We start from the raw sequence: 69,764 nt of genomic DNA, 5'->3' as shown, positions 1-69,764 counted from the left end.
ACCAGAATGATTACTCCGAAGTCCGAATTACTAGGCGAGGCGTCGACGGTGTTCAGGGGAGTTAAAATGATAAACGTCTGCTGGAGTCAGCGGCTGTTGGACTTTAGGAATTGATATCTGGTCGGCCACCGACCACAAACCGCGGAATATTGTGCCTGAATGTTCGTGCAGGGAATATCCTGGCGCTTGGATTTTGGTCCCCGGTATACGACCCTGAAGCCTCCTTCTACTAAAACGGCCACCTTTGCATAGAACATCACATGATAAATAAATGAGTGATAAAATCAGAAAGCGATAAAACGTCTGCGAAATCTTGTTCCCTATACATTTTTGTCAGTAATTGCCTTAGGCCTACCGACAATTCTCCCGGGGGACAGGTCACATCTTGTTCGCATTCTATCATTCTTCGCTATTCAGAGCACGATTCTTTTTTTATAAATCTATGCGTTTGATATTTATTTCTATTCAATTAAAAAACCCACGCTTGAATCAATTTCTTTAAATAGCACTATGATAAGCTACTGGCTTTCAGTGTTGTGCGCAAACTGTCATGGCGGTGTATTGCAAAGCATTCAATATAATCCCACAAAACTTTTACGTAGAGATATAGTCAAACCTTTAGACCACAGTCGCGTCCCGTCAAAATTAATTGTCTTCATTTATACAGAGTAGTAGTTTGTATGCATGAACACAAATTCGAAAAGGACTTCATTCAAAAATAGCTCTTGCCTATTGTAACTATACCGGCCCTGTTGGACGCCTTTTGAAAACGTATTTCGCGAGTTTAACGACTCGCATTGTCGGACGGTCACAATGGGAACAATACGGTAACGCATGCGCAGTGCGTTGAAAGTTTCCGGAACTGTGGGTTTCAATGAGTTGGTTTTGTTCTGTGTTGAGGAATGCTAGGTGATTTAATGGGCTTCCAATCCCACCGCTCGGCCATATACGCTAGCAGTTAGTGATCAGACGCCGCGAAAAGGGACCAGTTTGCGGGCTTAGCGCTGATGAATTTTCGGCGAAGGATTTCCGTGGATTTACACTTCAAATTCGGACAGAGAGGACTCAACAAATACACCTATCTCACCACAAGATCAGCGGATTGAGGGGTTTAGATCTGATATCGTTTTCGTGCGGAATCTTTTTTCCAAATCTGAACAGATTCAGAGCTGAATTGGTGTTTGTGTGAATTTGTCTCCGAATATCAATTTCGAGCGGTCTTTTTCATTCGCAACATTTCTGCTTTAGAATCTTTTCACCATTCTTCGAGAGTCTTAGATCAATTCACGCGGTATCTTTTCGATTTGGGTCTCAAATCTAGGTTCATCCGTTTGAACCGGTTTACTATGCAACGTTTAAAACCGTATGCATTATTTTCTCTCATGTACATGGTTAGACTACTCTCGAATTTGGGACAAGATTGTTTGTATTGTTAACTTGTCGTTGTATCGATTTCGTATTGTTGGTTTTTCGACCCACTCTTGCCATTCCGCGATATAAAAACCCGGATTCGTCGCACCGAAACCGACAGGAAGGATTTCGTTCCATATTCGCGAAGGTTGTCGTCGTCTTTTTTTCTTAACATCGAAAAACAGGGATTGGTTCGATAATGTCTGCCGCACTTTAATACATGTCTACTTCAGTGAATGATTGTAGGTCTAGTCCATGTTTTCAAATACTAACATTCATGACTAGATCCACACTCATCCATTTGAGTGGAGAATTCGTCTGCGACGGCGTCACGCAATTCCGGCGTCACACTCAAGTTGCCAGTTAAAAAGATTTCTCGGTTCCTGATTCAAGAATATATTCTTTTCCAAACTTTACAACAATTTCATCTAGGTTGCAGCCTCCGACACAGCTACGCAGAAGGGGTCGGGGATAGGCATAGAGGCATCTATGCTACAAACATGTGGAAAATAGCATATTCTTCGCCTGCTCCATTTCAAAATACGGTTCCAGCAAAAGGTTCCGGAGACATTTAAAGGAAAAGTTTACCGAGAAAATTCAAAGTTTAAAAAAAATATTACGATATAAATATATGAAAAACTAAGGTTCCCATAAGTCAAAATGGCCATCCCCAGTACGGGTTTAATTTTGTAAAATTTTGTCAAACTCGCCAAGAATGCAAACGTTAGTTCGTTCGTGTTTGAACCTGCGGTTTATATATTTGCCCCAATCACATATTTGCATGATTTGAAAATCAAACATCCACACATCTAGACCGAAATAAATGACGTCACCGATAATTACTATGCGTGCTACAAGCTAATTCTACGGTTGTCATCGAAATGATAATAATTGAATCATAATTACGTAACAATTCACCCCCACTTCAATATTTCAAATATTTATGCCACCTGGTGTCGGACGGGTTAATTACCCAATTATGTCTATTCACGACGTAGAAACAAGTCAATTAACTTTTGACTGATTTGAATCGTCGTTGCCGCCTTGATTCTGGGAATGAGCGAGTGCTTTGATGGTTTTTGACGATGACTCGACTGCCGTAACCGTGGGCCGAGTGATGATGTAGGCTCTGCGTTTCTAGGCGTTTTGCCAACCTCAGCAGCCACCGGGATGCGGCGGTCGCGTTGCCATGCACAAGGCAGACGTTCGGGCGGCCGTGCATCCGTTGCTAAGGGTTAGATGCAGACGACTTCGATACTACCCGGCCTGACGACCAGTTCCCGCGCTTCCTCCACATCCCGTTACTATGCTCTGTGAGTTTTTATAGAAATGACAGTTACATAACGGGGAATGATGTTTTCGGAACAACACATTTTAATGCTGCCTTCCCCGGCACTAAAATCCGCGAGACCGCCGCAGACTCGTGGCTTGGTAATAGTCTCACTCACGCCGTTGTAGACGTTGGACTTTTAGCTGGTCGTTCATATTGGCTCTTGAAGTCCGCCGACCGGTTGAATGAAATTACTTTAATCTTTTTTTTATTTCCAGCTTATATCGATGATCCATATCGATCGACACTCTGGGCTAAACTCGGTTAAACGGTTCGTACCGGTTCAAGCAGGCGTGGAGAATAGATTACAAGATTTAAAAGCTTTAACGTTCAAAATAATAATTATTCATCAAATATCAAAAAACGACACGACGTTTCGAAATAGACCATCGCAATATTTTATAGTATGGATATTTGATTCAATATTCAATGTACCACACAGCTTTAATGATAAGATTAGTTTTTTCGATATTCCTAAGTTAGCGCAAAAGCATTGCGGACATCGCCTAAGTTAAGACCTAAATTGTTAAGACGTAATTGAGGTAAAAAGCATGTAATCCCGAAATTGTTCACGATATTGCAGAAAAACAAGTCTCATCTACCATTTATTGCCTAAAGGAAAGCCGTAATATTCCCCCTCGTGTTCGAGAGGCCAATAATTCCAATACAGTAAATCTCGTATCTAGTATATGAGCGCTAATTTAAGTAAGCATTAGAACTCAAACACACGCATTCTGTTTGAATGCGCGATAAAATTACAATTGATCTCAAACAGTGGAATCACGGTGTAAACAGTGATCGTGGTGGTGGATTTAGGCTGGCGGAACAATGCACACGAATGATGGCAGATGTTGCTAGAGAGATGGAATCTCTATGGCCGTATGGGCCGTATAGAAATACTATATAACGTAGTATGTTAAGAGATTTATCAATCAGTCAATACAGGAAAAGACTTAGTGTCGAGTGCCAGGGATTTAAGGAGCGCCAGATGACATAAATGAATGGGATGAAAAATGGATTTGGAAGAGTCCATTATCACGCCCCAAGTGTAGGTTTATGTCACAGCAATCAAATCATCATGCGCGCCATCCCCGATCTTATTTTGGACCAAGCCATCTATGCTTTCTTCGCCGTCGTGGCCAACGCATCCGCCATCTAGCGGATAATTGAGAGCGAATTTTTACCAGACTGATCAAGATCTATCGAACGGGCGCTTTTCCCAACGGGCTGGCTATCAGAGCCTGGTCTACCAGTCGTTTTTATCAGTGCGCGTCATCCCGCGGTCCTCGCGCGCCGCAGTATGTCTGATGCTGGCGGACATAACTTCAAGTGTCAGTAGATATCTCAATGATAAATTTGAAGGAAGCTCATGTCACCTTTGGAATCTGTGAACTGTGAAGCGCCCGTGGTCATTCGATTTGATGCAAAATGGGGATTTTCTAAACATAAATTCACATAATTTTCAATTAGTTAATGATGACAAACTGAGACTCGAAAAATGAGAAAAAAAGTTATTTTTGAGATGATTTATGCCCTATCCAGTTTCAAGGGAAGTTCATAACATTATGATAGCCAAGATAGCCAAACTGTTCATCATTTCTAAGATACTTAGAGTTTTTCTTTGCATTTTGGCATTTCATTTTTACTCGGAAACTGGGCGAAAATCGTTTGCGTATCACGGTGCGACCTTGACTTACATCCATGGAAAGGTCAATCGGAATTTCTCATCGGGTCGAAGATAATATTTACACTGATATTATTCAGGTTTCTGGAACTGTGCGCGGAAAGGGGGCACGCATGTGGTCAAGGGTGTAAACATAAAATACCTAGAATTCTCTTTCTCTCGCATTTTCTCGTTAGTTTAAATATATATATGCTAGGTCAAGGTCTCAATGGCAACGTTAATTCACAACACAAAGGATTCGCCACACATACATACACATATACACATCATTTTACGCGTTGTATTTGGCGATTGAAAGTTTCGTGGATTTTAGACAAAGAAATTATCGCTACGACAGCCAGTGTTGACCTCCAGCAGTCACGTGATCAGCATCTAAACGTTCGTCTGCAACGGAGTCGCACTGAGACAAAATCGATATCGTCATGATTATACTGTCACAACGATGGCAAACGATTCATTCATCCTCGCTTGCCAGCATTCCATCGACTGCGGCCAACGAAGTGAGAAAGCGAAAGAATTGAACTACGTTTGACTCTAAAAAATTATCTAAAGAACCCGAAACCTTGAGAAAGTTCTTTATGGATTCTTTCTGTGAAGCCATTAAAAAACAGATGATGACGTCATCACCTTGTTGTTAAGTTTATTTTTGTTTTCCGTTGTTAGGTAACCGGCGGCGCGACCCGGGTTAGAAAAAAGTCACGGTCTCGAACCCTGCCCCTTTCTGTTTACAATACGGGTCAGCAGTTGACAATTTTGATTTAGAATTAACGCATAAATCGAAATAAAAGGGGCATTATTTGCCGTGGGTCGACGCGTTCAAGGACACAGTTTAAAAAGAAATTGTATTCATCTTTTTCGTCGCTATCTGATGGTTGACACTTCAATTCGGAATTTTTCGCTTCTCGGTCCAAAGTACGGTGTACAGGGTATAGGCGCATTAGGCCTTACACTTCGATCATGATCATTCTACGGCAATTCTTTGGGGAATGTTAATCTCTCGATCTGAAAATGACAATATCATCCCCGAGTTTGTGTGATCATTTGCGTTGTAACCATGGAAATTCTAAAAACGTCCGCGAGTCCACGGTCTCTTGTCTTACGAAAACGAGACAGTCGTTGTTGTGACGATGAGATTCACCAAGAACCTTAGTGGGTACACTAGGATCGTAGAGTGACATAGATCACTGTGGAGACAGCCACACTACAGGACTGTAAGAACGATTAGACTGTAGTCGCAGTCTCGTTTCTATTAGCCTGCTATCATTTTTTTCGCGTTTGGTCGTCTAATTGATTTATGGTAGTACCTTGTTTGACCCGACGACCTTCGCGTAACCTTCACGTGACAAACGGCTTCTGACTAGTAGTAGTAGTACAGGTGGTGCCTACAGGTTCAGACAGCTCGCAAATACCTGACAGCGGCTGTATCGTTTCCTAGACGAATTCATTTATTTTCATGAGTAGAAATCCACCTTTGACTGAAAGGTGCTGAACTTTACTTTCCTGACCTTTCACGAGATTGAAAAATTGCTTCGTATCTTATGGAATGTTAATGTAGTTTTTTTCACTGAAATTCATTAAACGAAATTTGGAAAAAAGAAAATTCTTACAATTTCGATATCTTTATTTTCAGAGCTTTTCTCATTTGTTTTAAGAAAAGTTGCTGAAATGAACAACAACAACAACAAAAATGATTACATTTTGTCCATTTAAGATTTTAGTTTTTGATTTGCTTGGATTATATATACTGTTCTCTGTTTTTTCGCACGACCCGTATGACCACCAGACAGACTCTAGTATATTGAATATAGGTTTCGTAATTTGTCAGAGGTCACCGAGGACTCGACTGTCTGGACAGTGCTGTGCATATACGTATATATCGGTGACAGACATGTAAATTTTAAATAAGCCGAATGAAAATAGTCTGTACTGCTTTACGCGTCGTGACCTTACAAACAATCTTTGAACTTTGTCAACGAATTATTTGCTACTTAATAATACACAAATTCGGGTTGGTTTCCGTCTGGTGAGTTCAGCAATTATTTTACACACGAGACAGATTACCTTCCTGTTGAACTTTTTTCACAAGGGCTTAATTCATTTTATCGCATACCTCGAAAGCATTAGTCTGAAGTTTATCAAAATCTATAACGTTGTAAAGCTGGGTTTTGGCATATTACGAATTTAGAAATATTTTCGTTATTTCAAATTTTCAGATTTATAGAATTGTTAAATTTTTTGGTAGTGTTGTTTTGTGGGTGGGATTTGGCGCAAAGAATCGCCTAAGCAACGCTAAAACTCCTTTTTCTTTTACCGAAAATCTGTTCGTTAAGAATAATGTAACCGTAAATACAGCGTTTTACTCCTTGTTGCAACGAATTGCAGGTCACCAAAAATTCTGTTCGTTATAACATTTTGTATACAGAAACATGTACATAATTGCTTGTTGATAATAAATTGCAGGAAATATATATTCCCAATTAGGCTTTTTGAAATTCTAGACAGTGATGATACCTAGTTCAAAATACACTTTCGGTGTATTACGGTGTATTATGTGTGGTGCTACTGCTGAATTTTCTCCGATTGTCAAGATGATTACTCCAGATGATTACTCCAGATGATTACTCCAAGATAAAAGCGAGCGAATTTCCATCCACTGCGAGTGCATCGTATTTTTCACGAGGCAAAAATATAATGTATCAACATTGTACCCTATACGTACATTGCGGTGATGGTACTGTAAACATCTGGATACAATGTTAAATTAATTCGTCTGCCAGTTGAAGATCGTCTGCTATTCAATCGGTGACATCTGCGTGATTAACTTTTCAGCGTTATGGATCGTTTTTGATTTAATTATAGAAAATCGTTTTTCAGGATTCATAAAATTTCATTCATTTGAATGAAGTACTGTGGAACTGAGGCCCGAATCAAATCAAACCCCACATGACTGTGGAACTGGATCCTGCATACAACACTGTCAAAAACTGTGGAACTGGGTCTTGAATAAAACTACCCAAAACATTGGAACTGGGTCCTTGATACAACTGCCCAAAACTGTGGAACTCGGTCCTGAATAAAACTGCCCTAAACGTGGAACTGAGAGGGGCCTGGTGCAACTGCGACCAGCAGCACTGTCTGTTCAACTCAATGGTTTGAAAGTGAATTCATGTGCAATTCTGGATGTCACAATATCGTCGTCTCTTTGATACGTGTGCGTGTGTGTTGATGTGGTGATGCGCGACCGTTTTTTTCGATCGTGCTCTGTAGTAAAAATCATGGAACTCTGTAAAAATCTATCACGGGTCACGAAGAATGCACGAGTTCGTCGCGAGGTCAATCAAACCCTCTATCTCTCTGTATCACAGTTTTATAATCGCGCAGCCGCGCGCGTATTCGTCGAAACTTTCCCACATTTTCCGAACTGCACAATTATATTGCGCAACTTAATATACGAGATAAGCTACAAGAAACAACGAGATACTCGCTTGCCACAGATCGAATCGTCAGTTCACGGAACGACTGGAAATCTACGCAGAAATACATACAGCATTGAACGGTAGATTGCGCGTATTTTAACGCGAAATGAACCCGGTTACGCGGAAAGGGGGCATAAACTTTTGATTTGTATGCGTGTATATATATTTCGACTGGATTTTGATTCGTTACACATTCACCGAACGACATTCGGTGCCGGTCAGTAGCACTGAGTGTATATATTTGATTTTTCTCTGCCCGGAACTTTTGATTTACTGTCTCGCAACGCCCGGGAACCTTTACAGCGTGTATACTGATGTAGTCCTGGTAGACTAGTGGAAATGGAGCCAAGATTTAGATTTTACTGCAGCGAGTTGAAAGCAAGGTAAAATGATATCTTTTTATACAATTCTACTAAGATAATTTATTCATCTGTATAGCTACTCGTCGAAGAGGCTCAAGCCAAACACTGTTTAAAAAGTTAGATTTCAAAATATTTCAAAGATGATACTAGAACTGAAGGGAAGTAGAACTCTAAATTTACAAGTAAAAATTATACAAGGTATCCTATTTCACCTAATTAATAATTAGGTATTGAATTACGTAAGTTAAAATTATTTTAGCTGGTTCATCTTAGTTTCATCTCGATCAAATTTATATTTGAATATTTTTGAATTTCGAAACGTTAGAATTATTGTAGCTAGTTTATTTTAGTTTGATCTCGATCAAATTTATATTTGAATATTTTTGAATTTCGAAACGTTAGAATTATTGTAGCTAGTTTATTTTAGTTTGATCTCGATAAAATTTATATTTGAATATTTTTGAATTTCAAATTCATCGACCGTTATGTTTCGATGACGTTGCACTAAGGTATATTTCGCGATTCGATCGTTTTTTCGAATAGGTTTTCGGCGACGTTGCAATTTTCTATAATTAGAGCGAAGGCCAACGTTTAATAAACTTAATCTATTTGATATTCGATATCACAATGGAATACACACCGAAAAGTCGTCAATTTCGTATCAAAAAATAATCATTTTTATTGACTCGGGTGTGTACGGGGGTTACTTGACACAGCGCAGAGTTCACCTAGAGTTCGTATGCGTACAAACCTAATCGATATCATTATCTAGTCACGTGTGCTGCGCGGTAAATAGAAAGAAGACGAATAGAGGAGGGGGTTGGAAGGATTTTGTTGAACCCATCATGTAAAATGGGGTCACCGTGTGCCCTATTTATATCACCATCGAAAACATTCCCAAACACAGGTGTCATGTGATCGATTTGAGTATAAATATATACCTCGGCCGATGCGGACGTCTTGGCCAATCGAATCCGACGAAGAAATATTGAATTGGACTTTAATTCTTATTGAAAAGAGGATTTTTGTTGATGTACATGTATATCTCTTAAGAAATTTGAAAACAATTGATTTTATTCTAAAACGACAGCTTAATTTAACTTCAGAAATCGTCGATTGCACGATAGACTTTGACTTACTTTCAATAAATACAGTTACAATACTTCAACTTACTTTCAATAATATTTGTAGATATTGAATTTAGATTGAAAATAACCAAATTTAACGAGAGATACGATTGCGATGTGTCAAACTTTGATGTCGTATATTTCAGGCCAGTTTCAAAAGTTATAGGTTAAAACTCTTAAGCTTCGGGTAGTTAAAAATGAACTACTTCATCGTGGAGCAACTAACTTTTCGCCGTATTCAAATTTCAAAAGTCGAATTTGCATATCGATCGGCCTATATAACTTTCGCATGTAAAATAGCTCGCGGACGGTTGAACTGTTGTCATTTGTGGGCGTTGGCCTCGCGAAGACTGAAAACTGGTTCTCGACGAGATCCTTTCACGGAGGGGGACGCGCTATATGCCGGAATGTCGGAATTTCCGCGCAGAAAAGCTTTGAAAAAACTACTTATCGTTACGAGGCGGGAGGAAAACAAAAAACCGCGTGTAGGGGAATATGCCAACTGGCGTTCAAGGTCGCGTCGATCGATGACGGGGTGAAACAAAGTTGAAATCGGGCTCTCGATTCTCGCGTTCAAAAGGTAGAAGCTATCTATCCTTACGAAACGATATGTGAATTTTTCGCAGGTCAATGTTTTTGGTTGTCGGCAGCAGGAGCGAGTTCTTCTCGCTGGATTTTAGTATATTAACAACATTATGTAAATTAACTATATTTACATACGTGGCGTTTTATATTATTGAAAGAGAAGATTTTCTATCCAAAACCGCATTGGAATTTGAGATCTTCGCCGGGAATACTGACACGCCCTGGATTTGCGTTCAGCTCACTGGTAGACACTGTATGATATAGGTAGGTAGGTACAGTCATAGAGGTACAATTTGTTAGGTTATTCAATTTCTCATTCTCGATGACTCCAAAGTTTCAACAAAATTATAATTAGTTACTTATAATAAAGATCTTCTCATTTTCAATGATTTCAAGTATTCAATAAAATTATGATTAGTTACTAATAACGATCTTCTCATTCTCTTTGAACTCAAGGATTCAATAAGATGATGATAAGTTGATAAGTTACTCGCGAAAACTTCATTTTCGATGATTTCAAAGATTCAGTAGGATTATATCTTTCTCGTTCTCGACTCCAAAATTATCTTTTTTTTTGGGAAACATATCCGTTATGTAACCAGTTTGCGTTGAAACCAAGTAAGTTTGGGTAAAGAACTCTAAGGTTTCCCCGGCGGCGTTGTCTTAAGTTTGATTATGAAAAAAGTATGGTAAATATTTTTCGACCGCACAATATGAGAATCAAATTTTTCCGATCGTTTGTGTTGACAAACACGTGCGCACCTTCAACACGACCTTTAGAAAGATGAAAGATGAAATGATACGAGTCTGATACTGGAGTCTTGTAAGGTTTCTGTTGTGTTTAACTTATCAAAGTCATATTTTTCAGGCTGAACTATACTATATATACAAGACGCAGGAAAGTGAAGTTGTTTCATTGGGATACTGGAGGCGCCGTTTACAGCGTCAGTTTAAACGCAGGAGAATATGTAGGACCGGTTCCACAACCTGGCCTTGGGCTTAGATTGTGAGTCTGGTCTCAACGCGTTACATCGGTCAATATAGAGGCTGAATGTATTTAGGCTGAACAGGGTCAGCAAAAACAGATCTTAAGGCAAAGGTGGCTTAGAATACGCTTACGTTACATGCTGGGGTCAGTTGCTCAAAAGTTGGATAGTTAACCAGTTGAGAGTTGATATAGTCACAATTAAAAGTTCATAATTACTATGGTATTTATCCGCCGGTCATCTTTAACCAACTTTTGAGTAACTGGCCCCTGGTTGAAAACTTCCGATTGTGAAACCGTGTCCGCCAAGGATAATGGCTAGTATGAACGGAGAGTGGTTATCCGGTGGTGTTGTTTTCAAATATTCATCACCGGGTACGCATTCATCCGGTTATGCTAGTTCCGTCTGCTACACTCGCGAGTTTCCAAAATGGCCATCAGGCGACCACGGATTTCTAAAAATGGCCACCAGGCGACCGCGAATTTCTAAAAATGGCTATGGGGCGATTTTGAAAAATGGCTACAAAGCATTACAACCACCAATTCTTGAAAAGAGGGTGACTCCGCCGTTTAATGAAATCACTGTGTAACCATGAGATTTTCCTAGCATCCACAGATTTTTCATGATGGCCACCAGGCGACCACACTGATTTAAAGAAATAAATACCAGGATCAGTTCCACAGTTCTGAGTTAAAATTAGACTTAGGGACGACGAATGCGGAGGATTTTTGTTACCTTTATAATCGAGATACCGCTGGATTATGGATCCCGTGAAAAGGAATTTTTGTCCTGTGAGAATATTAGGCTCTGGATTCCAAAGTATTTTATATAAATCTTTGGTGACTTGAGTTCACGAGCGGCAAAGGACAAAATTCCGAATACAGAGACTTATGATTGGAAATGTGAAAATGTGAAATGTGTTCGAGAAAAAATAAAGAATTGATTTTGATTCTAATTTGAAATGAATTTTATTTCCAAATGAAAATGTGAAAATGCATTCGTTTGTTTTGATTAATTGCCGGGTTAAGGGTGAGTGGAACTTTGTTATAACGAACAGTTTATCTTGTACCCTTGGTCCGCAGTCACGAAGCTTCATCTGAAATACTGTAGGAATACCGGCGTAGAATCTTTTCGAATTCCGTGATAAAACGAACGATTTTAACCACAGTTTCGGATTGATGCACTATTCATCACCAGCAGACTCCGTTTATCCTTGAGTCGATTGCCTTGGATCATTGCGTACCAGAGACTTAGAGGTTTCTTCAATCGCATCATCCATCGTGATAACCACCATTCCCCGCTCCGACTGCCCCGATATTCGCCTGGTTCTTCGGGGAGAATTTATTGTTCCCGCGATCAGATCCGAGGCGAGTGCAGTCTACGCAAGTTGAAGGTCACGCTATATCCAGCACGAGGAATAAGGGTTCGTTAGTTTAAACCCTGAAATCCTTTGGAATCTCCCATGTGGACCAGACCGGCCTCACAAGGTTGAGTAACAGTTGAACGAGGACAAGACCGCGGTCTCAGTTGAACCAGAGATCTGAACCATTTTTCGATCGGTCATAAATTAAATAATCACTTGAAAACACTAGGGGCAAGTTTTATAGACTCGTACCAACTTAAACCCATGGGGTTGATTCAATCGAAAATGGATTAAGTTAGCCCCTGGGTAAAAGTTGATACCAGTCTATAAAACCGGACCCAGGTATAACAGTGGGTTCTTATGTCTTTTTGTATCTTGAAATATGGACTGTGCCTCTATTGGGACTTGCATATCTGTTGTATATCCATTCAATAAATTGGGATTTGGAAATAAATAACTATAAGTTTTAGAGAAAATAATTTTAACCATTTACATGTATGTTTGTGTTTTTAATAGTATTCCACGTGTAAATGATCCGAAAGTTGTTTTTCAGTTTTTCCGAGTGATGCTAATTTAAAAGTCCTCTTTGCTGTTGACCGGATTTTATCCTGTAGAAAGAATTCATAATTCATAATACAGATTATCCAGATGAGTGTATGTTGTCCTGGTTGCTGAAAAGATCTAGATCAACGGTCGATATTATCGCCGTCTATCGGTAAGATCGAGAATCTTCAATCCTGAACAATATATTGAAAGACGATAAACGAGATTCGGGGTTTCACTCGTCCGCCATCTAGCGTAATTTCGCGTGAGCATCGTAAAATATTTTGAACACAAACATTTTCATTTTTTCTATACAGAAATGATGATTCTGGATGGGAGAAGACGGTGGCTCTGGGTTGAGTGGCTTGCACAGATAGGTAATGAGCATTTCACTTAATCAGCACCTTTGGGGCTCAGGCGTCCTGTCAGGCTTCGGCTGAATAGGAGATGATGATGACCGAAGCAAGGAGCCGGCTCCCAGATCACGCTTCCAACAGAGACGTGTTTGATTATCCGCGAAAACCTAGAAATTTCTGGTCAATTGCTAACTGCTGCCTTGGCCAAATTCGGTTTTCGTTTCTAGTCGACTAGTAGTCGGAACTGATAACCGAATGCGCTTGATTTTCGAACTATATCCGGAATATAGTTCCGACTAACGGACATTCGGTTTCGTTTAGTTCGACTATAGTCGACTAACTCCGATAACCGAAGGTGGCCCTTATTATAGGGTTTTTAATGAGAATTCCGAGAGCAACCGTGTCGCGAACGAAAATCCTTTGTCCGATCGAAGAAACTGCACCGACTTTCGAGACGCCTCTGACCTACAGAAAATAATGGTCAGAGCTGAAAGAACGAAACAAATCAATACCTTTTGTTAGTGTCCGATTTTAGAAACATTGAACTCGTACTATATGAAGTGTATAACCTAGAAAATACTGGGGCCAGTTGCTTAAAAGGTAGGTTAAAGATTTTTAAGTGTCACTATTTCAACTATCCACTGGTTGATTCTAACAAACTTTTGAGCAACTGGACCCTGTGGTCTAATACAACGCAACTGTTGTGAGATGGATCGATCGAAAACTTTTGTCCGGTTATGAAAACCAGGCCGCAGTCTCAGCGGAAATCGCCTGCCTCGTCCGTCCAACAACAAAATGAGCGATTATCACAACTGTTCTTCAGGCAACCGACACTTCATCTCCATCTTCTCGGAGGCTGCTGGTAACTTTCACTCGGGATGGTTTCTGCAGCTTGGCTGGTGCTCTACTATCACTGCTGATGTGTGTGTAGCAGAGCGGTCGGGACGCGGCGTGTCCACCAGAGCTCCGGGTGACTCTATGAATTAATGATCCGTGCAATATGACGGCTTAGTAGCAGACGATGTTCTCAGATTCTCTGATCCGGGAGTTACTCACATTCCGGGATACATTATGATATTGCAACCGCGCACCGGAGTTTAGCTTCAGCGGAATAGACTCTATTAGATTGCGCGCCTTTCAAAGAAGCTAGATAGGATATTATAACCGACAAAACGGAATTTGCATAAACTTGAACTTCAAATTTGACGGTTTAACCTTTTCGGGATTATGCGCTCTCCAGTTTATCACGTGACAAAGTGAACTACGAGCTAACTTTCGCAAACGGTATAGTTTTAATTTGCTGGTACACTTGATTGGAGTTGCTTGGAGTTTTAGGTCGATAGCAGATAATTTGATCAAAGTTACCGCGGCAACTTCGTCGAGAATTAAGGACACCGCTTGCTACAGATTAGTTTTCCAGCGGGGCAGAAGCAAATTCAGGCACTAATCGACGGGAGTCTGTGGTCACGAAAATGGACGCTTTTTTCGGAGCATCCCTCGGTTAAGTTGAAGACATAGTATCTCAATGAGTGATAGTTTTCCGTTCGACTCTACTAGGAATCAAACCGTTAAGACGCTTACGTAATTCAAAATTAGAATTTCCTCTTTTTTTCCTTAAATTTTACGTTCCGTGACTAACTGAGCACGTGACCTCTTATAAACCTATGACGTGCGACCATAGTTACTTACAATTGGTCGCCATAGAAACGGCATCGACGATGGAAACCTATTTCGCGCAATTGGCAGAACAAATCGAGAATATTCGCGCCAGAAAGCACGCCTTCCGACATTTACCGATGCGGACCGAGGTGCGGACGATCGAATTTTGGCGCTCGATGGTTTGTGAATGTTTGGGTTCGTTTTTCTACGTGTTTTTAACGATCGCGTGCACGCTGAACTGGGATGACCACTACGAAGTGAGCGTCGTGTTCAAGGCGTTGGTACACGGAGTCACGCTGACCACTCTAGTACAATGTTTCGGACATATTTCGGGCGGGCACTTGAATCCTGCCGTTACTGTAGCTATGATGTCCAGTTTCAAGATCAGCCCGCTGCGAGGCCTGTTTTACATGTTCGCGCAAATAGGGGGCGCTATTGCGGGAACTGCGTTGATCTATGGGTAAGTTGATACATCAGGGGCCACTTTCATAGTCGACACTTTTAGCCAAAGTGGTCTTAAATTCCAAAACTGGTCTATCAGGTAGAAATAAGGGGCCGGTTCCATAATCGAGACTTAAGTCCAAAAGTGGTCTTAAATCTTAAGGCTGGTCTTAAGCTGTTAGATTAGCTATAGAATTAAGATAGTCTTAGACTGGTCTTAAGTCTAACCCACGATTATAGAATCGGCCCAAGAGGGCCTTTATTGGTCTTAAGTCCAAGCCATGACTATGAAACCAATTACAGCAGAGCACGAAAAAGGGTAAACTGAAATCCAGCCTAAACTTAACTGACCCATTTTTAATCATAAGTTTTACAGTTTTACTGGGTTCAGTTCACGAAACAAACGTGTAGAGTACTTTAGACCGATATTGTCGTCAAGTATATCGCACTGATACAACGGTCTAACGGTTAACAGGCTTTGAAATTCAAATTCTCGGATTGCGGATCGCATATTGTATATTGTTTACATTGTATACACCAAATTTCCTCCGTTGGTCCAGCCAGACTTCCTACAACCCCCCGAAATGGCACTAAAAGCATAAATCTATAATCATATTATGCTCTTTGATCCGTTGAGACGACGAAAGGTTTTTTAATACTCGCGTTGACCTCGGCTCGGTATATAAGCAGCAGACGACTTTCCCTATACATCATAAAACACGACGATAGAATCCCTCGATTCCCAGTTACTGCTATTTACTGGTAAACACGATCTACTCCGATAAATTTAATATCCATCCGACAATGAATTCTGAATGAGTCGTAGATTATTGAATCGTCATTTGGACAATAAGCAGAATATTGTGGTGACTGGTTGTTATAGTGTTCTCTGTATCAGAAGTGAGATGAGTTTCATTGCCTACTTCAATTACTGAAAGTACATATACTCTCCCTCCATCCATCCAAACATCCATATATGGTACTGTACTATTCCATTTCCAGATATCCTTGCCGACCCCACTTCCTATAATGGTGGATTCGGGGGGTGCACCCCCTTTTTCTGGAAGGATGACCTAGGAATCCCCCCCCCCAAGACTTTAGTTTAGAAAGTGGTGAAATCGTGAGCGTATTTTATTCCTAATTTCAACCAAGAAAGCGCTCAGAATGCATCTCAAAATTTTCTGGCTGCACCGTCATTGCCAGCCACAAACGCGTGTAGCCACCCAAAGTTCTATACGCGCCCCCTTTTCCCGAAAGAGATCCGCCCTGCTTTCCCATTTCTTCCTTTCCTCTCGCATTTCTCGGCCCTCTCTTTTCCCGACCTCATATCCTTCCTTTCGTCGGCGGCTTCACTCTCTCCCAACACTATCTCAATCCCTCTATCGCGCATAGCTCTCTTAGCTGTTCTCCGTCACAGATACATCGATAGATAGTATACTGTCGTAGCTCGTGTAGTATATTTTATTTACACAGTCGAGTATTTAAAGCAAGTTCAGTTAATTGACAAGTTTAATTAGATCGCGGCATCAATCAGGACTGAGCGAAATATTACGTCATCAACCTGCGTGTAAAACGTCATAAAAAGTTACGCTGAAACCGATATAGTTCACGAATAAGATTTTCGAAGTGGATCCATTCCACAGTCGTGAGTAAAAGTGGAAACTGATATTTTGATTTAAAAGCCAAAGTCGTGATGTATAGACCCAGTATCTCCCCTTTTTTAAGTTCCCATGTCACCCTCTCCCCCCTCCGCCCCCCATATCTATCTCTCTCGCTCTCCTGTGACAATTCTCGAGATTGTGGAGATTTGGCGCTTGATCCAGTATTCCCGTCACGAGGCACGCAGACGTCTTGATCCTTTATAATTGAAAAGATCGCCAGTTACCGATAAAAACATTCCGATATTGTTTGACGACGATAGTTTATGCGTTTACGCCCGAAAATATACGACCATCATTCCGATTCTAATCCAGGGATCGCCCAAGGTCGTTTGTTTATATTCTAGATAGCACCCGACTCATGGTGGAGCTCGCCGTGCTCTGGATCCCTAACTTAAAACTTATTTTCCTGATAGTGCGCCTTGGAGCTTGAATTTTTCACATGATAGGTTTCATTTAAGATTCCTACACGGAGCAAATTTCGAGTTTTGGGCTGAAATAAGTTGACACCTAATTTCTCATTTCGACTGAGCTTAAAATTTGACCCGACTGGCCAATACTACCCTAATTTTAAAATCATGATCAAGCTCACAATACCAGAACCGACAGTTATAGAGATGAACTGATTACAAAATTTTACTGCGGTTAAATAAAGGACCCGGTCGATTAGGAGAAACAATGCATCATTTTTGTTTAGCCTTACGTATTCCTCGGAATTGAAAATTACTTTTAACTGTAAAAACAAGTTAGATCCAACTAAGCTAACTCGGAGTAAACCTTGAAATAATTTTTTTACAAACATGTCCCCAGGAAGTTCCCGAACCTGCTAATGTTATTTATACTTTTGAGTGTCTTCCCTTGGATCACGGGCGTATGAACTCTAGGCGATATGCTTAAATGATTTATTTTCTCCACAAAAAAATGGTTTTTATAATTAACACAATATATGAAATAGTTGATTTACGATATGGAGAGGGACACCAAGCAAGCTTTGAAGCTGTATACAGCTACAAGTGCTGAGGCGAGGTGCCCCAGTGCAATAAAGGTTGCACTGGCCCAGCGGCGTGGACCCCCGATTATATTCTTACCCTTGCAGGATTTCTTTTCGTGCAAACTTCATTTTTACTTTCCATTGTAACATACACAGTATAGTGTAACATAGTGCAATAATATCGAACAGAAATATGCATTGTTTATTCAGTTTTACACCTGTGCGTCTAGGCCTATGTTCCGGGTATGAAATATGTATAAATACGATATTCGATCAAATGTGTGTTTTGCAGGTTGAGAACTTCAAGTAAAAGGAGAATTTTCTTCGAACTTTCCGTTGTCGAGGGTTCGAGGTACGGGTTATTTCTAAACGTTCGCGGCGCAGTAGGCTCACACCTGTCGCCTGCCCGTTATCCATAACTTACCCCGCGCGCGGTTCTGATATACCGCAGTTGTTGTATAAGTTTTAGTATACCTTTCTCCCTGGACATTCTTCCGACCAGTGCTAATAGCTTTAGCGTGTAAATTATATTCTAACCCATCAGTATTTTTGTGAAAGTATCGCTTTCATCCTGTAAGGTTCATTGCGCGAAAGTTTGTTTTGATTTTTGGGAGACGACATGACATGGTAATTGATCTAACTGGCGAGTTACAAATAACAACACAATTTTTAACTGGCGAGTTACAAATAACAACACAATATTAAAAAAGGAAACGATTTTTAGATCGAAATCGATCTTTTTAAACGTGAAAAGTAACTTCAAAGTTTATTGACGCTTTGAAGAATCACACATATATCGTTAATATTGTCGACAATAAATAATATATTATAAATCATGGATCAATAAAGTTATTTTGAAATTGACCGGCAACCAGTCTAGCTCTTAACAAAAATTATCAGAATTAAACGAAAATACAATAAGAGTTATGAAATATATTCAATTACAAAATAATCAAAAAAATTCATAATTTTGATTTGTCTTTTGTAACGACATTTTTGATGACGTAGCGCACACCAACTCGCACAGAATCCCTTAAATAATGCATACTATAGGTATTAACGTGTATGAACTTCACTGTAACGGTTTTTACGGTGTTCAAAATCTTTTTCAGCCTTCGAAACATAAATTCTAACTCTGATTTGGGAGTTAACGTCGATGGTGTTTCGAAAATTTTCAAAACGCATGTTGCAACATGTAAAAATCGAAAAATATCTTACAAAGTTAAATCTATGATTAACGAAAAGCATGTTCTTAATATTCTTGATCTTGTTCTTATTATATTTTGTGATTCTATAATCGTTCTCTGCAAGTATTCCTGCAGTGAGTCACGCTGAATCTATCTACGTACATTATCCGAGGACTTGAGAGTTCGTCTGCGACTCGGCGGCGCTCCGTGTGTCCCTGGCATCTTTAATTATTGATCATCGCAGCAAATATTTACACCGATTAAACCGACCAGACTTAATGAATCTTCCTTCAATTCCCATAGATCATCAACATTCTCTCTTCGGTTTCTCACTTCGCACTCCTTCATACACTTCTTTCCCTTTCTCTCTCCTTCACACTCCCTCTCTCTTTCTCTCTCGCCCTTCTCTTTTCTCTCATTTCATTTCCTGTCTTTACTCTTTTTATGCTCGACATTCGGCCTCTCGTCAGGATTTGGTTCACCAAGAACCTTAGCGTTTGAGAATGTACCGCGGGTGGGTACAATCAGGATCGTATAGTTTAGTATATACAACCCCCTCCAGGACTGGGGTGGAGGTTTTGATTGCCTCACGCCCGTGAGCGTCGGCGGGAGGGAACCAAACCCTGGCAAGAGAGGATATGCTCTTTACCACGTCTCTAATCTCCCTTCCATTTCCACTCTCTCCACTCCCACGGTCATACATTATACCACAGATGTCACGCCATCAAATTACAATCGTGTCTCCCAGAGGAACTGAAACCTGTTCATCCATACAAGACAGACGATCTTAGAGAAATTAATCAACCTCGTATAGCTTCTAACTAACGACCTGGAAGTCGCGCCAACATTTTTTCAAAAGAAATGTTCGACATTTTCTCAATTTCTTCATCATAGTACGTTCTAGTTAAAGTTCGTTAATACGCGGAACAGTTCTTGTTTGAATCGAAATCGTCGACTTATTACGAGACTTCAGTCTTCAGAGGAACGGTTCGCATTTTCGTCTTCGTTCATTGAGTTCCCACTTGTTGCCATCAGGCGCAGTCTCAACTGTTTCATTTTACTCTCAGCTGCTAGCACCTGACGGCCAATATGACATCATGCGCATAACCAACGGGCAGATCTAGAGGTTTCAGCGGTCTCATTGATGTTGCCATTTTTGCGAGACTTGGACACGTCTCATCCTATCAGAGATTTTAATTTATTTCTGATGTATTTTTCCCCAAATTTTATGGTATTGGCCGCGTCTATTCCATGTTTGGAACCCGACTTCCAATTTCCCTATAGACCACCCCCATATAAACCTCGATACGATAGAAGAGAAAAGCAATCAAAGAAAAAGCTCTATGAAGATTAACCGATCACGATCTAAAAATCGAAAATTGTTGATTAGAGATTTAGATGTTTTTGCAGTAGCAGCAGCAGCAGCAGCAACATCAAAGCACCGGAGAAATAGGCGATATATTACGAGGGTATAACTAACATCAAATATAATCACTATTCGAAGGAGAGAGAGAAAGTAAACATTAATCCTCGGTTTTATTATATACGTCAGCGTTATCGGGATAGCAGACGAACTTTCCGTCGTAGTAACCACTTGACGCGACAGAGCTGCCGACGAAAATTGTTTACTTTCAACAATCGAGTTTCGCTCTCCAAACGCCGTCGATGCCGTGGTTGATGTAACTGTGCCGCGCAGTCGTCGATATACTTTCAATCTTCGGGAGCAGTTCTTAGAGAGTCCTGTTCTATTCATGCAGTAATTGATAAGCGTCCCCCTGACCCGACCTACCCATACGAGTAACCCTTGCTTTTTCTTCTTAAGCGACGTCGATATGAATTCTTGAGAGACGTTTTTCCAATTATCGCCGCGAAAAAAACTGCTGCAATCAACATCGATTGAGAAGGTCACGGTCACCCCGGGGAGAGCAGAGAGAAAGAGAAAGAGAGAGAGAGAGAGAGAGAGAGAAGAAAGTCATTCTTCAAACTTCTGGATTATTTTCAATATATAGAGCATTGATCTAGACTCGAACAAGATTTCCTAGGCCCCAGGTCACCAAATTCGTGTCAGAGGATATCCCCGCATAATTCTCGACGCCCTTAAGTGGCGTTACTTTGAAATAACTTTCCGTGGACCCCCGGAACCCCTTGTCAAGAAAAACCATTTTCGATTATGGACGACAATCACTTGAGGGGAAGGACAAGTTGAAATTGAAAATAGAGAAATTTTAGAGAGAATGTTCACCAGAGTGGTTTCGTTCAAAATCCATGGACCCTTTATCAATAGACGGCGCCGTGTGCACTGTAGTCCCAAACACGGGGAGCTGGTACCAACCCCTCTAGATAGGGCGGGGTGGATCCTGATTTGGATGGCTTCTATGTTGAACGCCGACAAGGATTCAAGAATTCAGTCTGACTAGATTCAAAACTACGATATATTCAACTCCAAATTCGGGATTTCAGCCAACAACTCCGTATGCCTATAAATCAACATATGGAAGGGAGGAATCAAATCTGCAATTTTTCAAATTACAAAAAACCTCTCTTACTGAGACACCGATTAGTCATTGATAAGCCATTTAAGACTATATCGTACCAGTCGAAGAGGGGATTATCATCGCCGCTGATGTGATAAGAACAGGGATTATCACAGACGCCATCAGTGAGTCGCAGAGTTACACGCAGTTGCGCTCTCCGAGATTCGGCTGCTCGCTCTGCCGTCTCGTCGGCTGCGACGACTAGACTACACAGACGACTTCGTGAATCAAATCATACTCTAAGAAGCCAAGCCCCCGCAAACGACGATTTTCTCTGTGTTTCTGTGTTTACCCTTCTACTTCAAATCTCTGACGAATTTCATATGCCAATTTCATATCGGATTTTCATATCTTGAAACTCGTTGAGTTGTGTTCCGCTCACTTAAAATGTTACAAACCTCTGGCAGTAGTTCATCCCGGCCGCGCAGTCGCACACGATTTTTTACTCACTGCTTGGTGTTTGTAGAGCTGCATACTCCGTGTATGGCATGAATAGCTGGGACGATCCGTATGTTGATGACAACTTATACACTTAGTAAATTGAATTGCAAATATCGGAACTAAAGAATAGGTCGACGTCTAGGTGATGCGACAACTGATGACGTATAGTGTGTTTGATAGTGCAATCAAAATTGAATCAAAACTGTAACGACCTGAACCTTAAAAATTCGGGGTGCGAACGATCCTTTTTAGGCCATAGTTCCCTATTCAAATTACTTTTGCTTTATAAGAAAACCTGTGAATATCTGAATTCTATTTTCAGACTGGTACCGGCCGTGTTCCGGGGCGATATGGGTATGGCTGACGTCAGGCATTACGTCACTGTCTCGCAGACCTTCGGGATCGAATTTCTGACGGCGTTCATCTTTGTGTTCACGTTCTTCGCAACTGTCGACCCGAACCGGCCGACATTGGGCAGTCAGCCGTTAGCTATCGGGATAGCCATGTCTATGGCTTATCTGACAGGGGTAGGTGTAGATGGCCATCTCTGAGCTCTCTGCAAACACGCATAAATTCTTCTAACGTAAAGACGCCATATTGGTGGTCAAACACACAATAAGTGATTTACATGACAGATCCCAGTAGTTTCTACATCCCCCAGGTTGTATTACTAGTAATTTTTGGCAAATCGCCAGCAGCTCCTGCGACCAAACGTAATGAACAAGTTATGTCTTCGTAACTGTATCAAGTGCAGCTTTAAAATCCGATAAAATCAAAAGTCACTTAAAACAGTTTGTTTTTTGGTGATATCCAAGCCTAATCCACAAACGAAAACGTCAGAAAAGTTTTAAAACTGCCGTGTGCGTTGGGCTTAAGGTTGAATGGCACCTGTTTGTAAACCAACATGGCATCCTAAAAACTTTCTTGTTATCTACAAGAAATCATATTGTATAATCCCAATGGATTGAATGAAGAATATAATGAAAAGGTTTATGATTATATGATGATTTCTGATATTCTTTTCAGTGTCGTTATACGGATTGTCTGGTGAACCCAGTCCGAGCTTTAGGCCCAGCGTTCATAACGAATACGTGGACTTCTCATTGGGCAAGTATCCATGCAACATTAGCGGGAAGTTGGTTCATTCTATAGGCATGTCCAGTATCTGAACATAGATCCCCTACGACATCATCAAACAGGCTTCTAGATTTGATTAATTAGCAAATAATGCGGTTGCAAAACTAAAGAGAATAGCGTCATTACGGGATGGACTTAGGCAAAGAGCCTTTCTAGAAATCGTGACATCGATGATGTCATAGGAGGATTTATGGATTTTCATTTTCAACAATGATATCATCAGAGAGGATGTATAGGCTAGACGCAGTCATCATATCATATCATGGAATTGATATGATGATGTCATAGAGAGATTTATTGGGCGGCCATCTTTGCCTATTTTCATATTATGACGTATGATATATCTATACACAGGTATTCTGGGTCGGTCCGATGATGGGTGGTGTAGTAGCCGGGGTGATGTACGAGTTCATATTCGACCCCAGTAAAAGAGGGCGCTACGCTCGACAAGTGGATGAGCCGTTGGACAAACCGCTAGTTGACACAAGTAAGTAGGAGCAATTCAATATGTCTTGAATTTTAATAGTTTGATTGAAATGTCCATTTTCAAGCTTTCAACTTCTAAAGAAATGAAATTCAAATCGGTTGAAATCTGAAGTCCTTCGATTGAAAGAAAAAACGACCGATCGTCCAACTATATCTTCACTTAGATTTCCAATTTCAAAATCAAACTCCCTGTTTCGTTCCCAGAGGTGTGATGGGTTTGTGAGGGACACCAATTCAAATTGAATTAATCGAAATCAATCAAACATATTCCCAAATTCAGCTACCCGAACTCTCATCTCTCCGATAACCCTAACTGTTATAACTGTTCCTAAATCACTCGCTTATTCCCGGCCTCATCCCATTCGTTTTCTTTGTCTTTCTTATCTTTCTTATTTTCCCTTTTTTTTTCGTCCGTGTGTGCTTACGGCCTTTTGGCTTTTTGCTTGGTCCTCATAAGAAATACCTCACAATTTCATGTTTGTTTCGTTTGTAAATACATGTATTTTAAAACCACGCTTTCTCACAAATGAAATCGACGACATTTCCCTTTTTCTAGATCAAAACTGAAGAATGATTATGATTGATTTCAGTTGATAGTTCACCCACGCATATAAACGGCTGTCCGACAACTGGTACAGGGTTAACGGGTCGCAGACGTAGTCGAACCCGCAGTTTTAATCGACCTCCGAAACCTCATCACGACGGAACCGGACACGAGAATCGCGCCTACGCGTACGACACTGCTCCACAATTCGACTACGAGTTAGATCGTCTGACCGGAACTTCCGATTCGTTGCAGGTGCCCGGAAGTCCGGCTTCGAACGAGTCGTCGATTAACGATCAGTTGGATAAACTGGAGCACGGAGGTTACGAGCAGCCGAAATCAGTCCAGTCTACTCCAGAACATAAATACTAAATCGGGGCGGTAGGGGACAGCACCTTCCTAGATACATGTTGTACCTAGATCTGGCTGCTTAGTGCAGCACCCTCTGATCCGGCTACAGGACAGAATCATCATCGACATCTTGTATGTAAAGGGGGTGCACCTTTTCTAAAACTATTATACTTGAAAATGGTCAATAGGGGGCAGCACCTTTCTTAATACCTCGTTGGGGTTCGGCTGGGGTTTGGCTAAAGGACAGAATGCTTGTATGTAATGGGGCTGCACCTTCCTAAAAACAATGGCATATGGATAGTTCGATTACTTGTTAAGTGCCCATGTTAGGCTTGTAGAAGGTTACCTTATTAGACCACATGTTCATTCGCAAAGTAGCCATGCGAGCGACACCTATCGGTGGTTGGAACAGGTTCCTGTGACTCATAAAATGTGGTTTACGTATTCCGTTCATTTATGCACAATTTGAATAAAAAGAATCATATTATTATATAGATTGTTGTGTATCGCTTATAAATTAACGGATGAAAACAATAAAACCATTTATTTGCAAAATACATCATGTATGAGGCTGCTTACTGTTAGAATTCTAGCATGTGCAGATGTGTAGACCTTCCAAAAGATGGCACTGCCGTCTAAATCCTACTATGACATTATCAAATCGCCTAACTACTATTATAGATTGTCATCTAGGAGTGTCAGTTGCGTATCAAATGACTTCACTTGTCTTAACTTGAGTCGTTCTGTGAATTAAAGGGCTCGTAGGCAATTTGATGTTGTCATAGATGGATTTGAGAAGTAGCAGTCTTTATGGAAGGGTTGTAGTTCGAAGTTGTTAATGTCACGTCATGTATATATAAACATAAGAATGTCAGTTAAATTATTTCAATATGTAAATCAATAATTCAGTGTTTTTATTATGTTTTATTCCTCGAGATACTTTTGTAAATAAAACGATAGATTTAATTATATATTGTTTGACATGAAATAAATCTGAAATTATCGCGATTATTAGATGAAAATCCGCGTGAATTCTTCGTTTAGTTCATTCTGTGAAGTGACAAAGAGAATATTGCTGGTTAAAGAGAGCCTTCGCATATTTGTTCTTATTAAATGCAATTCTTTGGCTTTGATTAATTCTCATTCGCGTTTGGTTCGAAAAGTCGATAATTTTTTCATTTTAAGAATGCTGGACCCAGTTGCGCAGTTGCGATAGATTGGTGATAGAACCAAAATAAGCTTTGACTTCAGTGGTTAGATTAGTTATACATGCAGAATCAAAATGAGCTTAGACTGGTCTTAAATTGTTAGCTTGGTCGTAAACCAAGATGAGCTTTGACTTAAAGAAAATTGTTATTTAAGCTATGAGATCAAAGTGAGCTTAGATTGGTCTCAAACTGTTACATTGGTCATAAACCAAAATAAGCTTTGATTTTCGTTGCTAGATAACCTATTGCATCAAACTGAGCTTAGACCGGTGTTGAATCTAAGGTCCTACTGCAAATGGCCCTTTCATCCTAAATCCTTCCATGATTTGGTAAGTTGGTCACATTTGAGAATTATCAGAAAATCTCAAATCTTCGAATATTCGCTCAGAATATTCCTCTTCTGAGATTTTGAGAGTAAATCTGAATGAATTTCTAGATCTGTACCGCGAGATGGCGACCTGAGATTTTGAGAAACCTTGTCACCATCACACTGAGGGAGTAGAGTATATATCGATTGGTCGCTTATCATCAGCGCGACATCAGCATCATCCCTCCCGCGTATCACTGCAGCATTCACCGCCAGTATCTCCTCGCTAACGCACAGGCCTGCTGGTTCTCATGTCGGTTCGACCCGATACTATGACTGCCTTTCTTGTCAATGGAAGTGTTTGAATAAATCAATCTTATAGTAAACATTTTATCATCGGATACGGAGAGAGGATTTTAAGGGCATCTCCCGGTGGGATGAGGGTTGATATGGCTGCGACCCGGGTAGCACTTTCAGCCGGTATCGAACAGTTGAAACCGGTCCTGGTAACATTGATTCTAGTGAATCTAGCAATAAAAGAAGCGCTGGCTTATAATATCAAAGAGGTAAGTAATTTCTTTTCAAAATGATAAGCGGGTAAGGGTGGATAGGCGTAAAGCACAACGCATACGACGCCAGAAACACGGAAACAGGAAACAGAGACGGAAACAGGAGACGCAGCGTTTTCCTGTCATGTGTATGGTTCCGGGAAACGATGTTTCCGAGTTCAAACATGTTTGATTCTCCGTGTTTCCTTGCGTCGTGTGCGTCGGGCATAAGATGAATCCAGTTTGTTTAAACCGAACAGGAGTATTTTCACAGTCATCCATTAATATTCACCCAGTCCTGGCAGTGTGGCTGTCTCCACAGTGTATCTACTCTACGTTGCTCTACGATCCTGTGTAACCAAGAGAGTGGTACATCAGACAATAAGATTCTTGGTGAACCATTAATAATGGTATATAAACATAAACTTAAGTCTGACTGGAGTAAAGTAATTGACGGCCAGTCGACCCAGGTACTTGGCGGAGACCAACGAACATCATATCATATCGAAAACATTACGTAAACATCATTACACCTTTACTGAATCATCGAAAATCCTTTATATGAACGTTATTATGTGATGTTGCTCTGGTGACGTTTGTGTTTGTATTTATAAGGTAAATAGGAATAATTGTGAATGAAAAGAAACGTCGACACGTTTGAAAATAACGGTCATTCGTTGCCAGACGATTACGCTAATGGGGTGTCAGATATCGGAAAATAACGGTGAATAATAATTCCCGAAGCGCTATTCGCGTAGATCGGGGAAATATTCGAAAATAACGGCTATTGATTATCTAACTGTATACATAAAAACGTGACAATTTCAGCGAACAACAAGTAAAATCTTGTTTAACCGTCGTTTCGAATAATATCCATCTTCAACGGTTCATCTCTATTCTTTTTTTTGAAAATAATGGCGGTCACCTACGTATGTAGATTTCGAAACGATGCCACATATTTGGAAATAAACAGTCTTGTATTCCCAGACGGCGCGTGTAAAATATTTGAAAATAACGGCCGTTCGTTCGGCCAGACGATATATTCTAATATAAAGACGAATCTATGGGGTACGTGTGTTCGTAGAAATATGACACGACAAGTCATTACGAGAACGAATAGAGTCGAATGTATGACTTATTGGAACGAGTCGCGTCCCGCATGAGCTGTTACGCTTAGATACATTCCATAATCTTCCTGCTCTCACTCCTGATCATATCATAAAATCCGTTGCCAGGCAACTGCATCCGAGAGTAGATCTCTAATAACATTATTGATACCTAACAGAGCCGGAGTTTGCATCTGTCAATTATAGGCTGTGCATCGGGTGTCGTGCAGGGAATGCGTTATTTACTGCGTGGTCAGAGTCTCGTGAATGGGGGTGGGGGGGGGCGGCAAAGGCATGGAAATAAGACATTTTCTTACATTTAAAAATACAAGACAGCGACCAACCAAAATTTGATGCATGCTCGTTTGAAACCAAAGCAACGTATTCCTTTTTTGAAAGTAATGTTGCGAAAACCGTTTAAATAACAGTGGATAACTCTTTTAGTCACATGCGTTATTTGAGAGGTTCTGTACGAGTCGATGTGCACGGCGTCATCAATATCAGCGTTTCAAAATAACAATTACAATTGTGAAGTTTATTTCGTAATGAGATACATATTATTTCACATCTGATAAATTTTGATAATTATTTCTGAGAAGATTTAGCACTACGTCATCAATACATCGTGGCTAGACTGGTTACCGGTCAATTCAATTCATTTATTATTGATCCTTAATATTATGATTCATATCATACTGAATTCGCAATTGTCGACATATTTTTCAAGGCGTCAATAAACTTTCAACTTAGTTGTTGTTTTACTTATGTTCGTTTTCTTTCGTTTTAGAAACCGAAATGCGACGATAATTACCAAGTCGTCTGTCAAACAATAATGAAATTACCACGAGGAGAAACCTTAGAAGAGATACCGTACTGTAACTGTCCTGCCTGCACCCATATCTCCTGGGATAGCAAAGATTCGAAATCTATGACCTGGGTTCATCATGAAAAAAGTATGTTAACTCCTAGAATCTGGTAGCTGCGTACTTCACGTGTTTATCCAGCTCTGCCTCCAGACGTGATTGCTCGTAGCGCCAGATGGCCTCGAAATGTAGAAGCGCAGATGTCCGTGTGCACACTAGCGCACCTGGCGAATCTTCACTTGCCAGAGGTGGAATGCTCAGTTGCCTCAAGTAGAATCCTCTTTTGCAGTAGTAGCTGTTGTCCCACCGCACACTAGCACACCTGGTGGATCCTCACTTACCACAAGTGGAATCATCTAATTGCCACAGTAGTTGATGTCCTACTGCACAAAGCGACCTGGTGGATCATCCCTTGCCTATTTTTCATTTCGAATTTCAAATCTCTCGCAGGTGATTGGATGGTTCAGTATAAATTCTGTAAACCGTTAGAAGAGATGCGAACATGTGTAGAAGGTGATGAAATCGCTATTCAACTAGAAACCGATATACAAAAGTGGAACCCGCGATTGAAATTGAAACGGTGCGAGTGCCCGGTCGACCCGAATACCGGAGAACGCCAACCATATCGATTGAAATGGTGGAAAAAAGTAGGCGGAAAATGGGTCTATTCTTATTCCTGTACGCATGTAAGTATAAAGAGTGTCCATTGAACCTGGTGGTATCGATACTAGGTCGTACACAAGACCTTGCTCTAGTAGATCCATCGTCTATCAGCAATAAATTGGACCTGAATGGGGTATCGAGACCCGTGGCGTTAGGAATTAGTTTTCAATCGGGTTGGAATTGAATGAATGGGGCCTATATAAGGACCATCCACAGGAAAGTGTTTTGAAATGCCCGTGTGTCTCTAGGCCGATTCCCGTTGATAGAAGGTGTAAATGAATCATATCAACAAATATGATATATGATTGTAATAGCTGTAAGCGTATACGTTTCAGCTTGATAACTTTTCAAAAGTAAAAAACGAACGGAACTTCAAACTGGCCTATACTACGGGCCTGGCGACCCCACAAAAAAATTGCAAAACTTGCCACGATGGATGAAAATATAGTTTTTCCCCGCACATTTCATGATATAAATTTAAATGTTCACAATATTTCAGAGAAAATGTACCCCATCGGAGCGCTACTGCGTCAAACGTTACATAGACCCGGCCGATAGAACCACCGAATACAACTTCCAGTGTACGTGCGCGCCCGAATATTACTGTCCCACCGACTACGAGGAACTGGACAAAGCGCTGTATTCCCCGAAAGCGGACGGTTTAAAAAACGAACCTCAGCGAGAAGCTGACGGCAGGCGATTCAAACGATACTGTTGTCGTAAAAAGGGCAGTAAAATCGATGTGTACCAGTGCGATATGGACGATATGAATTTAATGCACGATTTGGTGCATCATTGATTTTCTCCACCAGCAAGGCGCGAATCTAGATCCAGGGGTGCCTTCACGTGTCTTCCCGGTCCAGGGTGCAGCGGTCACCCAGTCTTCCGGAAGGCGGGGTAAAATGTAAAAGTGCCATGATTGCAATTTACTATAAAGTCAACCAAATCTTATTTAAGATGTAATTGTTTCAATTATCAGTAAATCTATCTGTAACTGCCAAAGCGCCGCAATTACCCAATGGTTGCACTTTCTTTGCCCTCATTTCTCTGGGAGGCCGTTGAGAGGACCTGGGATGCGCACCCGTCGTCGGTCTCAACACAAAATGCAATTCAAATTCCAACAACATAAAGCTGTATAAAAATGTGTCCCGGTTTCGTGAAAAGGTCGCTGCAAACAAACAACTTAATCAAAAATTCGGATTCTTCGAAAGGTCTTGGCCCCGACTTAGTAGCGGTTTTTAGTATAGTTATCTTTCTCTGCCAGAGCACTAGTAAAAATGTTTCGCTTGACCGCGTGTATCAAACCTTGCCATAGCTGTAGACGCGTAGAAAAATGAGTAGATTTTATAGACCTACCCCCTCCTCCCCCGACCACAAACCGATAGATCATGTAATTTCCACCCAAAACTGTCGCCGTTTCTCCTTCGCTAAATAATAATCCCGAGCTGGTAGTTTTTGCAGCCGCGCATTTCTCACTTGTTTCATATATATATTGTATTTATACGGGCAAATATATACAATGTTACAACTAAACGCCACATTTTGTCACTTTTTAATCTTGATGACTCGCTGTCAGGCGCCAGCGTCTTTGAACTGTAATACGGTGAAACCCGTCCCCGGACAAGAAACAGTCCTTGACTGGTAAGTGTTACGTTTTGCTTTGAATCGATACGTTCTTAACTAAATGAGATGTGCGTGAAAGTGAAATGTCCGAGCGCCGATCAAATTGTACATAGTAGTGGTCAAGTTTTTTTTTTTAATGTCTGTATTAGTCGCATGCCACAGTAGGCACTCGAGCCTTTGTAAAAAAATCTTACCCATCCAGTGCTGCCCCTGTACATAACGTTGACGGTAAACGTGTGAACTAACATTTTACTCGCATGCCATAGGAGGCATATTGCTCCACGGAGTTAGTTCACGTCTTCACCGCTTACGGAATTGATAGAAGCAGCACTTGATGGTCAAGATCTGACTTGAGCGGCGGGCCTGTATTCAAACTAATGGCCATGGTTAGGTCGTAATTTAACTGAGAAAATATAATAAAGGGTTCGGTGGAAGTTTTTTGGTGATAACGTCACTAGGGTGCTGTTACCAGAGCTGCGACAGAAGATATTCCATATGATCCACACTGTGCTCTAATCGTTATCTGCGAAAACGCCAAAGGAACAAAATAAGATAATCAGTCTAGCAAATGATCAAAATTTGTATTTTTATTATTGGTACGATTTTCATTAAATAATACATATATATTTAATGGGCCACGAGTGCAAGAATTAACCACCGGGGTTAGGAGGTAAAGGGGTGAAACAAACTAGCACATTGAAATATCACACTTATCTATGTATATATAAACACAGTCTGATTATTGACCAATTAGAACTGTTCAAAAAGTTCAGTCATGGAGCAATCACAGAGAGAGAGCGATGCGATTGGTCCAAACATTCACCAATCAGAACTGGTCCAAATTACAGACACTATAAATGGGGAACTCGCATAACCAGCTAACCCACCAGATAGCAGGTCATCTGTTGTCAAAATTAGTTCATTTTCAATGAACTTTGAACCGAATTTTTTAGACTCCCAAATCCATATATAATCACAGCAACCACCAAATATACAATACTTTCATTCAGAACTTTTCATAAATAATTGATTCATTTAAGAGAAAAGTTCATTCAGGTTTAATTGAAAAGTAGAAGAATTTTGACGCAGACGAACAACTATCTACCAGCGACACCTGGCGGATCCTCACCTGCCATAGGTGGAATCCTCGATCGCCACAGTAACACTGCGGGTACCCCATAATTGGTCGAAATATCGACATATCAGAACTATTCAATGATTCGCTGTTACAGCTGTGATTGGTCAATTCATAGAACGATCACGTATTCAGTGATGACCGGTTGAAATATCCAATCAAAACCGTTCAAACGTTCACACAGAGCTGCGATTGGTCGATGCAAAATTATCACAAGTTTCACCAAATCAAGCAAAATGTTTCACTTATTTTTAGATGCAAAAACATAAATAATACAGAATATCTCTTGACAAAAATAACATTCAGGAGAGCCGATTTCCTAGGGGTAAATACCACAGTATTTAGCTACAACAAGACTTGATTTAATCCTCGAGTTAACTTCGTTAGCCAGCCAATAAAAGCGATCCCTGGTGGTTCCCTCTTTATATGTACATCAGCTGTTTCTACAGGAATTCAAACAAGTCATTTCGATCTTAACGAAAATCAAGGTTTGCTTTGTCGAATTTTTCAAATAAATAAATCCCATACATCGGCTTAACTGCCACCCAGGGTGTTATGATTAGCTACACATGGATCGATTTTACAATTTTCTGCTCATAGATGGCACTGCTGTAGTAAAGCTTTCCTCAATACACACTAGGCGGCACTACAATCACATTTAACACAAGATCCAGTCCATAGATGGCGCTGTAAGAAAGCTTTCGTACATACGCACTAGGTGGTGGTTCGTGATCATATTCGATACTGCTCATAGATGGCGCCGTAGTGAAACCTTTCCACACACGCACACGCAAACACACGCTAGGCGGCGTTGTCATCACACTTTCAGTCCGTAGGTTTTTTTCAGCGATACCGAGTCGTATTTCGAGGGAAGTTTCGACGTGATTTCACGCACTCGTTTCTTATCGTCGTCGGCCATGAACATCGACACCATCGGGAACCGTGCGACCTTCGTTAGATTCGACAACAGTTCATATGTACGCTGGACATCTGAAAATAGATCCATTCAACTAATTAGAATCAATTCAACAGGATGACCGCTTTTATTTTGACTCGCATTTTCCCTGACATGCACGTTGTTTTCCCTGACTCGATCTGCTAAGATTCCTATCAAGTAACACAGTCAAATATGTAAAACATAGATGGAAACTGTTTTGATTAGGGATCATTCATTTATTACGTACGCATAATATTTCACTTTTTCAGCTCCCCCTGTACGCTAAATCAGTCATTTTTTCATATACATTAAGCATTACAGTACGCAATTGCACTTACCCCTCCCCCTCCCCTAAAACTAAAATAAATGAATGATCCCTTATACGCCTCAACACATTTACCAGACTTTGCCTTAATTTTAAGCTATTTTACAATATTCCCTGACTTTCTTAAAGAAAAGAAAATTCCCTGACTTTTCCCAGATTTCCAGGTAAGTGATCACTACGTCTTATAATAGAATATATTACAGATTATTTGATTTGGGGATAATAACTATTTGAATTACCTTTGTTCGTTTGTTGATGGATAGATTTGATAATCATAGACAACATATCACCATCCAGCTTATTACTCAATACTGGAAAAACGAAACCAAACATAATCATAACATTTGATGCATCTGTAGCTTTAACCACTCCTTCAGACCCCTAAGAATCACTTTTTGAAAGTATGCTGATAAAATGTCTAATGTTTGCAGTTTATTTTCAGTTAGAAATGTCCTAAGTCTTGAACACATGTGAAGTGTAGATTATCAGTTTTTGAAAGTGTGCTGATAAAATGGCTTATGTCTCGTGTTTGTAGTACATATTCAATTAAAAATGTTTCTACAAGTGAAGCCTGGACAATCAAAAGTTGGACGAATGTTGATATAGTACCTGAAGGGATGCAGGTTTTAGGCAGTAGGCAATATCTGCTTAAGTTTAGATAATTGATTGAAAATTTCAATTTATTTTCTTACATTTCGCTAAATCGGTCGGCTGTATCTGATCCAATAAAGCTGAATATTGCTCGACGCTCGCAGATGACTTCAACGAATTCCACGCCTGCATAAACTCGTACGGAGTCATCTTAGTCAACTGTGGTACAGAGGGCGCTGCTGGCTTCGCATCGTTCGCAGCTGCAGCTGCCGCAGCTGAAACGGGAGATTGAGTATGTTACAATTTCCTCATCAATGATTGTGAACTAATTCTCAAAACCTAAAATAATCTAAACCATCAAATTCATCTGCTTCGAGCTCAGATTGAAGTTCTAATTCAGAACCGTGGAACTGAGTCCTTGTTCCTTGCTCCCTCCCCCTTATCTTTCTTATCTTTCTACCTTTTTTCTTCATTCGTTTTTTCGCAGATTTTGACAACGGGGCAGTAGTAGTAGCGGTTGTTGTCATGGTTTCTGATTTGTCAGCGGATTTTTCGCTTTCAGCAATTTTCACCTCGGCCTTCGTCGTGTTTGCCTGTTGATTTCCCTTTTCCGTCGATTTCTGTTCAGTTTTACTGTCGTCAATCTTAGGCTTTGTTGATTTCGTCTCTTTCTCATTCAAAGTTTTAGTCTGTGTTTTGGAAGTATTCTTCGCTGATTTACTGACGTCGTCTGGTGGAGGTGATTTCGACGTCTGCTTCTGCTTATTTGACGCAGGCGGTTTTTTATCGTCTTTCGACTTTTCTGATTTTTCTAAATGAAAAACACAATCGATTATGCAAATGAAGGTAGGTGTCGCTAGTGTTCAGTAGAATATCAACTGCTCTAGCAATAGAGGATTCCACTCGAGACAAGTGAGGATCCACCAGGCGTCGCTAGTTTGAAGTAAGACATCAACTCCAGCGGAGAGCGATGATTCCACTGTTGGAAGTGAAAATCCACCAGGTGGCACTTGTGTGCAAGAGGACAATGCAATGAAATCAATATTTACCATTTTCAACATCTTTCTTTTCATCCTCATCATCATCATTAACCTCCTCTATAATCACTCTTTTCCTCGGTTTATCGACTGGCTTCGACTGTGGTTTCAACTGTGGTTTCGACTCCATTTTTTTGGCAGTTTGTGGAGCGTTTGACTGATTCTTCGTTTGCATTGTGTCTAGTTCCTATGTTTAATGAGAAAACGAAAATTTCAACACACGACTGGAACTGGTAAAACGCTATGGAATATTTCTTAAATGGCCTCAGTCAGTACCACACTCGGGCTATATCAACAGTTGGTTGTAATCTGTCAAATGCATAAGCAAGGACAGACAGGGAGGCTATTTTAATCTGACTTTTCCCTGACATGCACATTGTTTTTCCTGACTTGTTGTTCTTCCTGACTTGTTCCACTAAGAATTCAATCGATTAATACAGTCAAATATGTAAGACATAGATGAAAACTGTTTGATTATACACATGATCTAGCAATCTCAACAAAATTCACCAACTTTTCCCTGTAAAGAATAGGATATATTTCTTATTCTTCTCCCCTGCGTTGACTGCTTACCTGTTTGTACAGTGTTTTGACGTTTGCTAGTTCAGTTTTGGCGGGGGCATTTTTCGGATCGATTTTCAACAGTTTCGTAAGATCGTTTAAACTCGACAAATAGTCTTTCAACATCTACAAGAAAGAAATAAACATAGTATTGTCGAGTTAGTTGCCAGTTCTACAGTTGAGTGTGGGAGGTTTAACTTGAACACAGTCTCAAGCAAAAATCTGCAAAAAGTACTGGTATATAAGAGAAATTCCACGATAATTCAACCAAAGATGTAAAGTTCTCAAGTAAAAGGCTAGACTTCTCTCACTAATATACCTTTTACTAAAGAACATCTTTGGGGTTGATTTATTGTGGGATTTCTCATGTATATTCATCTTACGCGGATATTGAGTATCCTCTTGACAAAACATTAAGTACTTGTATCTTACCTTTTTAGCCTGCGCTCTCCTGAAGTAAGCTTTCACATTTTCAGGTTCGAGTTCCAAAGCTCTATCACAGTCGGCGACCACTAGATCAGGCTACAAAACACATATAATTCATCATATGACATAGGCAATTATTTTGGTGTTATAAGAGAATGATTGGTAAGACATTTCTCTCTCACTGGTCTCGCATAAATCCAAAGAATCATAGGTTCAAATCCAGTCGCATAGTCTAGAATCAGCTTAGTTCTATTATAGCTAATCTAACAACTCATGAGCAGTCTAAACTCATTTTGGATTTCGTGAATTTGGATATCAAAACGTACCTTATTAGTTCGTAGGTAACACAGGGCGCGGTTAGTGAAACTGACGGCTCTTCGTGGAAACAAGTGAATACATTCGGTATAACAGTCTGCAGCCTGATCAAACTCACTCTGCAAGAAATATCAACAACTTCTGAAATTTACAACACTGCAAAGAAATTCCCTGCGCCCTAGGGAGCTTTTAAATAAGTTTTCACCAGGAAAACTTAGAAATTTGTCAGTTATTACCGTGGTTTCTCATTGTACTATAGCGGTTGCACTTGTATTGAAAAATCTAGGACTAACTATGATACCCGGTGTGTGAGACTGAGCCCAGCCTTTTAGACTCAATTATAAGACAACACCTGGGTTACCGACCTTTTTCACGTGTTCAGCTCCTTTGTTTTTATGCTCCATGAAAACCTCTTCCACGGATTTAACCGGCTGTTGTATTTCAGTAATCGGGTTGGCAACTGGAGCTGTAATTCTCGGCACCTCTGTAACGATTGATTGCAGGTATGATTTAGTAGAATAATCTTTTATACGGGTTATGTACAGAGAATAAGCGAAGTTCAGTAAAGCAAGGTCCCTAAAGATCATTCATTGCTGCATGCAAGGGGTTTTTAAGAAGTTTGAAAGGAAGCGTCTGCATCACTTTTTTATCCCCATTACAGTAGACTCCTCCTAAATCAGTACTCTTCATCTCCGTAAACCGTTAATTCAGCAGTTTTATAAGCAAATTTCAATCCTTGACACTAACTAAACTTGGTTTCTAATTCAGTAACCGCTTAATAGGGTGACAAAAAGATGCTGGTTCCAGCTGTACTGATTTAGGAGCAGTCTAATGTACAACATCTAAAGCATCTAATCATCTGTTTCTCAACACTGAATGAATTTCTGACATTTTGTTCAAAGTTTCAATCATTTTCCGTTTAAAAGGAGTTTTTAAGGAATCTAGTCATCAGGGAACCTGAAAAGACAGCTGCCAGTCAGCTGTGCTGACTGACACAACTTTACCTGGTGTAAGTTGAGTTGCTTGCGGTGATTTCGGATCAACAATCAACGGGATGTCTGTCGCCGTAACAACAGATATCGGAGGAAGGTGTTCTCTCCATCGGGTGCCGATATCAGAAAACAAATGCTGACCACATCTAACAAATACATCAATAAATATATACATTATATACTTAGGAACTAGGCTCTTCCTTAACAAGAAGTGTTCAATTTCTGTTTCAAGTGCCTTACAATTTGTAACTAAAATCCTCAAGGCTCTCGCTGTAGAATTGTAAAGATAACATAATCTAGTAATGCAGCTGCATGAAAAATAAGAATATCGTATATACCTGCTAGAACCAGTGACTGCACTTTCCACAGACGGATCAATAGCCAGAACTTGTTTATAGTCCACATACGCATGTTTGTAACTGAAAAACACGAAAAACAAATAAAAATATTCCAGGGATAGATTTAGGGGTGGTCAGATATCTGGCTTCCTATTGAGGTTGCCATTTTCATGAAGACAGAGATCATTAAAACCTGTAAAATTAACACTCCTTCTTTCAGAAATTACAACCCTTTGATTGTACAAAATGTATTTCTTCGAAAATAACTAAAACTGAGGATCAAAGTTATGCGTTCAGTTAACCCTTATGAAAATGGTGTAAATAAAACTTACTTTTCTTTAGTTTCGTAAGCCTGAGCTCGGCGTATGAGAGGTTTAATAGAATGTGGCAGTAACTGTAGAGATTTTGTACAATCAGCGATACACTCGGAGCTGGCTCCTGTTTTTAGTGTACACGCCGCTCGGTTGCTGTATAAATACGATAACTGAACTCGATGATCGACGTCCTTTACTGAAAATAAACAATGAAAATATCACCCATTATCCATCGTGACTAGTTTCAACGATTATCTATTTCAAGAGATGTGTATTCTACCAATGAGGCTCCCTGACCCATAAAATCAATCAAGACTTCAGTTGTAGTCTGCCTAGTCTATTAATTTCTTAAACATTTTTTCATGAGATAAGTTCTGCCCAAAACATTATTGTTACGAACAGACTTTAGTCGTTAAGTCTTCAATTTTGTAGGTCTGTTTCATTCCCTGTGCTACAATTGTTTTCTTAGACTCTGCAGGTTAAAATAGTAACAGTTCATAACAGTTTGTTCTAGGAGGTGACCCTCTGTATCGAGGCAATGGTCTCTATTCTCCAATGCTAGGATGTTCAGCCAGAACTGTACTCTCAATATCTCAATAGGAAGGAAAAAAATATTGATTTAATACTGTTGAACTGGGTTCTTACGGAGAAGTTTAGAATTTCCCTGAATTATCGTTAATTGTCTCTCGACATAAGGAGAACTATTTTACCGTTTTCTAACTTGTTAATGGCTTTAGAGTAACGCTCGATCGCGTCCGCGTATTGTCCCGATTTATACAGTTCGTTGCCGCCCGATTTCAAAAAGGTAACGCTATCCGGCAACTCGGACAACACGAAAACAGTTCGCTTCACCTCCTCGACAATCGGAGTCGTTGTCGTCGTATCCTTAGCGACCGGAGTCTGCGTCTGCTGCAGTTTTAAACCCGGTAGTATCTCCGAATCGCGCACGTTCTTCCGAGATCGATTTTTCTGCTGCTTCGACTTTTTCTGCGCTCGTTCGAGCGTCGGCATTTCTTCCTGATCCAACGCGGGCATCGCTTCCGTTTCGTCGTCCGCGTCGGTAACCATAGGAACGGCGTCGTTTTCCAATCCGGGCATATCGTCGTCCTCATTGTCGGACTCGTCCGATTCTACGTCGCGGTCGGGAGTCGACGATTCCGATATGTTTTCGCTCTCCGTCGCAGGAGATTCGGAAGCCGTGTCGCTGCCGTCGTCGGCTTCGCCGCCATCTTGTTTCTCGACGGCGGACGGAGGAACCGCTTTCTCCAAATCGTCACTCTTACTCGCCACGACTTTCGATGCGTTACTCGCGTAAATCGGTTCTTTTTCGCTAGGTGGCGCAGTTTTAGTATTGCTACAAGTTTGTCCATCTGCCTGATCCAATATGTCGTCAGCGTGTCCGTTAACGAGGTCGGTATTAGTTTCCTACAAACATAGCGAATCGATTTGAAAAACAAAATTTGATAAATTTCTACCAATATTTCACATTCATTTCGTATGGAACAAATTCTGGAATTTTTCCAAAATTTGAATTCAAATTTTTCCAGTACCTGTTTATCAGTATTTTCCTCCTCTTCGCAGTCGACTTCCTCTATCACTAGTTTTCGTCCTTTCCTCTTTTTCGCGTTAGCCTCTTCGGCGTCCTTCTCCATCTCTTTTTCGACCTCGGCAAGAACGGTCTAAAACGTTAAAAAATGTCTCAAGTTTGAAGGAGTTTTGGGCATTTTGCTCCAATCAAATGAGTTTCAAGCACCTTTCAAAGCATTCATTTAAGGAGTTTTAAAGGAATCAAGAAGTCGTAGGAACGGTAATGGTTTAATTTCTTTAACAACCATGATAAGTATGATATACGTATAAACACACCTGAGCACGTTTGTTATGCGGCTCCCATTCGAGGACGTCTTTAAGATCGGCGAGTGCTTCGTGCCACTTTCGTTTACCCTGGTACACGACACCGCGACGTAACATCGCTTTCACATTCTCCGTATCGTCCTCGAGAACTCGATTACAATCTTCCAATGCTTCATCCCATTTCTTGAGTTTTATATCTGAAACAGTCAAAATATTCATTCAATTCAATACATGTTGTTGTGGAGGGTGGGGGTGTATTTGGTCCCAGGTTGCATGTTCATGAAATATCCTTCTTCACACATTCAAGGTTGCAGAATAAAATGTCTAATTTCTGGTTTTTGTAGTTCATTTTCAATTAAAAATGTCTCAGGTGAAATACTGAGCACATTTGAAGTGTGGATGATCAGTTTTTGAAAGTATGCCGATAAAATGTCTGGCGTTTGTAGTTTTCCAATTAAAAATGTCCCAGGTGATAAAATGCTAAATGTCTTTGTAGCTCATCTTCAACCATCCTCCCCGGCAGGGATTTGAACCTGATGGCATCGAGATTGCCACGATACGAGACCGAGTGCGCAGCTACATGCGCAGCTTAGAAGATGATGTCATTATTAGCCAATCAGATATCCCGTTTTATTATAGCCCAGGTTTTCCCATTTATAGTTCTTCCGTGAAATTTGCCTCAGCGACTATACAACGAGCAATCTGATTGGTGCCCTCAAGTTTTCGTGCGGCAAAGCTGCCCATGTACCTGCGCACCCGGTCTAGTGTGGCAGGGGTTCGAGCCGTGGCTGGGTGTAGCGATGCCATCAGGTTCAAATTCCTGCCGAGGGAGGATGATTTTCAACTAACGATGTCTCGGGTGAAGTGCTGAGCAGATGTAAAGTGTGGTCATTGGATAACAGGTGAAAAGGTATGAAAAAGAGATACTCACATGCCATGGCTCTGTTGTTATAAGTTGCGGCGGTCGGTTGTAATGATAAACTGCGATTGTAGTATATGATAGCCTCGTTGTGATCTCCCGCGTAGAACGCTTCGTTACCTTTATTCTTCTCGCGTTCGGCTTTCAACGATATTTCCTGCGATGTCATTTCTACGAATCAAAGTCAACAGATCGGCGGTCAAATTTAGGATTTACTAATGTTTTCATGACAAGGCGCTGGGAGAAAGTTTCCCCAACAAGGCTTCACGATACGATTAATTTTGAAGACAAATGAACCGATGATATACTGCTTAACCTTCTTATTTAATCACAAATGATTTCAACCATCTACAATAAATTCAGTCTAAAGAATATTCAAATCGATATAAACTCGTAGATTCACCCTTCGTCTATGAAAAAAATCGAACTGATGTTACAAATTCTTGTTCTAAACACAACTGATCAGCTGCGAACTTGGTTTGAAGAATATTCACATCGATACAACCTGCAACCGACTGACGACTTTCAAACACTGTTACCAGGTAGTTTCAATCATAATAAAGCTTCACCCGATGATCGAATTCGAAAACAATTCAACAAATGATTCTACTTAACTTCCTTGTTTCAACACAACTTAATGCAAACTGTGACCGAGAGGCGACTTTCAAACTCTTAGTAAGTCTCAAGTTCGAAAGTTTTATAAAACATAGTCGCTCTTAACAGACGAAATGCCCATCAATAATTGAATGAAATTTCGCCAAACTGCAGATAAACAAAGTCTATGTACTTCTCAGACTGCTGGTAACATAATTAAGGCTAGTCCAGTTACTGGCACATACAGAAGACTGTACTCGATAGAAGGGTTGTGGCTATATCCAATACGAATACGTCTCATTTTACTAATCGTTATAGATATTCGTATAAACAAGTAATTAGACCGCAGATTAATCAATACTCACACATATGTACGTGTAGCCTGTGGTAGAGAGCCCCCAATTAGTGCTTCGACATAATCAATCCTCAATCTTCCTGATTATCATTATCATTATCAATATATCTTACCCCTCTTATTATAAGTAACTTATCAATAAACATTTTTAGAATACGAAATTGGCTACAGAGATAAATCATTAAACACTCCGAAAAATGCAATTGGCCAAAAATTGGGATTTCATGTAAGCGCGCTGGTTTGCGCTTTTTTCTTTTCATTTACGACAATAGGCAGCCCTCTTACCCTGTGTGTTCACTGTTGTTTCTATGTCGATTGATTTATTGTTGCAGTCTTTGTTCGCCGGTTTTTCATTTTTCACAGGCACCGCGTCGACTTTCTGTAGTTCTTCTTCGATATTTACTCTGAAAATTCGATCCAGAAAATTCCATTTTCGAGCAATTTTTTTTTTAAATCTTGAGATAGAGATGGTTATCGCTTTTATTAATAGTTATTCAATTGATTAGATTTTAATTTAAACCCAACTTACAAGATAAATGCAAACTTCAGTAAATCATTCACTATGAAACACGATAGGTCTAAATTTTATGTCATGATTATCAGGAATACAAAATTTTTCTAAATATTAATCAAATTTCAAAAAGATTTTCTTCAAGCTGGTGACACATCTGAGAAATACCCAGGGGATTATGAAATATAAATTCTCACTTGTCCCATTCTCTGTAATCTCTCGGTTTGACGCGTTTCTTAGAATTATTTTCCGTTGCATTTTTACTTTTTCCTTTCGCTTTCTATAAATAGATGAAAAACATCATTAAACAAAATTATAAATCGACTGGACGCGTCTCCACTTTTTACATAGAGGAAATTAAAGCTATGTTAAAGTAAAAATGCTTCCACATTTGGTTGTTACGAGGAGAGGATAACTCCACGCGCTTCTAAAAGGTAAAGGAAAGTTCCTCATCATTATCAACGCAGAAAACCCATTATCGCTGCTGAGCAGCTATATTAAAAATTTAAAAATTCTTAACGGTTCCTTCTATTACTCTTTCGTCGAAGCCGTATCATTCAAATTCTTACAGCTATCGAGAGTCACGCGTATCAGAAGCTAAGTAAATTCCCAAAGAATAGAAACTCTAAAAGTAATTCACAGTGTGTTTCAAAATATACACAAGTACATCATAATCTTATTTAAATGTAAATTATTCAGTTTTTCGAAAAATCGACTGAAGACATAAAATATGAGGATTTAGCTGTATAACAAAAAATGTATAAACCTTATTAACTACGTGTATATAAACCAACATCAGAGTTCAAAATTGTGAAAGATGAACAAGAAAATATGCGTATAGTTTTAAGAATAACGAGCTTTCACATTCTATACAGTTCTGACCGGTACACAGTAATTTAGATTAGGCCTACTATCGGCTTGCACCTCAGGCTACACCAGTGCACCATCGACTCATAAATTGCTACCTGATACTGAAAATTGGTGAGTACTGACGCCGAGAGGCTTAGGCAGATGATATTTTAGACAATTTAGTTGGAATTGGCGAGGGGAGTTGCTAGAATAATGATGAGCGATTCGAACACTACAGTTCTGTCAAAACCAGTCTATAATGGAGTTTGCGATTGGGCGCGGGCTAATCTACCAATCCGTGTGGAGTATGAAATCAGCGTTTATATGTACATTTTCTTTTACGGACCCGTCACAATATCGGGCATCGTTTTGAACATCATGACGATTACAGTTTTGAAAAAGATGAATAAGGATATTTACTATTTACTGAAGGTTCTCGCTATTTATGACATATCTTATACATCGAGTGTGTTTGTCATGTACCCTCTACGCACGGTTCATCTCTACATACATTTAGGCGATACCATTTTACGTATGGATGACTGGCATTTTGGCCATGAATTCATAAAAGTTGCGATAGGACCATTTTATATGTTTCAACTGACCAGGAACTGGTGCGTTATTCTGATCAGTTTCGAACGACTCGTAATTACACTTTTCCCGTTGAAATCGCGGATATTCTGGACACGTAAAGTAGTGAATTGCGTTGTATTCTTCTTAACTGTTTTCAGTTTTTTCTGTTTCTTTCCGTCGTTTATTCCGAACCAAGCTCTCGTGCTGCAACGCTGTATTCACTATTCACCTACTTTCGGGCAAGGCAAGAATTTCCCATTCTTTGATCCTATTTTTGGTCAATGGAAAAGTCGTATGGAGGGCTGGCAGGGTACTGTAATAAATATCATCACTCCTATGATTGTTCTGATCGCCGTAAACGTCATTTTGATGATGGCTTTGATTGGGATCAAATTCTCACGAATTGGTAAAAGTCGTTCGACAATAAAGAATCAAACTTCCAACACGTTAGAGTTACGCGCGTTGAGAATGTCATTCGCTCTTGATGCTGTATTTGTCGGATGTGAATCACTGATATTTATTGAAAGAATGCAGCACGCAGGTTTTTATGGCATACCAGTCACTCCTATAGGTAATTTAAACAAATATGAGACGGGGATGATTCAGCGAAAAATCGCCATCGGTCTGACCGTGGTAGATTCGTGTATGAACTTTGTAGTCTATTGTTTGTCTAACAGTAAATTCAGACTCAGTGTTGTTCAGTTAACGACACAGAAATGTAAACCCTGCCACACATGAAAAACATCTAAATAATTTGCATTACTTCACATACCACCACACGGTCACTGTTTTATGACGAACATGGTCCAGTTTCATGAACCAGTCTAAGCTACAAACGGTCCTTATTATTGCACACATTAAACTACCAGTAATGTCTAAACAAATTCGTGAAGCATTCTGTTGCAATGATACGCTATTGATGAGTGAAATTCAAATTTGGCAACAACATCGTACCATAGCAACCACCCCACACCCAGAGGTATTATGGGAAGTGTACTTCCAAACAGCTAAGAGCTGATGGACGAAACTTTCCATATTAATTCCAACACTTATTTCCCTCCTAATGACAAATATCAGCTGTGTATATCCAGTGGGTAACTAGTAGTTTTAAAAATAACGAGCTTTCATCGGAGGAGGACGATGCACCAATTCTCCGAAACTGCTCTCATTTTACATTTCTATTTTATGGCTTTTGTGGTAAAAGCGGAACTTCTCTCTTATAACCTAACGACCTTTTTACATCTGGATCATATCAGTGACGTCCTCTGATCGTCCGGTGCCTGCGCATGCGTATTATATCTTATTTTGTATCTTTAAAGGAAAATATATTTTACTCAAGACTTTTACATTGAACTGAGTAGTTCTCGTTTCTTTGTATTTCCATTCGCTATCGTAGTTCGGTAACGAAAATATTCTATAAAGTTCCTACTGGTATACACAGTAATTTAGATAAGGCCTACTATCAACTTGCACCTCGAGCTAATACATTACACCAGTGCACCGTCGTCTCACAAATTGCTACCTGATACTGAAAATAGGTGAGTTCTGACGCCGGGAGGATTAGGCAGATGATATTCTAGACAATTTAGTTGGAATTGGCAAGAGAAGTTGCTAGAAGAATGATGAGCGATTCGAACACTACGGTTCTGTCAAAACCAGTCTATAATGGAGTTTGCGATTGGGCGCGGGCTAATCTGACAATCCGTGTGGAGTATGAAATCAGCGTTTATATGTACATTTTCTTTTACGGACCCGTCACAATATCGGGCATCGTTTTGAACATCATGACGATTACAGTTTTGAAAAAGATGAATAAGGATGTTTACTATTTACTGAAGATTCTCGCTATTTACGACATATCTTATACATCGAGTGTGTTTGTCATGTACCCTCTACGCACGGTTCACCTCTACGTACATTTAGGCGATACCATTTTACGAATGGATGACTGGTATTTCGGCCATGAATTCATAAAAGTTGCGATAGGACCATTTTATATGTTTCAACTGACCAGAAACTGGTGCGTTATTCTGATCAGTCTAGAAAGACTTATAATTACGCTTTTCCCATTAAAATCGAGATTGTTCTGGACGCGAAAAGTAGTGAATTACATTATATTCTTGTTAACTGTTTTCAGTTTTTTCTGTTTCTTTCCATCGTTTATTCCGAACCAAGCTCTCGTGCTGCAGCACTGTGATTACTATTCACCCACTTTCGGACAAGGCAGGGAATTCCCTTTCTTTGGTCCCATTTTTGGTCAATGGAAAAGTCGTATGGAGGGCTGGCAGGGTACTGTAATAAATATCATCACTCCTATGATTGCACTGATCGCCATAAACGTCATTTTGATCATGGCTTTGATCGGGATCAAATTCTCACGAATTGGTATAAGTCGTTCAGCAATAAAGAATCAAACTTCCAACACGTTAGAGTTACGCGCGTTGAGAATGTCGTTCGCACTTGTTGCTGTATTCATCGGGTGTGAAACACTGTTATTTATTGAAAGGATGCAGCGCGCAGGTTTTTATGGCATACCAGTCACTCCTATAGGTAATTTAAACAAATATGAGACACGGATGATTCAGCGAAAAATCGCCATCGGTCTGACCGTGGTAGATTCGTGTATGAACTTCGTAGTCTATTGTTTGTCTAACAGTAAATTCAGACTCAGTGTTGTTCAGTTAACGACACAGAAATGTAAACCCTGCCACCCATGAAAAACATCTAAATAATTTGCATTACTTCACAGACCACCACACGGTCACTGTTTTATGACGAACATGGTCCAGTTTCATGAACCAGTCTAAGCTAAAAACGGTCCTTATTATTGAACACATAAAACTACTAGTAATGACTAAACAAATTCGTGAAGCATTCCGTTGCAATGATACGCTATTGTTGAGTGAAATTTCGGAACAACATTGTACCATAGCAACCACCCCACACCCAGAGGTATTATGGGAAGTGTACTTCCAAACAGCTTAGAGCTGATGGACGAAACTTTTCATATCAATTTCAACACTTATTTCCTTCCTAATGACAAATATCAGCTGTGTATATCCAGTGGGTACACCAAGAGTTAAAAGAAAGTTCCTCTCAGGACCGTTCTATAGGGATCATCACGGTTGATCCTAAAAACACAATTTGCTTTATGTGGGGACCTAAAACTCTAGATGGAAGCTACGTAATTGAAAAGGGACAAAATTTGTAGCGGGTTGTCCTATTGATTGCTATCTAACAGGATAACTAATAGCACAAGGTCCTTCTCGGGGAGAAAACTATTGGTTTATTGGGTCGAAATTTAAGATGAACATTTACCGAATCGGTTGGTATTTCTACGCCCGCTCCTCTGACCGGTGGTAGGTTGTTTGTCGCGCCGCCTGCGGTCTTCAGATTGGTCTCCGCCGATTTCATGTCTCCCATCCAATCCTGAGAATGGAAAAAATCAAAAGATATAATATAGAATTTACTACAAAAATATACTCGAAATTCAATCACTAACAAAAATCTAGGCCATTAGTGTCGTGATAAGCTAAATAATGGCAAAGAGTTATGATGATAATGTTGGAAGGTGTATAATGAAAACTGATAATGATAGTTGATATGGATATGATAAAAACTAATATCTATAGTCTATAGCCTGTAATGATACTTGATAACTGATAATGCTTTAAGTTATGATTAAGCTTACTGATCCAGGGTCCCTACAGATCAGTCATACCTGAATAGAAGTTGTTTTCTAGGTATTTTAAAGGAGAAAATTTTGAGGAACTGTCTGCATCACTTTCATATTCCAATTACAGTAGACACCACTTAAATCTGTTTATCCCAGTAAACCATTCATTCCGTGGTTATGTAAGCAAATCTTTATTCTTTACACTAGGTTCTTATTCAGTAACTGCTTAATTGGGTAAACACAAATCCTGGTCCTGACTGTACCGATTGAGGCATAGATTATGATACAACTACAAACTTAATACTGGACAAAAATGTCTAATTGCCTATTTCTCAAAATTGAAGTTTTAAAGTTTGAGTTTTGGGCATTTGTGTAAATTTAAGGAGTCTTTTTTGTTTGAAAGGAGTTTTGAACCGAATGAAGGAGTTGTAGGAACCCGTAATCAGAAAATCTGATAACTGATGATTATGGATAAACTTACTCGTAAATCATTGTTTAATTTGACGAGATCTTCTTTGTCTAAATCGCGTTTTGATTTCGCCGCTTTTGTTTTACGCAACAATCGATTTTCGGGTGCAATTAGCGTCAGTTTTTTCTCGCACGCCGTTTCCAAGTCTGGATAGAATCCTTCCTCGCGTGACCTATAAATATCGAATAGAAATAATTTGCAAACAGAATTTAGATTCAATGTGGCTGTAGTTTCGTGTTAAATCTGAACTGTCGATTTTGGTGCTCTGGACCCAGTTCCACGGTTTTGAGTTAAGATTTAACTCATAGTTAACTCAATGAAAATGAACTGGGTCCAGTTTCTTAAAAAGGAAAACTCAAATTTTTTGTGTAATCACCATTGGTTACTTCATGTTTTCAATGAGGACAACAATTCAAACTTAACCGATTTAGGCTTAAACTTTTTCGTGAAACTGGGCTCCGGACCCAGTTCCACAGTTATGAGTTTAAGTTAACTCTGAGCTCTATAACTCACAACTGTGGAACTGGGTCCAGCTTGGTTTAGTGCGGCTCAGATTCAGGCCCAGTTTTAGGTAAAATATGATCTGTCGGACAACTTCAATTGGTTTTGAGTTTTGGACAGGACTAAGACTGGCAGTGCAACTGGCCCTTGGGCGCAATTTCACCAATAGGTTTAACTCCTAAATGACTACATCAACTTTGCTTGAGAGGACATCAAGTGGCATAGCTCAGCCAGTGTAAAATATAACTGGACACAGTTCCACAGTTCTGAGTTTAGATTTAACTCTAGAGTTAACACAATGAAAATGAACTGATTTTAACTCCGAGTTAACTCAACTCAGAACTGTGGAACTGGGTCCCTGTAGATCCAAATTTGATGTTTTCATTCAGCTGCCAATCTATACTGATGCTACGAAGACCAATATCACATACATAGGCCTATTACTAAAACTGACTGAGCTAGGCCACCTGACATCCTCTCAAGCAAGTTGAAGGAAATTGATTTCAGATAAACTGAATTAAATAAATTGGTTTTGACGAGAAATGAACATTTTCTGAAAGACCAACCTCAAACATTTGAGAATTTTTTCAAGTTCTTTCACGTCGCTGCAATCTTCGATATATTTGAAGTCTAAGTGACTGAGAGGTATGTCGTATTTTTTGGTTCTCTCGGAGCCTAGTTGGTCGATTGTTGCCATTCCGTCCGTCGATTACTGCTGCTGCTTCAACTAGCTACAATAAAACAAGATCAACTTGAAGGCATGGACGGTGATTGAGGAAGAAGATGAATAGGCTTATAGAAATGTCATGGGGGAAAGAGGGGGAGATGGAGAAAAACAACCTATGAATGCCAACAACCTAACCCATTCAGGGAGTGCATCGGGCTTGCGGCTTGCTAAAATAATCATAACGAGCAATTTTTTTTGGGCAAGGGGACGATTTTATTTTTTACATTCAAAATCAGATCACTAAACTCAACTGCTAAAAAATGTAACTACTGCTGTCAGACAGTAGACACTACCCTACACCTAGGCCTACTCATCAGGACGCCGGTGGCCCAAAGGCTTTAAAGGCAAAAACTCTCTCAATTGCTCTATCAATTAAAACAGAAATTAGAATTCGCCCAATCAGAAAATCTAACCTTCTAAATGGAATCCGTGGAATAATTCTTCGAATATAGCTTTTCTTTTTCGCTATCGTCGTTTTTGGAAAACCCCGGAACTTTTGGAATTTCCTAGAAAATGTCGCGCTAATTACCGAAAAGTGATTTCAATTCAAAACAATTTTATTTACCCAATGAATTGAAAGTTGGTTGTTATTGCCATCATTATTCATCAGATATGGCAAGAAACGGTTAAGCAACTTTCCGTTCTAATATCAGAATCTCGAATTGAAAAATAATGTAAAAAGAACTGGACGGCAAAATATATTTGATTTATATAAATTCAATTCAGCTATATTGATCAAACAAGATGGCGGCGCCCATCGATCAGGTATAACTGTATGCCGTTTTACGGCATGCAGCCCCAATTAGCGGCCCCAGGGATGTTAACTGGATGGGTATTGTTCGTTAACGTCCCTGAGGATATTGAATGGTCATATCTGACATACTTACAGCCCTTTAGGGTAAATTGATTAATTATATTTCTATGAGTAAATGTGGCTTTAAACGAACAAAAAAAGTCAAAATTCAGCAAAATATCCCTCCGGATTGTTGATTTAATCAGATAAATTTTTACAACCCTGGGAACTTTGACTGGACATTATCTGGCATATTTACATACCTGGGGCTGATATCTGCATTAACAACCCTAGGGACCTTAACTGGACATTATCTGGCATATTAACATCCCCAGGCCCAGGGCTGATATCTGCATTAACAACCCTGGGGACCTTAACTGGACATTATCTGGCATATTAACATCCCTGAAGTTGATATTTACATTAACAACCCTGGGGACCTTAACTGGACATTATCTGGCATATTAACATCCCCAGGGCTGATATCTGCATTAACAACCCTGGGGACCTTAACTGGACATTATCTGGCATATTAACATCCCTGTAGTTGATATTTACATTAACAACCCTGGGGACCTTAACTGGACATTATCTGGCATATTAACATCCCTGAAGTTGATATTTACATTAACAACCCTGGGGACCTTAACTGGACATTATCTGGCATATTAACATCCCTGTAGTTGATATTTACATTAACAACCCTGGGGACCTTAACTGGACATTATCTGGCATATTAACATCCCTGAAGTTGATATTTATATTAACATCCCCAGGGCTGATATCTGCATTAACAACCCTGGGGACCTTACCTGGACATTATCTGGTATATTTACATCCCTGGGGGTTGATATTTACATTAACAACCCTGGGGACCTTAACTGGACATTATCTGGCATATTAACATCCCCAGGGCTGATATCTGCATTAACAACCCTGGGGACCTTAACTGGACATTATCTGGCATATTAACATCCCTGTAGTTGATATTTACATTAACAACCCTGGGGACCTTAACTGGACATTATCTGGCATATTAACATCCCTGAAGTTGATATTTACATTAACAACCCTGGGGACCTTAACTGGACATTATCTGGCATATTAACATCCCTGTAGTTGATATTTACATTAACAACCCTGGGGACCTTAACTGGACATTATCTGGCATATTAACATCCCTGAAGTTGATATTTACATAAACAACCCTGGGGACCTTACCTGGACATTATCTGGTATATTTACATCCCTGGGGGTTGATATTTACATTAACAACCCTGGGACCTTAAATGGACATTATCTGGCATATTTACATCCCTGAAGTTGATATTTATATTGACAACCCTGGGGACCTTAAATGAACATTATCTGGCATATTTACATCCCTGAAGTTGATATCTGCATTAACAACCCTGGGGACCTTAACTGGACATTATCTGGCATATTAACATCCCTGGGGATAGCTGACATCCTCTAACCATTCGTCCATCCATCAACTTTCGATTCAAATTGCACCACGAGTCCTACAAACATTTTGTTGTATATCCATAAAAACATTGAAAATATCTCCTTTCACCAAAAAATACAGTAAACCTTGACCGACCTACTTGAACTGAATAAGTGCAAGTCTGAATGAGTTGGTAATGTTTTACAATCCAATGTAAGAGAAAAACGATTACAGTATAAAATATATTTCGAATTGTCTATTCACAAAATACAAAACATTATTACAGTGCACAAATTGGACAAACACCTCTTCTCAATCGGCAACTTCCTTTACCCCTCTTGATACACTGCCTGTGCAGCCAAAAGAATTCACACCTCTCACATCCTTCCTTAAAAAGAGATAATCCAATAATCTGATCAGAGTATGGTAATAATAATATAAGTGATTATTAACAGCTTTTTTGTAACTCTTACCCAGAGAATTCTTTTGTGTTTGTCATCAGCTGGTTCCTTTTGGCCACACAACCGGCATACCATTTTTAGTATTTCTGTATCTATAGAAATATATATATTGTTCATTTCATTTATTTCAGATGTATCTTGACCACCAACAAGTTGCGCTTTGATCTACTGATAGAAGAGTACCTACCGCATACACCATGGAGAATTTCCAGCACTTGTTCTTGCATAGATTCGATTCCAGAACTAGCTGATTCAAAATCCTCTAGCGAGGTTTCGCATATTAGACCTTCAGCGAACTGAAAGAAGAGAATTTCAGGTAATGCGAAGACCTATAAATTAAAGAAACTATCAGTGATAATTTTGAAGGAGTTATTGAATTTTTTTTGCTACTCACAGCAAGGCATAGAAGTCCACATGACGTGCTATCCTGCTGCTTAGTATGTGGAATTGTCCTGATTTTCCATTTGTTTCGGTCAAAATTCAGCAAAATATCCCTCCGGATTGTTGATTTAATCAGGCCACCATGTAGGTCTATTCGTGTCATCGCCCCATATTGATCGACTTTTTTTTCCTTCTGGAAATAACATAAGAATTTGTAATAGAATGTATGATTTAACCTTACTTGGATCGGCCTCCCAGAATTCTGCCAAAATCATCTAATTAAAAAAAAGTCCTCCCTGTTTTCATCACAATTTTTCAAAAGTAATAAATTTTTTTGTCATGTACGTCTTGGTTTGCAATCTAGCAACTTGTAAAAATTTATGTTCATCTCAATGTTCAATCTTGTAATTTTCAAAAAAAGTTTTTTCATTTCTCCCATTATTTGAATCAAATTCATCACAATTTTCACTCCTTTTTTATTTTTTTCTGCAGTCCTTCTGAGGTTTAATGTAGGAAATACTCAAAATAATTCTAAAAAACTTTTTTTTTTAAATTTTTTCCCTGTTTTCTTCCAGTTTAAAGCACATATTATCAAATATTCCCTTAGCCCTCCCACTATTTCGTGAAAAATTCTGAACTCCAACTAATAAAAAAGGCCTTAGTGTTAACTCACCAGCTCCGACGATAATTCTTGAGACCAAAGCTCTTAGAGTATGATTCCCTTGGGCGTCAATTTCTTCATATGCATGGTCCTTCAATGAAACTTTACTCCATAACGCTTCTCCATCTGAATTTTCATCCGTAGATTTTTTTAGGGACGCTACTACCACTTTTAAGAACTCCGACTTAAGTACGGAATTTTGTGTTGCCGTCTGAAGTGCAGGGATGTCTAAAAAGAAAAAAAATATTTGCTGAATTATGATCACTTGATTGTCACCAAGTCATGTGGTTCCATACATGTATTTATCAAGAAAAATTATCCTGTGAATTGTCAGATATGAGAATCATATATATTCGTTAAACAAGTATTTGAAACAATAAACATGTTTGGTACTTGCTTGAAACAATATCTACAGACCCCTTGTTATATTGTAGTAAAACCATTGCTGGCAAGTTCTTTTCTGATTTTATCTGAAAAATGTTATAATCATATGAAAATCTCGTAGGCCCTTTCATTTACTTTTGAATATATTATGAAAACATGATTCTTGTATGATCTGTTCTTATAAAAGTAATTTTGTTTTCACCTTTTTAGTTATTCTTGCAAACCTTTTTCTTTCATTACACCTCAACTTCTGTAGAGAGGTCAGCTTGCGTTTAACAGTCTGAAGATGAGAATAATGCATGACCGTTACAAATTTATCAAAAACATATTTAACTACTGGTATAAGATAAGGGGTAGTAGATAAAACCCCTGGGTTGAAATCCTTTGAAGTAGGTAAAAATCTCTACTTGGTATTTTCAATCACATATCAAAAAAAAGATGATTCTCCAATTCTATTAGCTTGCAATAAAACTGCAATATATCCAAACAGTGCAATAAACTCTTTCGATAGATTCTTAAATAAATAATTAGAACTGTGCGATTAACACTGAAACCAATTTTTCAGTTTCCTGCAAGATAAAGGGTTATGCTATGTGAACTTTTTTTTACCTGACTTACCTGTGAGGCGATTGTAGGAAAAAATACCACCAGTGAAAATGACAGTAGGAAAAAAATGCCATAGACATTCAGAATATAATTACTGCTTACTAATTTGATTTTAACTAACTATAGAGTAATAATTTTTGATTAACTTTTAATTTTTGATTTAAGTAATGTTCATAGTATGCCACAAACTAAAGAAATTTTAAGTGGAGAAACTTAGGGGTACTAAAATACAGCGCCAAATACAATAGCAGGTTTGAAATTCAATAGAAAGAGATCATTGATAAAATGACTGATAATTAATGCAGTCAACTCGAATACATATGTTCATAACAACTGAGTTCTTTTTCCTACTATACAAAAAGTGACATTTTTTCCTATGTTGCAAAATTTGGTGGCAATAGATATTGCCAACACAAGTTCTAGGGATTGTCCAAAGCAATGCAAGTATTATGTGAAAGTATTATGTAATTATGTGAAATTACCTACATTACCAAGTTAGCAAGGCTAGACTGGATGATTTTTTCAAACTCAAAAATCTTTTTTCAAGGACTGTGTTTTAGAAGTATTTGTAATTTTTCATTAACTAAGAATTAACAAACACCCATAGAAATGATTCTAGCTGTCTTAATATCCATGATATCATAAAAGTGTGTAAGCAAACTTCTATGACAATACAGACCATGAGCTTCACCTGGCCTTGCAATCCTATTGTCCTTTTGTTAACATGAACAATTGCCATGCAGTTGTGGTCCCACTAATTATTTAAGTATTGGCTGGATTCCTTACAATTAAGATAATGAAGTTGAACTAAGTAAATATTAACAGCTTTACTTAATGGGGAGCCACAACTCTGGAAATCGAAATTGTAAAAATCCATAATATGATCAATAATTTATTATGCTAGCTTGATTTCAAAATATTTAAAAATTAATTCTAATAATTCATCGCATCGCACAGTTAAAAATACTACAAGTAAAAAATTGCCAAGAGTTGATTTTTACCTACTTTGAAGATTTTGAGATGATTATTGTACCATTTGAATGAAAAGGTACTGCAAATCAATAGTTCATTAATACTAAGTTAATACTTAAAGTTACCGCACAGCTCAAATTTATCACGAGTTGAAGAAAATTCATCACACAGTTTAAATAGATTACACTAGCTAAATAGATTACACAACTGTTTAAAAAAACACCTGACGATGATCTCTAGGTTGAGATCGAAAGGTTGTGTATTCTATATATTTTAGATTGAATAAATAAATTCTTGTTTTTAAATTCTTTTAATCTGTAAGTAGTGGGTTTTTATCTTATTATACGTTCACCACATTTGAGTGTGGTTATCGTTCTATCAAAATATTTCAATTTTGAATTTTGAAATATTACATAAGTTCATTAATTCCATCAATTTAACAATTTATTTAATTCTGAGAATTAAAAGTTAAAAAAACACGAATTGGAGAAATATATTTAAATAATTGCTGACCAAAATGGATCATTCGATGATTCCAAAAATGTATTTTAGTGCAAATCCTATTTTTAGAATAGCCTACATGAAAATCTGAAAATACGTATGGATGCCCTTGATTTTGAAAATGACGGATGTCACTGCTTTAAAAAAATGTTCTGTCACCTACCGTATTCGTGAATGATTGTTCATCAGACATCGTGTACTTAGTTTTGTCAATTCCTATATGTATATTTATCTCTTCCAGGTTGGTTGATCTAATAATAAGCGGGTTATGATCCTCAGCACCCAGAAGTATATTTATATGCAGAGCCTCCGAAAATACCCGTGAAAGGATACTAATTAACGCTCTCAAAAACATGGCTTGGCATTTATGATAAGATTTAATTCAGGTGGCTGCTAGTTACTGATGGAATTTAATTACTGGCTAGGAAGCAGTTGTTAATTAATTATTTCTACCTGTTTCAGCTGCTTATTTTGTAAAGCGTCACCATTAATTTGATATTATAAGTCAGACCACTTGACAGAATGAAGTAGAATTGTACATTGTAATTACTTTGGCATTTATAAGGTTTAATTCAGGTGGCTGCTAGTTATTGATAGAATTAAATTACTGGCTAGGAAGCAGTTGTTAATTAATTATTTCTACCCGTTTAAGCTGCTTATTTTGTAAAGTGTCACCATTAATTTGACATTATAAGTCAGACCACTTGACAGAATGAAGTAGAATTGTACAATGTAATTACTTTGTATGGACAAGAATAATACAAATGTATCAAAATTATGATGAAATCTGTAATAAAGAGATATATATTTAAATTTTGAGTTGATCATTTGTTTAATTTTTATATTTTCCCTACTTAAAAAAAAATACAAGTTCTGAATGCTAAATTTCAAGCTAATTATTCACAAGATTAAGATTACAGGCTAACCATTTAGAAAGATGATGAGCTGTTTTGGAACAGTTGTTGGTAGTGGGAGCCATTGAGCTTTGGTGAACAGGGCCTGCCTTATTTTGCAACCAAGATCAGGGGCCAGTTGCACAGTCGTGACTTAAGTCCAAAAGTGGTCTTAAATCTTAAGTTGTTAGATTGGCTATAGAACTCAGTTGGTCTTAAACTGGTCTTAAATCTAAGTCATGACTATGCAACCGGCCCCAGGAGCCTAATATTGTATTCATCTAATATTCCGAAACGTGAGAACTCCCACCAAAATAATTCAGCCAAAAAGAGAATTTTTTAATAGAACAGTGTATATATTTAATCAATGTGTCTATTATATACTGTTCTATTCAAGAATTCTTTTTGGCTGAATTATTTTGGTGGGATTTCTTCTGTTCATTTATTGTACACTATGGATGTTGTGTTTCTTCTTGACTAATGTGATAGTCCTATCACAGCTGCATTACTTAGGGGGGTATTTAATTACCATATTTGTCTACCAATGACTACTTACAAGTCCCCATTTAATTGTTCTTTAAATAAACACTAAGGAAATCAGAGAAACAGATTTTGGAATGGTAGACCAGTTTCGAGAGACACTCATAAAAATAATTAAAGAAATTGTGTATCAAAGACATTATGATCATAATTTATTTACAATTACAAATTATATATAAGTTGAATTTGCACAAAAATGTTAACTTCAATAAATGAACAGAGAAAAGCCCTATAATAAATCACTACTGGTTTTGAAACAAAGACTAATGAAAGTAGGTAAATATCAACTCCTGGTAAAAATCCCTCAGTTCTCTGTATAAAGCCCAAATGAAAATAGATAATTATTATGTACATAGATATTTTACTATAACTTTCGGACCTAATTTTTTAACAGAAATTTTAACAAAAACTACTAACAATATTATTTTCATGCATGTTACTTGCTTAAAGTCACAGAGTAATGTCATTTCATGACCATAGCTTGGTAAAAGTCACACATTGTCAAAGAAAAACACCATGGAAAATTTGAAATTTTTGAAAACTACATATATATTTAAGTTTTTCAACAAGAATATTGACGAATTTTATTTAAATTTGCTGTGAAATCAAGTTTAGGGTACTTTCACCGGGTGGGATTATCTGTTACCCATTCTAATAACATTCTAATAACATTCTTTAACATCCATGGTTCAGACATCTGCAAAATACAAATCATGTCCATATAGAGTATCACAAGGAAAAAATGTTAGAATATGAAATAAATTTAGGATAAATTCTAAAGAAATGCATTCAAATTATTACACTGGATAAAGAATAATGAGACGAGTAGTACTGTATAGGTTAACTATTTATTTGACGCACAAGCTTTCGATTCTAATGAATAAAAGCTTCATCAGGTGAATGAGTATAGTCAATGGAAAAACAACAGTATTTATAGGTAGACTGACACCAATTACAGAGAACTGAGTGAGAAGAGTTATTACAAATAAATGATGAGTGAAATGATAATTAATAACTAAGTGAGTGAGTAGATAATTAATTAATTAAGGAACAACAAACTAAAACAAATCAAAGAGAAATAGGTCTAAATCAAAATGAAACTATATCAAAGTAAAATAAACAGATGGTATCTAAGAGCAACGAATAACAAGAAATGGAAGTCCGAGATAAGTCGAGATACAATGAATAACAAACGAAATTAAAACTGTAGTGGGACATGAATCCTAGGTAGATCGCGATTGAGGCCAAGATTGATTGAAGGATTGCCACCTTGATAAAGAGTAAGACAACTGCACAAGGGCAATTAATCATAACATAGCCATCAGGACCAAGTTCCACAGTTGTTAGTTAGGATTTGACTGAATCTATCAATGTTTTTGGGATATTTCGCTAAATGTTTTGAACGCATGCCTCGAATTTGGTCTTCATACGACCAGTAAAACTGTGCAGCCTCAATGAACCATCGTTTTTTATCCATTTTACACTGTAGGCCTATTGAAGCATTGCCAAAGTCTTCATTTTCTCATGTTGGAATGAGAAAAGATCAGTTATTTAGGCGCGGTTATTTAAGTCTCTTACCTCCGATTGAAATGATTTACAGAAGACTTTTTAGCAATCAGTTTTAGCAATCCTTCAATACATAGTGTTTTTTAAATGGATAAAATTAAAAACGATGCGATGATGGCACAAGTTTCACTGGTCGTAGGCCTATCACAATCGCCTAAGACTAAGACCAAATTGAGTGAGGTGCGAGTGTTCAGAAGATTTTTAAGAGAAATGTCCCAAAAAGATCAATTTCAGAAAAAAAAAATTTACAACTGACTTGTGCCCGTGGAACTGGATCGGAGAAATGTGGCTCACCTTTTTTGCCGGCCGCTTGCGATCCGAAGTACTGACCAACGAAACCTTAAACTAAAAAGTTTACTTTAAGAATAAGTAAGAAGGCCCTCTTCGTTTCGTAGTAATAAGTTCACCAACTTTTGATAGTCTAGTCCAGTGGCAGTAGTGAGACGAATTTAAACGAAATAAGACGGACGAGTAGAGTAACTGAGCAGTCCGTAAATCTGTTAACTGATAAATCTATGCAAGCTCGAAAAATGTAGGTCCGTACGCTAGGGATTTTAAAATTCGAATGCGTAATAGGCCTAATTTGTATTGAATTGAATTGGAGCATACGCTGCTGCGATTGGTCAATTGTGGTCACGTGAGGTCTGTACTGAGGGTCGCTAGACGGGGCTGTATGCCATAAAATGGCGTCTGTAAATACCTCCATCGATTTGTAATCAATTCTCATTCTATTGTTTATTTTAGGCCGATAACGGCCGTTACTACGGAAGGAATGGATTCGAATAGATATATTTTGTTACTGTTTGTTATAGTTTGTATGGGAGAATTAGTTTTAGGTTCGTTATTTCGCCGAAATTTGTAAAAATGGACTTGAAATTCTTACTCTATAGCCAAAAAAAGAAACAAATTCAAATCAATTAATTTAGCAATTCTCTGCAATAAAATGGCAAGCTCCAGCAATTTATCCTTGTTCCTTCAGGTAACTTGTATCACAGTTTACATCATTATGAAACGTTGCACATAAATGACGTCAAACATTCCATCGTTAAACGAAGTGTAGAAAATCCAAGCCAACAAATCAAGAAAATCGAACTATCCACTCAGGGAAGGTAGGTGTAGGCCCTGGCGCTAGTGTGGAGTAGGACATCAACTACTGCAGCATAAGAGGATCCCACTTGTAGCAAGTGAGGATCCACTAGGTGGCGCCAGTGTGCAGTTGGACATGAACTATTGCGGCATTAGAGGATCCCACTTGTAGCAAGTGAGGATCCACCAGGTGACGCCAGTGTGTAGTAGGACATGAACTACTGTTTAGAGGATCCCACTTGTAGTAAGTGAGGATCCACCAGGTGTGCTGGTGTGCAGTAGGACATGAACTACTGCGATAATAGAGGATCCTACTTATAGCAAGTGAGGATCCACCAGGTGGCGCCAGTGTGCAGTAGGACATGAACTAATGCGGCATTAGAGAATCCCACTTGTAGCAAGTGAGGATCCACCAGGTGCGCTAGTGTGCAGTAGGACATCAACTAATGCGGATTCCACACTTGTGAAGCAAATACAATGGAACATTCAATTATTTTGTTTTTCCGAATTTCAGAGAATTTAAGATATTTATGAGTCCGAACAGGAATATTTTCGCTGCTGGTTTTGCTGCCTATACGTTAGACAACTCTGGTCAGAAGAAACGCGTGGCTGTCAACCCTCATGATTATTATAAAGGGCACGTTTATGGTAAATAAAAGCTTTTTTTTTAAAAATCTTATTCATCAAATCCAGCGGTTTTATTCAGTGCGCCTTGGTCCCAGTTCTGCAGTGATCATAGAATCTTACATTAGGGTTTATGCATCGGAAATAAACTGATAAGGATTAATGTTAAGACTGTGCCATGAAAGGTTCCAACAGGTTCGACAACAATGCCTGATTTATTCTCAGATTCTATTAAAATCTATCCATCGCATTCTCGAATTCTATCTGTGATAAAATTCCTGAAGTATAATGAATATAACGAAGCCTAGAGATCAATCTGAGTTTATCTGAATGTGTTACAGTGTACAGTGTAGTTATTAATGGGTTCGTTGAAAGTTTAAAATCTAGGTGAAACTGATTTGTTATTTGAAAGTAAACTAAATTTTGATTGAGTTGTCCTGTTGGTATGTACACTATCTAGCGGGATGGCTTAACTCAGAATGAACGAGTGTCCTGTCTTAAGAACTCAGAGTGTCCTATTTTAAGTGTAGAGAGAACTCGGAGTGTCCTATCTTAAGTCAGATTTTATTTATCCAGCGTTTTTTTTTTCAGGTGAATCTGGGTCGGATGTTTACGCGCATTTTGAGGATGACGCTTTACACGCTGAAATCACTACAGAACACGAAAAATACATCATCGAGGTTTGTTTAATATTTCATTGATTCCGTATAAAATATATATACATATAGGCCTACTACAACATTTGAATTTCACGTAATATTCGTATATTTTAACTCAAATAAATATCTCGGCTGTTTTCCTTTAGCCTTCCTGGAGACATCTTCCACACTCTCACAACTATACAATGATCAGCTATAAAGCTTCTGATATGAAACTGCCTCATTTGAAACTGCCCGATGGACAAAAGTAAGTTTAAGTTTCAATTTTCAAAAAATCCAGTCAACTCAAAATCATACAGATTTCTATATTGACATTTTTTTGTGGCTATATTAAGATTTTTAAAAATTTTTCTACCATTACAGTTTTTGTCAATTCATTCATCCGGACGTCAACGAAACCGAGATAAAACTGGAAGAGGAAAAACATCATCGTCAGCGTCATCATCACCGTCCGAATGACGGGCCGACTCTGCGTCGGGAGAAACGAGCTTTCACGCCGAGTAAAAGAATCTGCCCTCTGCTGCTAGTCGCAGATTATCGGTTCTTTAATAACATGGGTAAAAAGAACCTCATTCACACGATAAACTATCTGGTAAGTCTGGGCTGATCGCACATTCTCAAACAGTTTCTTGGATATCGAAGAATTTTATAGGGATCAAAAATTGTTTGGGGGATACATCCACAGATTTTTTTTTCTTTTTTTTAATCAAGATGTCAAGAAGATTTCAGGAAATGAGCAAAACCAGTAGTTGATGATTTAAAAATTTATTCTGACAGTCAACTAAACTTCTTCATCGGGGAAACTAATCTTTCTTCATTTATCTGATGAAGTAAATTTTCGACGGTTGAAATTTTCTTTTTTATTCAAATTTCCAGATTGGTTTGATCACTAGGGTCGACGCGATTTATAAGAGAACGGATTTCGACGCCAGTTACAAAAAAATGGGTTTCGAAATTAAAGAGGTACGAAAATGTGTTCGGTAAACCCACTTTATTTAGCCGTTGAATTTGTCCTAGATCCTAAATCCGATGATTGAAAATGGATAATTTTATGAATTCAACATTTTTTCTTTCATTTCTTAAGGTTATGGTTCATCAAGTACCTACCGCCGGTTATCACTATAACATGGCGAAAGACAAATGGCCGACAAAGGAATTTTTAGAGGTGTGATCATTAGCAAAGTTCAATGATGGCTAATATTAAACCCGAAAACTACAAACAGTTTTGATTGTTGTACTTGAAGACAAAGATTGACAATCCGATAGCAGCTTATCTACAATTCTGGGAAAAAATGATTCATTGCATTCACGTAATATGAACTTTGATGATTATTTGAATATTTCAGGCGTTCAGTTCGATGGAAGGTCTATATCGTAATTTCTGTTTGGCGCACATGTTCACGTATCAACCGTTTGACGGAGGCGTTCTGGGATTGGCCTACATCGGCTCGCGACGGAAATACAGCGTCGGGGGGATCTGCACCAGACGTATGTGTATCTCGCCAGTCCCCGATGCGCATCTGTTGTTGATATAAAATCCGTACGAATAATTTTGTTTTGTTTTTTTTGTACAGCATATTACAAGTCAGGACGTACGTTGTCCCTGAACACGGGCTGGAGCAGTTCGCAGAATAGATATAAGAATCGTATTCTAACTCAAGAGGCAGATCTCGTCACCGCTCATGGTAAGAAATAATCCTATAATCGAAGACAGGGTGGCGTCAATGATCTGGGAAACTTTGAAAACACAATCAGAACAGTCTAGAACAAATCTGTGAAAACTCAGGGAATTAGATAAATTCTACCAAAAACTTTGGAAAATTCAGGGAATTCGTAGAATGCCATTGGCCAGTATCAGGAAAATTGCGGACAATTGCCCCCCAAATTAAATCTTTTTAATCTTAAAGTAACACAGATATTAACTTCAAAATAATTAGACAAAGTGAACTAATTCTAGCTAATTACTCTAGGACTGCTTTAAAGTTTTTGATTGGCTAAAGCAACACTAAAACTAATTCCAATAAATCAGCCAACATCAACTAATGCACTAATAAGTGGACTTATTAAGTTTCCTTTAATTTGGTAAGTGAATTATAGTTACACAAGGACTGATTTAAAGTTTTCGATCTGCACACAACATCGGTAATTCTATATCTTATAAATCTATATTCAATAATAGGCCTATACAAATGAATTAAAGTATTTAGGTGGTGTTAATCCAAACCAAAAAGGATTTTATCCGGGGGGGGGGGGGCAATTGTCCGGGGGCAATTGTCCTAGAATCCCATTGGCCGCGTGTTTCTTTATGAATAGGTGATGATTCATAAAAAAATGAATAAGTCGTGACATTTTAAGCCTGGAAATTTTTCAGGATTTCTTCAGGGAATTTTGCATTGTAATATACATAAAGATCAGGATTAAAACTCGGGATTTGTAAATGGGCTGAAAGTGGCCGACCTGTTGCAGTATAGTAAATGAATGCTTTCAATTATAATCAAATCTGTCTGCTTGAATTTTCTAGAATTCGGACACAACTGGGGAAGTGAACACGACCCGGATACATCAGAATGTTCACCGAGTTCGTTTAACAACGGGAAATTCATCATGTATCCGTACTCGGTATCCGGATACGATAAAAACAACAAGGTCAGTACGTAACTGTAGAGTGATAGACGCAGTGCGTTAATCCTGAATCACATTGTACTCAAACAGACTGTAACAGTTTTAGAATCATTGCTACGTATATCTTTTTCTTCTGTTTTCCAGTATTTTTCACCTTGCAGTAGAAGAGCAATTGCAGCTGTACTTACCGCCAAAAGCGACCTGTGTTTTGCCAGTAAGCATATTCTAAAATTTCTTGTTTTGAAAACGAATATAATTCGCGCCAGATGAAAATTGAACCATTGAATTTCAGATGGAAGGATTTTGATTTAAAAATTCGCTCAAAATTGCTGGCGGTTTTTATTATGATTTTGTGGTCCATTGAGACAGTTCTAAGTTAGCTGAGGACTATTTAAGTTAAATTGATACAGTTACATGAGGTCAACAACAGTGATCCAAATCATCCTCCATCTTATTATTTCAATGGTCTTATCCCTGGCCCCAGTTTCACAAAGAGGATTAAGACCTAAATCGATTTAAGATAAACTGAATTAATGAAGAAATTAAATCGATTTAAGAGTTAAACCTTTTTGTGAAACTGGGCCCTGATGCATACTAATTCAGCAATTTTCAGTACCCAGAAATCAATTTTGCTTTGAAAATATCAAAGTACTTGTTGTGTAGTTATCTGTTATCAATGGTCACTCTAAGTACAAATCTTTAGCATATCTATTTAGTTCACTCGAAAAAAGCGTAGTGTAAACATTTCATCAAAATTTGTTCTTTCAATATTTCCATTTACTTATTATGTGTTACGATCTTTCTATGTACTGGTTAAGAAGTTGAATCTATTCGAGATAAACTTCAACTCTACAGTCAAATTTAACTCGCAACTATGGAACTGGCTAAGCATTTGCATCTGTGAATTTGATTTCGTTTCTTTGAATTTTCTAGTGCCGTCACCCGGATTTTGTGGCAACCATCTCGTCGAACCGGGAGAGCAATGCGATGCCGGTTCTGCTGGACAGATCGGTACCGATCACTGCTGTACGGCCGAGTGTCGCCTGAAACCTGGTGCCATCTGCAGCTACGCGAACAGTGTCTGCTGTAATCAGGTACACTTAATCTGTAGTTACACGAATACTGGTAGCATCTGTTGTAATCTGGTGCGCCCCGATTAATAGACATAATCGGGACAATATTTAGTTTGATTCCTTAATCTATGTTGATACCTACCTCTAACTAGTGTCAACCCTAGGGTGGTTGTTTGATACTCTATTGAAATTTTGATACAGTATCTTGTTATGTAGGTTTTGAATCTGATACTTCACGACAAACATTTGTCTCATGTCTTTGAAAACAGAATTTTCCCCTTGTGTAAATAATCAGCCTCTATGGTGTTTAGTGAATTGAACCACCTTCCTTGTCTATCCAACTTACCAAATGCCCCATTCTAGTAACAATTTGTCAAAAATTGAACATAGGTAATTTTGTAACCACTAGAATTATTGAAGAACCAATTTAATATATTATGGATATTTTTGTAGATGTGCACATATGAAAGTTCACAGAAGAAATGCTCAGGAGAGACTGACATATTGGATGTTGCCTGTGAGAAGGCTAGTAGCTGTACGGGTAATTCAGCCGTCTGCCCACCACCTCTACCTAAAGACGACAAAACTCCCTGCTTTAACAAGTAAGAATTTTGATTAAAAAAAGAAACTATTCTCACTCGCTTATTCCTGAACTGATATCTGGAATGGAGGATCTGGTTTTACAAAAAAAAAGTTAAACTCAAAACTTTAAGTTCAGTTCATATACTTTCAATTACTTAATATTTTTCAATGCGTGCGACCCTTCGCATGAATCTGGTTTCCAAAAATGATAAAACCTACAAAATCTATTTGATAGCATCACCATTTGAAGGTTTGTGTAAGATTGATTAGAAAACCGTCTGCTATTGTTAATTTTTCAGTGGAACTTGTAAAGGTGGAATTTGTCAACCGTTCTGTTACAGCATCAATAAATTGCCGTGTGTTTGCGATGAAGGTAAATAAAAAGGGGTCAGGTTAAAGTGTAAATTTTGAAAAATCTGTGTCAACAATGGATTTCTTCTCTAGAATAGTAAAAAAAAATAATTGTGAAGTCTCTTTCATGATATTCTGACTTCTTTTACGCCATATATCCTGAAGCTAAAAATTTATGTACAAGCTATGTTGAAGTATGAGAAATTCTATTTTGATCTGTCCAGATTGTGATCAAAACAGCTTTTAATCGTACTTCAACGTGAAAAATTACATATTTTTTGTGAAAAATCATAGTAAAGATGTGAAAAAATCTGATCAATCTGAAATTATGATTGCTTTACCAAAATGATCATAGCTTTGTGAAATACAGTTACCAGTACTCATTATCAAGTAAGTTTTCTGATTCTGTATTTTCCGTTATTATATATTTCAGTTGCTGAATCTTGTAAGTGGTGTTGTCGTGTGGATGAGAAAAGCAAGTGTATCCCTCACATTCTGTCAAATGGATCTCAGTGGTCCCTGCCCGACGGCATGCCTTGCGTGCAGGGTTACTGCAACGCTGTATGTATCAACCAGAAATTCTCCGCAAAACACCCCCGAGCTTCATCATAGTTTCACCAGGAAAATCTACCTGGTGAAACTTCAGTCAACCCCCCGATATACCACCCCCCCCATTTACTTTACCGCCACCCCCGCCTACAGCCAGGTTTTCTCAATGTACATCTCTATACAAATACATAGTAAAACACCCCCGATATACGGCCATACTCTCTATACCGCCAAATTCTTTCTGCACCGATGTGGGCGGTATATCAGGGGTTGACTGTACTATGAATTAGTGATTAAAGCTCATATCTTAAATAAAACAAATGCACCTATAAATTGCTATCAATCTCTCAGTCTCTACATTTAGGCCTAACTCATTCAACTCAAAGTTAACACGGCTCCTCGTACGAATCTTATCATTTTCACTACTCTTAAATAACTTTTTTTCTCTCGTCTCTTGTAGGGTAAATGTGAAAAGGTCGTTCAGGACATGGTCGAACGTTTCTTCAAAATCATCGAGAATTTGACTCCAGATCTTTTCGGTACGTGTTTATTCGATCGGAATGAAAACTTCTCAACTCGTCGACGTTCTCCCACTTTTAGTGAACATTTTGTAGAGTTTTTCTTACTCGTGATTTTTCAGTGAAATTCATGCGAGACAACATGGTCGGAACTGTGATCGTATTTTCGATGATTATTTGGATACCAGCGAGTTGTACAATCAGTCACTTTGTAAGTTTTTTTCGCTTCCTTTACAAAATGCCCCGCTCCATCAAATCCCCTTATATTTCAGCAAATTACATATACAATTAGTGTATTTGAGTGAGGATTTCTGAGGGAATTGCCTTAGTATCTTTTTAGAGAAGGATGTAAACAAGTAATTATGTAGTACCTTTATCAGTAGACCTTTTTCAAGACAGATGCCTTCATAAATCCATCTAGGACGTCAAGAAATAGCTTAGTTAATTATCTATAGAATGGCCCTTGACTCCACATCATCAGATGTCTAGTTGTATGAAAAAAGATTTGTTTTTTGATTTCCAAAAAATATCTTGTAGGATCGAAAACGACGTCAGAAAGAAAGAGAAATAAGGGATTGGCACAGTGGAAAGGTAGGTCACAGAACACGTCAATTTTGGAGGAGGGGTTCTGTGCTTCACTTGCAGAATGTGTAAATATGAAAGTTACGAGATTCATAGGTTGATTTGAGATTGAATTCTAGTAAAAACTTGAGATAAAGTTTTTGAACAAATATTCCTTTATAGAACCGTGAGTTGATTTTCGAGAAAGATAAAATCAAGGTTAAAGACGGAGGATTGAAATCGAGGCGGAACCTAGCGGGTAGCGTCGTGCGTATGCAGCCTCTACAGAGATCGGCGGGTGTTCCATACGCGCGGGGTACTCACGTTTAAATCAACAGGTACTCATCGGTACTCTCGTTTCAAATCGAATTAAAGCTGAGTAAGAAGTTCCTTGAATAAATGCGATAACTGTCTAGAAAATGTTTCAATGTGAACTTATCAAATCAAAAAAGAAGAATGCCACTATTGTAAAACAGTTGTCTTAATTGGATGGTTAGAATGCTTTACAATAGTACAAGACTTTTTAACAAGCTGTTTGAATCTTAATTCGAGGAGCCGATCGTAGATCTACTCAAGAAGGGAAACATTGTAGTTGTGCATTGTATGAAATTTGTTTAGTTACATATTTAAAAGTACTGTGTGAGTAAAATTGTTATGAGATGTAAGATTATTCTATTTTTTACGCTTGGTAAACTGTGCCTTATTAGCTTGTATTTATAAATCACTCTTGTTTTTTTGCTGCGATTTTCCACCCCTGCTTTATATACATGTAATGTCAGCTATAAAATCTAAGGTACAGTTTAGACTTGGTAAAATTCTACTTCGATTGAGAAATATTGTAGACTATGTGTCTCTGTGGTAAAGTTGAAACAGTTGGTAGAAGTTGGCAAAATTCTACCCCGAGTTAGTGTCAAATACTGAATAAGAGTTTGTGACAGTATACTCTGTCTCTTATTTTGTAAAATCGAGACTGGTAAAGTTCTACCCCAAGTTGCAGTCAAATAATGAGTAAGATTGGGGTGAAGCCTAGATTGTACTGTTTTATATGTTTTAATCATGTCTCTAGAAGTATTCTATGTAATGATAGCAAAAATTCATAAAGACTGTTTGTAAGAATTCATAAAAAAGTATTTATACTTTCATATATTTGTATTGAGTTCTATATATTTAGAATCTAGAGCTATTTATGTATTTTGACCACTATATATATTTGTATTATATTATACTTAACGTAGTAATTATTTATTTGATTCAAATGGTTATAATGTCCATGATGTTGATATGGATCTGCAGCCTTGACCAGCCTCAGACATTCAAGAGCTGCCAACTGATTTTCAGTATTTGTTACCATTCTATAACGAGAAATACTGATTTGATTTGTATGATAGGAGATATGTAAGATGTTACTGAGGGTCTTACTGTTGATTACTGATTAATTTGAACAATTTCTTAATGAGGTGTTAATGAAAAAAATTCAACTTGTTACTGTTAGCACTTGTCAGAGGTTGGTAGCCCTGACATTCGATACCATTCTTCCAATTTATGATTATGGCCGGACTTAATATGCTTGTCTGAGACATTTACAACTGAAAATGAATTCAGAGACCAGCACACTTTCAATAACTTAGACTTCATGCTGTAATGGTGAATGTCTGATGGCTCAGGCTGTATAACCATGTAAAAGGACATAATTGCAAGCATAAGCATAAGTCCATTTTAGAAAGATAAACATTTTGTGGTTAATCGTTACAACGAGGGCTAATGTTGGGTTCCAATTTGTAATTTGAATTGGAAAAATCTTTATGATTGAAAATATTTTCATATATCCTTCCAACCATGTCAGTAAATATCGGTTTAAAATACTGTGATCATGAATTCAAATTTTCATCAGGTGTAAAAATCTTTATTTCATTTGTCACCAGAAATGATTATCTGCACTTTGCAATAAAACGTTTTTACTATTTAGAACAGTTTTGTTTGTGGTTTTGTATTATCTTTTCAAATTGGATGCAATCCAGGCAGCAAGCAGTGCAAATTGAAATACTGTCATTTTACAACAGGATTTATCTTAAAAAGTTGTGATCAGTTCAATACGGATTTTGAGCTAATCCAAACGGTTGTTTACAAACAAATCAGTGGTTTTCAAAGTGACATGAATTGAAAATTAATTTCCCACAATAAAGTGTATACAGTATATATTGAAGTTTGCATTTGTCTTGTGGGGACCGGTTACCGGTGACTGGCTGCGTCACGGAATATGAAAGAAATGATTATGCAAATGGGGAGGTGATTGTGTTGTATTGTATTGTTGTACAGAGAAGTCGAACATGAATTCAACTGGAACCAGTGTACCCGAAACCTGCAGGTAATTTTCCACTGGTCATTTCAAAGCATGCTGACGACGTCGACTCGACTCAGAAGATTGCTGCTGCTGTTTTCTTTAAATAAAATGCACAATTAGCCTGCTATACACTAATTAGCTTCTTCAGGGCAACCTTATCCACCACATGATAGGCTAAACCATCTGGTAAGTTTGGGCTTATCTCAAAAACAGGTTCATGATATGGGAAAAAGAAATTTATCTAAAAATGAATAAAATTGGTAGGGATCAAAATTTTTTGGGAATTCATCCACAGATTTGATTTTTCGGAATCAAGATGTCAAAAAAATTTCGTAGTAGGCCTAGTTGATGATTTAATGATTTGTTCTGACGGTTTCGAAGATTTGAATAAACTTCATCAGAGAAATTAATTTTTTTTGTTAGATGAAATTTCGGGGATTGGAATTTTTTAATTAAATTTTTGATGGTTGAAATTTTTTTTTTCAGATTTCCAGATTGGTTTGATCACTAGGGTCGATGCGATTTATAAGAGAACAGATTTCGACGCAAGTTACAAAAAAATGGGTTTCGAAAATTAAAGGTACGAAATGTGTTCAATATACCCACTGTATTTAGCCGTTGAATTTGT

At 38.5% G+C, this 69,764-nt stretch overlaps 4 protein-coding genes and 2 long non-coding RNA genes across 10 annotated transcripts; 4 read left to right on the top strand and 2 right to left on the bottom strand.

Annotated features, from left to right (window-relative positions):
- Positions 1–14,105: 14,105 nt before the first annotated feature.
- Positions 14,106–25,654, top strand: LOC141909607 (aquaporin AQPAe.a-like). The gene is made up of 5 exons (XM_074800112.1): positions 14,106–15,341; positions 22,456–22,660; positions 23,160–23,240; positions 23,625–23,757; positions 24,347–25,654. Exons 1-5 carry the CDS (start codon positions 14,887–14,889, stop codon positions 24,670–24,672), a joined length of 1,200 nt encoding a protein of 399 aa, XP_074656213.1. The 5' UTR covers positions 14,106–14,886; the 3' UTR covers positions 24,673–25,654.
- An 831-nt stretch (positions 25,655–26,485) lies between these two features.
- On the top strand, positions 26,486–30,329 carry LOC141910142 (uncharacterized). Its single transcript, XM_074800865.1, has 4 exons — positions 26,486–26,732; positions 28,608–28,773; positions 29,134–29,369; positions 29,846–30,329. Exons 1-4 carry the CDS (start codon positions 26,604–26,606, stop codon positions 30,143–30,145), a joined length of 831 nt encoding a protein of 276 aa, XP_074656966.1. The 5' UTR covers positions 26,486–26,603; the 3' UTR covers positions 30,146–30,329.
- Positions 30,330–31,561: 1,232 nt separating this feature from the next.
- LOC141909680 (sperm-associated antigen 1-like) lies at positions 31,562–49,464 on the bottom strand. 3 transcript variants are annotated; one of them, XM_074800245.1, is made up of 22 exons: positions 49,379–49,464; positions 48,805–48,969; positions 47,750–47,909; positions 46,911–47,021; positions 42,368–42,450; positions 41,945–42,063; positions 40,723–40,881; positions 39,804–39,988; positions 39,491–39,619; positions 38,651–39,365; positions 37,959–38,136; positions 37,627–37,707; positions 37,301–37,434; positions 36,662–36,780; positions 36,308–36,415; positions 35,988–36,077; positions 35,568–35,681; positions 35,007–35,181; positions 34,418–34,768; positions 34,059–34,232; positions 33,606–33,677; positions 31,562–33,094 (listed from the first exon to the last, which is right to left on the bottom strand). In XM_074800245.1, the coding sequence occupies exons 2-22, from the start codon at positions 48,933–48,935 to the stop codon at positions 32,922–32,924; spliced, it is 3,561 nt and encodes a 1,186-aa protein (XP_074656346.1). In that variant the 5' UTR covers positions 48,936–48,969; positions 49,379–49,464; the 3' UTR covers positions 31,562–32,921. The 3 variants fall into 3 exon arrangements, with proteins under 3 accessions (XP_074656346.1, XP_074656347.1, XP_074656348.1); XM_074800246.1 differs by having other exon boundaries at positions 48,805–48,965; positions 49,379–49,455; XM_074800247.1 differs by lacking the exons at positions 41,945–42,063; positions 42,368–42,450; positions 46,911–47,021; ... (1 more) ...; positions 48,805–48,969; positions 49,379–49,464 and adding an exon at positions 41,114–41,286.
- Positions 49,465–49,697: 233 nt separating this feature from the next.
- Positions 49,698–55,967, top strand: LOC141909705 (uncharacterized). 3 transcript variants are annotated; one of them, XR_012619773.1, is made up of 4 exons: positions 49,712–49,730; positions 51,347–51,418; positions 51,798–51,982; positions 55,413–55,967. It is a non-coding gene; the product is annotated as an uncharacterized LOC141909705 (long non-coding RNA). The 3 variants fall into 3 exon arrangements; XR_012619772.1 differs by lacking the exon at positions 51,347–51,418 and having other exon boundaries at positions 49,698–49,730; XR_012619771.1 differs by lacking the exon at positions 51,347–51,418 and having other exon boundaries at positions 49,727–49,863.
- On the bottom strand, positions 52,100–53,468 carry LOC141909706 (uncharacterized). The gene is made up of 3 exons (XR_012619774.1): positions 53,295–53,468; positions 52,721–53,178; positions 52,100–52,240 (listed from the first exon to the last, which is right to left on the bottom strand). It is a non-coding gene; the product is annotated as an uncharacterized LOC141909706 (long non-coding RNA).
- Positions 55,968–58,860: 2,893 nt separating the features above from the next.
- Positions 58,861–68,758, top strand: LOC141909852 (ADAM 17-like protease). Its single transcript, XM_074800501.1, has 20 exons — positions 58,861–59,006; positions 59,150–59,279; positions 59,771–59,904; positions 60,472–60,560; positions 60,686–60,786; positions 60,903–61,131; positions 61,416–61,502; positions 61,624–61,704; positions 61,886–62,027; positions 62,114–62,224; positions 63,061–63,185; positions 63,306–63,375; positions 64,095–64,255; positions 64,688–64,836; positions 65,116–65,189; positions 65,601–65,728; positions 66,177–66,255; positions 66,357–66,445; positions 66,772–66,825; positions 66,979–68,758. The coding sequence occupies exons 1-20, from the start codon at positions 58,943–58,945 to the stop codon at positions 67,123–67,125; spliced, it is 2,244 nt and encodes a 747-aa protein (XP_074656602.1). The 5' UTR covers positions 58,861–58,942; the 3' UTR covers positions 67,126–68,758.
- The last annotated feature ends 1,006 nt before the right edge of the window (positions 68,759–69,764 follow it).

Source organism: Tubulanus polymorphus, chromosome 8 (genome assembly GCF_964204645.1).
Source record: "Tubulanus polymorphus chromosome 8, tnTubPoly1.2, whole genome shotgun sequence".
Classification (NCBI taxonomy): Eukaryota; Metazoa; Nemertea; class Palaeonemertea; order Tubulaniformes; family Tubulanidae; genus Tubulanus; species Tubulanus polymorphus.
The sequence above is the reverse complement of the archived record's forward strand: the minus strand, read 5'-3'. Positions and strand labels throughout refer to the sequence as shown.

Excerpts from the sequence above, each read along its gene's own strand:
- LOC141910142 (XM_074800865.1), top strand. The coding sequence starts at position 26,604 with ATGAGGGTTGATATGGCTGCGACCCGGGTAGCACTTTCAGCCGGTATC. Across the intron at positions 26,733-28,607 it reads TGGCTTATAATATCAAAGAG|AAACCGAAATGCGACGATAA; the intron begins GTAAGTAATTTC and ends CTTTCGTTTTAG. Across the intron at positions 29,370-29,845 it reads ATTCTTATTCCTGTACGCAT|AGAAAATGTACCCCATCGGA; the intron begins GTAAGTATAAAG and ends ACAATATTTCAG.
- LOC141909852 (XM_074800501.1), top strand. The coding sequence starts at position 58,943 with ATGGATTCGAATAGATATATTTTGTTACTGTTTGTTATAGTTTGTATG. Across the intron at positions 64,256-64,687 it reads ACAGTGTCTGCTGTAATCAG|ATGTGCACATATGAAAGTTC; the intron begins GTACACTTAATC and ends ATATTTTTGTAG. Across the intron at positions 65,729-66,176 it reads TGCAGGGTTACTGCAACGCT|GGTAAATGTGAAAAGGTCGT; the intron begins GTATGTATCAAC and ends CGTCTCTTGTAG.
- LOC141909680 (XM_074800245.1), bottom strand. The coding sequence starts at position 48,935 with ATGGCAACAATCGACCAACTAGGCTCCGAGAGAACCAAAAAATACGAC. Across the intron at positions 39,989-40,722 it reads TAACAACAGAGCCATGGCAT|ATATAAAACTCAAGAAATGG; the intron begins GTGAGTATCTCT and ends TGACTGTTTCAG. Across the intron at positions 39,620-39,803 it reads CGCATAACAAACGTGCTCAG|ACCGTTCTTGCCGAGGTCGA; the intron begins GTGTGTTTATAC and ends TTAACGTTTTAG.
- LOC141909607 (XM_074800112.1), top strand. The coding sequence starts at position 14,887 with ATGACGTGCGACCATAGTTACTTACAATTGGTCGCCATAGAAACGGCA. Across the intron at positions 15,342-22,455 it reads GGAACTGCGTTGATCTATGG|ACTGGTACCGGCCGTGTTCC; the intron begins GTAAGTTGATAC and ends TTCTATTTTCAG. Across the intron at positions 22,661-23,159 it reads CTATGGCTTATCTGACAGGG|TGTCGTTATACGGATTGTCT; the intron begins GTAGGTGTAGAT and ends TATTCTTTTCAG.